The 72,089-nt window shown below is 41.8% G+C and overlaps 1 protein-coding gene across 1 annotated transcript; it reads right to left on the bottom strand.

Annotated features, from left to right (window-relative positions):
* Positions 1-28,237: 28,237 nt before the first annotated feature.
* Positions 28,238-66,721, bottom strand: Neurl4 (neuralized E3 ubiquitin protein ligase 4). Its single transcript, XM_080286826.1, has 28 exons — positions 66,557-66,721; positions 64,568-64,669; positions 63,401-63,514; positions 60,552-60,690; positions 59,712-59,940; positions 59,000-59,591; positions 58,169-58,369; positions 57,604-57,744; positions 56,927-57,023; positions 54,815-54,914; positions 54,217-54,393; positions 53,131-53,221; positions 52,423-52,640; positions 51,635-51,828; positions 50,732-50,980; positions 38,528-38,685; positions 37,250-37,387; positions 36,518-36,832; positions 35,881-36,119; positions 34,164-34,467; positions 33,764-33,922; positions 33,101-33,298; positions 31,948-32,382; positions 31,672-31,765; positions 31,220-31,303; positions 30,888-31,046; positions 29,989-30,115; positions 28,238-28,478 (listed from the first exon to the last, which is right to left on the bottom strand). The coding sequence occupies exons 1-28, from the start codon at positions 66,719-66,721 to the stop codon at positions 28,238-28,240; spliced, it is 5,460 nt and encodes a 1,819-aa protein (XP_080142952.1).
* Between the last annotated feature and the right edge of the window lie 5,368 nt (positions 66,722-72,089).

Genomic DNA, 72,089 nt, shown 5'->3' with positions numbered 1-72,089 from the left:
TACCCATTACACCTCATGAATCACGGTCGCCAGATATTCCGTAGCACCTCTTCCTTAGCGATTTCTCCTACACAATACACCTCATGAATCACGGTCAGCAGAGATTCCCTAGCACCTCTTCCTTAGCTATTCATCCTACCCATTACACCTGAATCACGGTCTAAAAAACGGGACAAAGGGTATTTCCTAACACCTCTTACTTAGCGACTTATTCTACACAATACACCTCATCGATGGAATCTTAACTATGGCCATTTTTTACACCTTTCTCACTCAAGTACTACACATGAAAACTATATCAATTTTACAGTACATCTTGAAAACAGTAGTACAACAGCAGAGTCTGGTACTAAAAATGCAGACTACACCCATTGTACACTAACTTGTAAATAATTAAGCACAGGAGAGCATTCTGGTATCCATTGTACACTAACTTGTAAATAATTAAGCACAGGAGAGCATTCTGGTATCCATTGTACACTAACTTGCAAATAAATGAGTACAAGAGCACATTCTGGTAATAAAAACGTACACTACTATATCCATTTTACTAATACTCTCACTCTCTCCCCCTCTCTTTCTCTTCCTCTCCGCAACAGATCGCGAGTGTGAGAGACGACGATGCTGGTGAATATGAGTGTCAGGCGTCAACCACCCCACCCATCACCAGAACCTTCACTCTCAATGTTGTGGGTACGACGAAAAGGACTCTGTGACTATCATCATTATTATTATTATTACAAACATCACCACCATTCATCATAATCGGCGTCACCAGCACCCTCACCACCTACTTCATCATCATCATTATTACTGTTATCATCATCATCAAACACCACACTCATCACTCATCTATCAGCGTCGCCACCACTATCCACCATCTTCACACTCACCACTACCACTCATCAGAATCACCATCGACATTACTACCACCACCACCACCATAACCCCGCTCATCATCATCATCAACAACAAACACCCACCAGCATTACTTCGTACCCCCACCATCCTCCACATCATCGTCATCATCATCACCATCATCATCATCATCTTCTCACACTGACAGGCAGCACACAACTCACACTACACATCCACCTCATCATCATCATCATCTTCTCACACTAACAGGCAGCACACAACTCACACTACACATCCACCTCATCATCATCATCATCTTCTCACACTGACAGGCAGCACACAACTCACACTACACATCCACCTCATCATCATCATCATCTTCTCACACTAACAGGCAGCACACAACTCACACTACACATCCACATCAACATCATCATCATCTCACATCCTCCTCCTCCTCTCACATCAACAGGCAGCACACAACTCACACTGCACATCCACCTCAACATCATCATCATCATCATCATCTCACATCCTCCTCCTCCTCTCACACTAACAGGCAGCACACAAGTCACGCTGCTCATCCACCTCAATAATAACACAACAACAAAGCGTCACACTTACTAACAAAGCCTGTGGTGTCGTTTGGGCAGACCCCCCTCCCGTGCTGCTGGATACGCCCGCCAGTGTCACCGCATCACCTGGCACCACCGCCGTCCTCACCTGCCATGTACGCAACTTGGGCACACACGCGGTAAGTCCTCTGAAAATACGCACACGAGTAAGTTATACGCAAGTTTTTAAAAAGTCAGAAATCTGTTTTATATACCATACATATATTTATCTATCCTGGTGTGTGTGTGTGTGTGTGTGTGTGTGTGTGTGTGTGTGTGTGTGTGTGAGAGAGAGAGAGAGAGAGAGAGAGAGAGAGAGAGAGAGAGAGAGAGAGGGATTCTATAAACTAAAACACGTTCAAAACACATCCAATACAGGTAGCGTGGGTGAGGGAGAAGGACCAGGTAATATTAGGGATTGGGCAGCACGCTATTACCCCTGACACCCGTATCAGTGTGCAGGGTGAGGGGGAGGAGTGGAGGCTGGTGGTGAGGGAGGTAAGGAAGGAGGATGAGGGAGCATACCGGTGCACGATATCAACAGGCCAGCTCAACAGCAAGACGTTTATGCTGAAAGTAAGAGGTGAGTTTACATTAGGTTAGGTTAGGTTAAGTTGGGCTGGGGTGTTAGGTAAGACTGAGTTAGGTTTGGTTGTTAGGTAAGATTGAATGAGGTTTAGACTGTTAGGTTAATTGTTACGTTAAGTTAGGCTGTTAGATTAGATTAGGCTAGGTTTAATTAGGTTAGGTTAGATTAAATTAGGTTAGGTTGTTAGGCTGGGTTAGGTTCAATTAGGCTAGGTTAAATTGGGTTAGGGTAAGGTAAATGAGGTGAAATGAAGTGGAGGCGATGTGGAGTTCCAAGGTGAGTGAGGTCAAGGCAGACAACTATAGCGACTACCAATGCAAGATTTCCACTGACTTAACACAATACTTATTCTCTGGGTTCACGCAAGTTGTGATTTTCGTGCTGTCGATGCGCCTAGTTAACCCTATTGTATTCTAGGGCAAAACGAAGACTAAGAAAAACTGAAGCTGCTTTTTGTTAGTGCTAACTCAACTGCTGGCCTAATATTGCCATCTCTTCATCATGTACTGTATGTGACGTTGCAACAGATTAACACTAAAATATGATGCTAGTCACGAAGTGCAGTGCGAAGGATTTAGAATGGCAGTACTATCTCCTCCAGTGAGCTCCGAAATAAGCTGCAAAAAGACGAAAATCTGGGCCATGGTGAAGTGAAAGGGGTACTGAATTTGACTAATGTGGCTTGTATTTTTCCGTGGAGAGAACAATTACCCCGGTATTCCCAGCATAAGAAAAGTGAAATAAATATGTAAATAATATAAACGTATAATAAGATAGTGGTAAAAGTAAATAGTGTAAAAAAAAGTATAATCAGGCAAAAAGTAAACAGGGAAATATATATATATTTTTTTTACAGATGCCAGTCCCCCCGAAGTAGAGGTCAACCCTGCCAACGCCACAACAATTGTCGGTCATGACGTCATCCTGACCTGTGACCCCAACGGTGATCCCCAGCCCCTTGTGACCTGGCGTAGACGTGACCTGACCTTCGACCCGTCACGCCATAGTGTGGATAGTAATGGTGATCTAGTTATTAGGTCAGATAAGGCGTATTTCATTTCTGTCTACTTATTAGGTCACACAAGGCGTTTTTTATTTCCTCCTCTCTCTCAACTTTTCTTTCGTCGCTTTCATATATGATGTCAAACTTTTCTCCGCTCTTTTATAACCCTTTCTCCTCTTTTATAGTCTTGCACTTTCAAAAATATCATCAGTATCTTTCTCATTTTTCTATTATCATCGTATTCATCATCATATCTTCATCATTCCCATCATCCGCTCGTCACCATCATCAGTCGTCCCCATCATTATTCTCATTATAACCGTAATCATCACCATTATCATCTTCATCTTTATCATCGACTTTCATGACTCCTTACGACCTGGCGTAGACGTGACCTGCCCTTGTTCCCTTCTCTCTGCCCACCGAAGTGCTGACAGTAATGGCGATCTTGTCATTAAGTTGGATTTGAAATCTGACGTTCTTTTCTTTTTGTATATGGCATTTTCTTTGATCAACCTCATATTCAGGTACTTCCAAAAAATCAGTAACATATTCACCACCATCATCATCATCATCACATCACCACAACCACCACTACCGTCGTTATCATGAGCACCCATTATCAGTCATCACCATCTTCATACCTCAATCAATCCTATTTCTACCACTACAACTACTACTTCTACTACCATTTTTATTAATATTTATTATTATCGTCGTACCTTCACGTTTGTTAATTTGAGGGAGAGACATCAGGCTGTAAGTGGCTTAATGCAGGCTGTATTTCACCTCTACAGTTCGAAAAGTCTGTCCATTGTTTTTTTTTTTTAAATCTAAAGCGTAGGGGCACAGGGCTAGGCTACTCAGTTCCGACATTGAAGGGTGACCAGCCTCCTCTCCCCTGAATGGTATAATGTGAGCAATAAATCCCAACCACCTTCACATCCACTCGGCTGAAGGTCTATCATACAACTTACCAGGCATCACTTGGTTATATGGTTACCACCCAGCGTACTAAATGGTTTTCTGTTACAAGAAACCATTTGGCTTGTCACTCAATGAAGTCACCTGAAGGCAACACTACATCGAGTGAGTGGATGATGGGCGCCCCCACCTACCACACGATTAAGTCTGAAGATATAAAGAATAAAATTAAGTCATTGGACTGAAGGGGTTCTTTTCTGCAGCCAAGGAAACACTGGCTAAGTACCATATTGTACGTCGCCTTAGAGATGTCGTAACACCTCTTTCTGAGCGACTAATATTATTCTGTATATTACACCTCGGTAACTTCTTCCGTGTTACTGATACTGTGTCCACATTAACATACAAGACGATGTTATGGTGGAATAAGCTAAATCGCTACGAAGAAGGTGCTACCAGCGTGACAACATAAATCTAAATCCAATGACTTATGATATGAGCCTAAATCCAGCGTTTTCCAGTGCTTATATCGTTTTTATACGCCATCAATAAATCTGAGAGAGAGAGAGAGAGAGAGAGAGAGAGAGAGAGAGAGAGAGAGAGAGATTTATCCAACATTCAGAGGCGTATTACGGAAGAGAACCCTTTTGATTTATTTGGAATATATTACTCTCTCTCTCTGTCCTATGCATGCTACATTTCCAGTCTCAAACGCAGTGTCCAAGCGGCATCTCGAAATGAACGGATCTTGACTTTGGCTGTTATTTTTTTTGAGGCAACAACCTTGCGGGCTTCTGGCCTTTGGTTCCTTCTTCCTTGCATTAAGTCACAAAGGTCTGTTAGAATCGGTATCAAGATAGACGAGGAAGCCACCACATCTTGCTTAAAAGTATAATGATCTACTATACCTTTCTTTAACTCATCTTGGACTAACACTACCCTCTCCATCTTGAATGGAGTTTAAAAAAAATAACAATACTGTAATATAACGCTAGTCGCGAAGTGCTATGGAAGAAAGCCGATAAAGAATGGCGTTATAAAAAAGATAAAATGCCATCACAAAGTGCAATGGAGATATTTATAGAGCCGTAACAGTCTTTTCCCTCCACTAAGCTACATGAAATGTGAAAAACGACGAAAATTTGGGCCAAGGTGAAAGAACTATGGATGGACGAATTACAGGAACCCCTAACCCTATTCCCCCCCCCCTCTAGTAAAAGGTATGAAAAGTTACCAAGCACCATTCTTGTTTACAAATTAGCCAATCAACAACATGCAAAAATTACAGATGAATTTATCCGCCTTTTTACTCTAACGTGGCGTAAAATTCTCTCTCCATCTTGATTGCTCAGCTGTAACAATAGATTAACACCAAAATAGGCAATGATGCTAGTCACGAATAAGAGATATGGAAAGGGTGGAAAGCCGAAGTATTGTCCCTTACAGCCGCTGAGCTGTGAAATGAACTGAAAGAGGAAAATCTGGGCCAAGTTTGTGTACGACCTACAGTTACCAAACCCTGTGCACATATTAGATACCACACATTTTAAGGAATCCCTAGCACGCGCGTTAGGGGTGAAGGAAGTACGAGATGGTGAGTAGCTAGTTGGTTTTCTTGCAACAAAGATCCGTCCCCTAACTTTTAGCTCTGTTGATAACAATGTGTTGTCTGACTGCAGGATATACTTGACAAGTAACCAAGGAGGCTCAGTTACAACTACAGCTCATCGAATTTTATGCAACCACGATCGGGCATCCAAGTTGCGGGTGGCCAAGGTCCGTCAATAGAAAAGTGTATTCTGATACCGACGCATGATGGATTAAAGTTACCATACTTTCTTTGAGAGTCAATCAAATAACTAGATGGACGTATAAGATGTCGCATTCCTCTTAAAAGTTCCCTTAAAAACGTTCCAATGTGTGTAATCAGATTAAGCAGCTTGTAAACGTTTCGTTTACGAGTCTGCCAGAGAGCAAGGACTGTGTAATTACGCAATACCTTGCTTGGTTGCCCATCGAGCTACAGTATAAATAAATAAGATCTCATACCTCTTAAATGATTCCAAATATGTTTGATGGCGATGCAGGGGCGTACTGGACAGTAATTCAAAATGCTTACTTTAGCTGCACAACGTCCAACCTCTCCCATGTCGCGGCGGAGGAATATAAAGATCAAGTATAGAAAGAGTTACCAAATTTTGTCTAAGAGTTAATCAAGCAACCAGATGAATAAATTATATACTATACCATTTAAATAATCTCTGATATGTGTGATGGCATTTCCAGGGACGTAATGGAAAGTGATTCTGGGTGGTATGACTGCAGTGCATCGAATCAACACGGCATGGCGGAGGGATCGGCCAAGTTGACGGTACTGCGGCCAACTAGGATCGTCCGCCCACCCAGGGACAAAGAAAGAATGGAGGGGCAGACTGCCGTGTTTAGGTACGCTATTGTATGTCAAACAAGAATAAATAATGGAGAAAATGTATGACTAGGCCCGTCGTCTAAATAGTCATAGTTCGCCCACTCCAAGACGAAGAAAGCATTGAAGATTGTTATGTTCTTCATGATTTGCTACGACCCACCTGATAAAATGACTGAAATAATTTAAATAACCAAATAATCCGTCCACCCATAGATAAGGAGTAGAGGGGCTTCTTGAATAACTTAGGTGTTATTTATATCCACTATTTGGTCACTAAAACACGTTGCATGTTCTTTTCTGAGTTCGGCTTGGATCTTCTGGCTCTAACATTCACCTTCACTTTGTTAACATTTAAACCTTTTACACTTGACCTACGCTTCTGAGTACAATAAAATCGTCTATCGTTTGTATAACCTCTTCAGTTCGATGAGGTACTTTCATGTACTATTCAATTTGGTAGGCATTTAGCTTTGATGGGGTTAGTAATGCTGTACCCAACCTCCTCAATACGAAATCGCTACTATACCAAATAAAATCGTGTAACTATAACAAAAATTAAATACACACGGTTCACCGATTTAAAGAAAATTGTTTTCTAAGATTTTTCAGTATAGGCGAAAACAATATCCCCCACAATTTTATCCCTAAGATCGTCAGTAACTGCTGCTGCTCCATAACGCCAAAGACTTGGACCCATGTTCATACAGCACCGTTATTCAACATCTGCCCTGGAATATACAAACTCTATCCAACAGTCTGACCAGCCCATGATTTTTTTCCCTCTCAGATGCAAAGCCATAGCAGACCCATCACTGCCCCTGAGCGTGACGTGGCTTAAGGACGGTCACCAAATCGAGTTCATGGATTCCACTCGGCTTGGGCTGCGACATAACAACGCTTTGGTGGTGGCGGAGGCGAGGCGGGACGATGCTGGGGTGTATACATGTCTGGCCACAACACCACTGGATACCGCCACCGCCAATGCTACACTCAGTATTGAAGGTCTCGGATATACAGATTACACAGACCTTGTAGTTCAATTTTGGTTACAAATGATGGATAGATAGACTGACTGATGGACGGATGGATGAAATGAGACATATACTGCAGTTACATACTTACTAGATAAAGGAGAGAGAGAGAGAGAGAGAGAGAGAGAGAGAGAGAGAGAGAGACTTGGGACTGGTTAGCAGGTCACGGCTCTTACAGACCTCAATTCCAGCTCAACATCTGTAAAAGTGACTACAACGCATACTGTATTTTAATTCCAGGAGGTACTGAGATAGTGACTACAGCTCATACTATTTCCAGGAAGTACTGTACTGAGATTGTGCCTACAGCTCTTATATTATTTCCAGGAGGTACTAAGGATGAAAGAGGTGGTGACGTCATAGCCCCACCTATCCTGGACTACTGCCCGCCACCATTTGAAAGGCTACGCGTGCGCCTGTGTGTCCTGCAAGTGACGGATAGGAAGCTGGATTGGCAGGACGCACATGAACACTGCAGGTTGGCACTGGCACACATACGTAGGGTTCACATCACAATTGCATGAGCATTTACATACATGCCTGGTGCTGCAGCTGATAGGGCCTCAATTTCAATGTGTGACCCAAGTTGGAGCCCCATTCAGGCCACACTGTTAGTGCAGGTAAGCTCAGCTTTCACCTGTCAAGTGCAGCTCAAGTCGTGCTGTGGTGGAAGACCTGCCAGGGGTAAAAACTCGAGGGTAAAGCAGACCATACAAGCACAGGCAAGCTCATCCGGTGACCTGAAGAGGCCGGCCCGTTCAGGCTAACTTGGGCGTGTAAGGGCTTTGGCCCATTTGGTCCATTTTTTCCTCCACTTTCTATTATTTGCTATACAGGCCACAGCAACAGCCCCAGTAGCTTACACCTCCAGGTCATCTGTGGGCAACGAAGCGTCCATGGCCACCCTCACGCTACAATGTTTCACTTGCAACTGAGCTCGAGACATGAGACCGACTGAATTGTGTGTGGGCACAGCACTGTTCATTGAGGCCAGCCTCTTCAGGCCACCGGACGGCCTTGCCTGTGCGTGTATGGCCCGCTCAAAGATTAGGTGGTCTGTCCCCTTGTGCCTGTGCCACACTCCAGCCTGGGTGGGGCTTGGTAGTGTGTCGGGGCTCCTCAGCAGTAGCAGCCAGAGTTTGCCTGTTGACTCCCTTAGGTTACCGTACTAGATTAACCACCAGTGTATTTTCTGCCACTGACTGCGGAATAAATAAACTAACATTTATTACTACAGCATTGTGGGTCAAAACCATTCCACTTCACAGCCATGCCATACCATTTCTTTAATGCCATTCCACTAGCCTTCCTGTTAACTGGGTGGAGAGATGCACATGCTGCATCATCTACGAACCAAATCTCCACACTCTACTGCAGGCAGTCTGCTGTAAGAGTACTGGTTAAATCCACTAGACGGACCTCCTGTGGTGGCTGCTTGCCTAGTTGAATTTGCTCGGTCAGAAAGACCGGGGTTACTCAACGACAACAACTGCCATTCCACTTCTTCACAGCCATATCATGCCACTTCACAGCAATACCTCTTCTTTCTTCATCCCACTTAACAGGGGTAATGCCATGTTTTATGCTACTGAGATACAAACTCATGTTCAGTTTTACCTAGAAGTCTTGTGACCAGTGTTGCTTTTGACACACTGTGGTGCATCGTGTTCTGCATTTAATGTGTCGTTGCAGTATTGTTATATCACATTTCAGGAGAGAGGGTGGGTCACTGGCGTGGGCTGACGGGGAAGAGGACATGTTTCAGATATTCCTACATGAACGCTATGGTCTTGGTGGCGACACATGTAAGTACACAACTCTTCCACCCTCCATTTCAACTTTCCATGACAGAACAAGAGAATAGTATGCTTCCAGGGTACAATAACTTTTTCACTTTCCATCTTTATTCATGACAAAACTGCAAATAGTGTACTGAACAGCTTTTTCACCCGCTATTTCTATTCCTCACGGCATAACTGAGAACAGTATGCTGACAGCACAACAACTTTTTCACTCGCCATCTCTCTTCTTCATGAGAGAACTGATAATAGGGTAGTTAGAGGAAGCTGGCATTAGAAATAGTAGAGAAGTATTGAATGAGATGGTTTGGACATGCTGAGAAGGGTGACAGGTTGAGAAGTCACAGGTATGAATATGAAGGAAGACTGAGGAAAGTGAGCAAGGAAGAAATGGAAAGAGGACCTGCACAGAAACCTCTGGAATAGGAAACTTCATAGGGAACTTACTCAAGACAGACACATGGAGCATCGGTATAAAATTCAAAGAGATACAAAAGCCGTGTTAGCGTGGTTAATAGTTCTGGTACACTAACCTTGTCTAGATTTTCGTCCTTTTGCTGCTTAGTTCATTTATCTCAGTGACTGAAAAATATTACAACTCTACACCCTTTTCATAACTTGCATCATATTCAAGTGTTTGTCTAATTGTTACAACAGCATTAAAGATGGCTAGATGACAATTTTATGCCAAGTCAGAGTACAAGGGATTTAATCTGCATATATGTGTACATGGAGTCTTCTTCCTAACTCTCTACTGTATGTTTACTCTTTTATGCCACTTAAATTATTGTAATCAAGACCCAACTCACCTTCTCTCCAAAGGGACCCACTGGCCATTCTGGGTGGGTGGCAGGCTGGATGATGATGGTGTGTGGCGGTGGGTGGACGGCACACAAGTAGCCGCCAGGGTGTGGGCTAGAGGACACCCCAGGGACTACACTACACAGTCAGCTCCAGATGGCATATGTATGGTGTTAGATGGCTACCAGGACTATCAGGCTACTTCTTTACCTTGCCACTATAGGAGGTTCTTCTTGTGTCGTGTATAGCAAGCCATCACTTTGTAGTATTGTGCTGCACACAGTGTTACTGGACTCAAGAAAACTGTACAGTGAAGAAAACAGTACATTGCAGCGGTGCTAAAATACATACTTAATATTTATATGTATAAAAACAATTTTATTTATAATCTACATACGAAACCAAACCAGAGACCTAATGATGGCAGAGTTGATATGGAAGAATCGAGAACAACACAGTGAACTGTGCTAATACAATACACTGAGACAATTATTGTGTATGCACTGCCACTTTGTGTTAATGACAATGACTCCAGTGCTGATGCAGGGTGAATACTGAAATGACACATGGCCTAACACTATTGGAACTAAGCTGTGTTATCCATAAAGCAACTGTTACCATGTGCAGCATCCTGACAACTCATATCAATGGCCCTGTATCAATGAAACGGAACCAGAGTGATGTTTTTCCACGTGTTTTGATGAGTATGATGACAGAAAATACTGTACCTAGAAACTCCAGTTGATGCTCTTACTCAGAAAAGTGACTGAACACACTATGATTATTGGTACAGGACACACTGATAATTCTGTGAGATGTGTGAAGTGGCAAATGTAACAGTATGGTTATGATGTGGAAAACTGAGCATCTCGGTAACAAGGTATGATGCACGATCTACTGCTGTGATACAGACTCCAAAGTAACAGTATACAGCACTGTAATCCTACGTAATGCTATAGTAATGTTTAAGCTCTTGGAAAAAAAAATTCAAGTGACACCAATGATAATACTGTACAGTATACTGTAAACCTGTAGGGGAAGGGTTGGGGGGCATTTGTGTATGTATAAACCCCTAATGACCAAGTAATAAATTCATCCATCCATCATCCAACCTGGTACTGCAGCAGTTAAGGAAAATAAAATAAATTTCTGTAGCCACAAAGAGGCAACCTTACTTCACCTAAACTTCTACGAAAATTTAAGTACATGCACAATGGAGTTACAATGTAGTATTCTTGTGTGGTTAGGAAGCTTACTAACACCTCTCCCTTACTGCTTTATTTCTGATTCTGCTCCATTACTACATTCTTGTGTTTTATTCATGCAATTTCATGTCAGCATTAAAAAGATATAAGAAGCAAGAAAGAGGATATTAATGGGTAGTTTGGAAAATAAATCATTAAGAAAGAGGTGCTGGGAAACCTCCTTGCCTGATGAGAAAAAAGGCCACAGCACCTACCTTCTCAACCCTGGGGCTAAGATGAGTTGATTCGCTTATAACTTGTTGCTCTGGACTTGGACTCATCTGGACGTGAAACCCAGTGGACTGCAGGCTGAATGTGCCCATTTCCTGCATTCCTCTATCCTCTTTTGGGAGATATAAGAGCTGAGGGATGTTTGTGTTGGTGCCACCACATGAAGGCATCCATCTCCAGCACCCCTTCAATGTTATCAAGCTTTACTGCAATGCCTAGAGGTGAAGCTGCATTCCCTAGGTGAAAAACAAGACTGAACATTAGACCTGACAGTTATGAGTGACAAAGACTAAACAAACTGACATTAAAAACAATCAAGGAAATGACAGTGATAAGTGACAAAGACTAAACAGACTCAGTAAATAAAAACAAAGTCACAATGATGGGTAACAAGGACTAAGCAAACTACGTAATTCAAATCAATCATTCAAATCACACTGATGGGCAAGAAAGACAGAACAGAGTAAATAAAAACAATCAAGTCACAGAGATGGGCAACAAAGACTAAACTATCATTAAAAACAATCAGTCAAATCAGTGATGAGTGACACACTAAACAGACACAACAATAAATCAATCAAGTCACAGAGATTGGCAACAAAGACTAAACAAACACGGTCATTAAAAACAATAAATTCAAATCATTCAAATGATACCATGCTGCCTCTTTTGGAATCCCCATTGAGACTGGTCATGGTACAACTGATATTTTCTATGAACTTGAGACTAAACAAAATAGCAAAACCAGCTAATTACTTCCTAAAAATTCCTGAAAACTGCTTGGGAAAAACGAATCTTCAATTTGTAATACGAACTGTTACAATGTAAGAGTTTCATTGAGTTTCCTGCCTGCATGATAATTTTGTGGCTATACCCTCTTCACTCTAACCTGGCCTAAAACTGCTATATTTCTATCTTGAATACTCAGTTGTAAGAAATGTTGAGTCTAGATTATGATGATAGTCATGAAGAAGTGACAGGGATGGTGATAGTCATGAAAAGAGAGGGATGGTGATAGTCACGAAGAAGTGCCATGGATGGTGATAGTTCTGAAGTGAGAGGGATGGTGACAGTCATGAAGTGAGAGGGATAGTGAGAGACATGAAGAAGTGAGAGGGATGGTGATAGTCATGAAGAAGTGCAATGGAAATGATGTAGAGCTGTAGTGTTTTCTTTGTCTCTTACTGAGCTACGTGAAATAAGCTGAAAAGGGACAAAAATTGGGCCAAATTAAGGTAAAAAGAGTATAGTTAACAAGACTGTAGCCACATTTCTCTCTCACATAGTAGTACCTCCCAGAGTCAGTGATAGCCAACCATCTATGACCTAAAACATAATGTACTTAACACCAATACTTTAGTGCAAAATGTGAGAAATACAGGACAGTGGAGTATTTTTGAGAGTTAAATATGGAAAAACTCCCCCAAATCTATACCTGTGAGATGGTAAGTGAGGGGCAGTATGTTAAATACCTCCCCTCTAAAACATACTGTGCCTAATATTCCTTTAGTGCAAGATGTGACACATACAGAACATAGTGGATCATTTTCAAAGGTTTAATATGGATGAACTCCCTAAAATCTATACCTATGAGTTGGCAGGTGAAAGGTGGTACGTTAAATACCTCCCTCCGAAGCACGCCGTACTTAACATCAATCCTTTAAAATCAAATGTGACATATACAAAACAGTGGAGTATTTTTTATGGCTAAATATACAACTCCCAAAAATCTAGATCTATTAGTTGATAGATTAAGCCCAGTACATTAAATACCCATCCCAGCATGGCACCTGTAGCAGCTTTGAATAAAACCACTTAATTATAGGATGTCCAGAAACCCACACAGCATATAATGGAACTGTTTATTGTAGCCTTTATGCTCGGTAAAGAAATGAAAGTTTGTTATGAGAGCGTTTTATCCAAACTCCCTTCAAGCTGCCAAACAGCCAAATATATCGACCAAAACACAAGGAATATATACAGAAGAAAAAAATAATAATAATAATAAAAAATCTTGTTGAAGCAATGGTTATATTACACAGGAAATCTCACTTTGTTGGAGCAGTTAATTTATATATATACTGTATACACATCCCAGTCAGACCTACATGTATCTTACCATATTACAGTAGACCCTTACTATAACATAATAATTGTGGGGAAAGCCAGGTTCACTAAAGGCCATAATTTGTTATATCTGAGGCACCCCCCCCCCTCCCTCCCAAGGTGGGACTTCAAGCACGTTTGAAAATAGTACAATAGCATATTCTAGCACTAAAATAATAATATTACCCATTTTACACTAACCTGGCCCATAATTTCATCCTTCTGCAGCTTATTTCACATCCTTGCCATAGCACTTCTTCATGACTAGTACAGTATTACTATGGTCTGATATTACAACTCAGGAATCATGATGGGGAGAGGGCAACTTCAGGCCAGGTTGGAGTAAAACGAGTAGGAAACATATGTACTGAGCCCCACTGTGCCCCGTTTAGCGATGTTTGTTATAGCCGATGCATGTCCAATGGGCTTCATGTGTCTGTTAAATCCAACATCCGTTATATTAGGCTTCATTATAACAAGGGTCTACAATCTTACATTACTCTGACTCTCTCCAAATGTCTTTATTCAGCTACCCGGCCCTGAAATTGGCTACATGAAAACTGTATTAAAACTCTACTGGAACTTTACTGGCACTGCTGTGTAGTAATGTTGTGATGGTTTATTGCCTCAACAGAACACCTTTTGTATTGATTCTTGTTTCCACCAGACATTATTTTTTAGATTAAACACTTAAACTGGGTGATTTATTTTTTGGTTTATTTGCAGGTGATTTTATTCAAATTAGATTTTCTGATTTGTGTATGGGTGTAGTGGGTGTGTAGTGTAGTTTGGGTGTATGGGTGTTTGGTGGGTGCATATGGGTGTGTGTTAGTGATGTATCGGATATCCGCCTCCGTGGAGAAAATAATGTCCGCATTACTATCCGCGTCCGTGTCTTCAGACAACAAAAGCTCCACATCATTATCCGCCATCACGTTTTCAGATAATAAAAGCTCCACATAATAATCCACCTCCGCGTCAAAGAACCGCAGAGGTTGCTGATCTCCACCCATCTAATATTTCTCCTTTCTCTTTTTGTCATAATTCTTTTTCTCTCTCCTTTTCATCCACAACTCTCCTCTCCGTTCCTCTCACCTACCAGTCCCTCTTCCTCTTTCTGTTTTCTTCTCAATTAGCTCTCCTCCTCCCTCTGTCTCTCATTATTCCTCTTCTCTCGCTCTCTCTCTCTCTCTCTATCTATCTATCTCTGGCAATAGTTACATGTGCTATGTTAATATATAGGCATATCTGGACTAAACCAATACTATTTCATAATGTGTAAAAAAAAATCCGCGTCCACAACCGCGGACATGGAGGTAAAAATAATCCACAGCTGTGTCTGCGTCCGCAAAAATTAATATCTTAACCTTCGCAGTTTTATCCACAACCGCATTTTATGAGAATTAGATATCCGGTTCCACCTCCGCCGAGCTCTAAAATTTGGTATCTGATACATCACTAGCGTGCAGTGGGTGTATGGGTGTTTAGTGGGTGTAAATGGGCATTTAGTGGGTGTGTACTGTATGGGTGTAGTGGGTGTGTATGGGTATGCTGGGTGTGTATGGGTGTAGTAAGTGTGTAGCATAGTATGGGTTGGTAGTAATATCCTGCACTAAAATGTGTATGTAGAATTATAACGACAGAAAGATTGCACTGTACGATGGTAGTAATAATATGTACTAAAAACCTAATGCATGACACTGTGATAATCAGGAACACATATACCTGAATGGCTATAATAGTAGTAGTTGTAGTAGTAGTAATAGTATCTGCAGTAGTAGCAGTAGTAGTAGTAGTAGTAGTAGTAGTACCTGAAGCAGTAGTGGTAGTAGTAGTAGTAGTAGTAATTAAAAATAATAATAATGTCATAAAAATCTCAGTGATAAATATGTAATAATCTCATCATAATAATAATAATAATGATGTTGTACAATAATCTCCATAATAATAATAATACTCAAAGCACAACTAACTTCACAAACCAACACCACACAGTAAGAAACCATTGAGAGAGAGAGAGAGAGAGAGAAAGAAACACAAACATTAAAATATCTTACAATACAAACTTAACTTGTACAAAAACCAGTAAAAAATATACAAAAAATTACAGATTATATTCCAGTTTGCATAGGAGGCTTCTTAACACCTTTCCCTTAGCTATTTATTTTACTTATTACACTATTATTTATTCATTTTTATTTATTGATTACATTCGTGTGATTTCTACAAGCATACCAACAACTCTGTATGCACTAATGACAATGAAGAAGATACTGAGGTGTAATGAACAAAATAAATGGCTAAGAGAGAGGTGTTACCAAGTCTGTGGTCCTCTTAGTAGTAATAGTGGTAGTAGTGTTGGTGGTGGTAGCAACAGTGGTATTAGTAGTAGTAGTAGTGGTAGTAGTAGTAGTGGTAGTAGTAGTAGTAGTAGCAGAAGTAGTAGTAGCAGTCATAGCTGTTGTTGTTGTCGTGGTCCCTGGTTCATCTGCAACGTGAAACCAGTGGACTGCAGGCTGAGACTATGCCCCTGCAGTCCACCATCCCCCTTTTGGGGGATAGGGAGGGAGTTGAGGGACGTGTGTATAACCAGGCAGTGGATCCACCCAGTCCTATCAGTGCCACCACATGAAGGCATCCCCCTCCACCACCATCATCTTCCTAAATGTGTAAATAAGCAGCTTCTTGTAAAATTTCTTCCGTCACTCAATAAATCTCTCCTGGTGGATTTTCGTAAACTATTAAAAAGATGCTGTGAGGTGGAGTCAGGATTCCAGAGACTTGAATGGTGAGTGGATGAGTGTGTGGCCCATTTTACTAGTTATGATGATGATGATGATGGTGGTGGAGATAGTAAACATAGTGATGATGATGATGGCGGTGGTGGTGGTAGTGGTGGTGGTGGTGGTGGTGGTGGTGGTGGTGGTGGTGGTGGTGATGACGATGATGATGATAATGGTGGTGGTAATGATAATATTGATGGTGATAATGATGATGATGATGGTGGTGGTGCTGGTGGTTGTGGTGGTGGCAAAGATAGTGATGATGATATTTGATGATGATGATGATGATAATAACGATGATAAAGATGATGATAAACACAACAACAATGATGATGACAATGGTGTAACCCCCTTTCCTAAACTCACACCCAATGTCTCCAAAAACTAATACGAACACAACTGAGAGAGAGAGAGAGAGAGAGAGAGAAAGAGAGAGAGAGAGAATTATACATCTTAGCACAGTTCCAACATGGCAAACAAATATCACAGATGAAATAATATCACTCTAAAAGTACACAATAATAATAATAATTATAATAATACAAAAGGATACAACAACAAAGAGTGACATTTAACAGTTGCAAAAAAATTATATATACAAGAATGACATTACAAAATACAACCTAGATATTTACAACTCATTATTACAGCCTACACAAGTGCCCAGTGAGACTTCCATTATTATTTTTTTTCTCTCTTTTAAGAAACCAGAATAGTTTGGAGCTAGTTTTGAGTGGAAAATTCCATATCAACATGGGTCAAAATTTCAACTATTAAGGAGCTATAATTACTGAAGTTCTTATGGGTTAATTATGAAGGACAAGTTTGCCCATATCAGTATACTATTTTTTCCCTTCAGGATATCAGTAATTGTAGCTCTAACTGAGATTAATTTTGCCCATAAGGATCTCAGTAATTGTAGCTCTGTAATTGGCTGACATTTGGACTTGTTGATACAGTATTTTCCATTCAAAATTTGCCCTAAAATAGCGTCTTAAAGTGTCTGAACAATTCTCAAAGGTCACTCTGTACAATATGTAAAACTTAAACATACATCCTATATATATGTGAAAATGTAATGATAATGGGTGCTGCCAACATAGCCTTCTTTCCACAATGTCTTCTTATATTTCTGTCACCACCATACGAATTCATTGAACTTGATGCACCAACCACTCACTCGATGTAGTGCAACCTTAATACAACCCAGGAAACCATTTAGGGAGCAAGCACATTAACAACTGACGCCTGGTAGTCTAGTGAGTTATGATCCACATGAGGCCTGACAGGGATTGTAACCAACATCTCTATTCTCATCGTTTAAGAAAGCTCCCTAACATCTTTTCTTAAACGATTTATTATGTTATTCCACTTTGTTTCTCACAAAGTGGAAGGTCAGGTCATGTCCGTCCATTTCTCGCTGTATCTCAGAAACCATTTGTTGGAATTTTCATACATTTACTATGACTGTAGGGCCATACAGGAGGTTGATGCCAGTCTTTTCAAAATTTTGAAAAAATCCAAGATGGTCAACTTATGACCAATTTTCTATTTTTGAAACTTTAAATCCTTTATATTTCCTCTACTTTAACAGACAGGTTTACATGTTGTAATGAAGTGGAATATAGTCTCTCTGGGACCAGCTTCCTTTTTATTACACTTTACTGGCCTATCCTATGTTATGCAAATCCTTCTTACATTGCCGTACTCTGCACAAATGACGTACAAAAGGACGAGAATACAAGTACATGTGGATGGGGAAGTTGTAACAGGTAATCTTTAATTTGGGTAAATACTGTAGCTTGCTCTTCACAGTATTAGGTCATAGCTACTCCTGTCTCTCACATCTACCTTTAAAATATTATGCTGAGAGTTTGGTCCAAGTTTTGATTACTTTGTATTGGAATGACGGGCCAAAAATACTTCAAAGGAATATTCTGTAACTGCCTTAATAACTAAATCAGCTGCTATCATCACTAATAATATTTCAAACATGTAGAAAGTCATACCCTATTGAACCTATGGATGAGATATTTCCATTTTCTATACAAGTCACCAGATAAAGAGCTCCTCCTAACTCAAAATGTGCCAAACTTGATAAAGAAAATGGAGGTTAGACAATGATTTTTTTTTTTTTCCTGTGACACCTGTGTGTGTGTGTGTGTGTGTGTGTGTGTGTGTGTGTGTGTGTGTGTGTGTGTGTGTGTGTGTGTGTGTGTGTGTGTGTGTGTACATCATGGAGGAACCTCAAAGATGAAATGTGTCCAAAATTCCACACTGCATCCTCCATTTTCTCTATTTTAAATTTGACACGACTGGAATGATGCGATGAGGCTTTTCACCAACTGCCACACCCAGCCACAGCACCACCACAGCAACCCCAACACAGTAAAAAGCAAGAGGAACATTTGGCATGGGGGGACGGGGGGCAGAACGCCAGGTGTGTGGACAAAAGATCATATTCTTGCCGGGTACAGAAGCTCCTTGACACCTCATCCTAAGTGACTTACTTTGCTTATTACACCCTAGTTCCTACTCTGCTATTTCAATCTATATGACTGTACTCTTGCTGGGTACAGAAGCTCCCCAACACCTCATCCTAAGTGACTCATTCTGTTTATTACACCCTACTTCCTACTCTGTTATTTCCAAGACTGCATTCTTGCCGGTTACAGAGGCTCCCTAACACCTCATCCTAAGTGACTCATTCTGTTTATTACACCCTACTTCCTACTCCGTTATTTCTAAGACTGCATTCTTGCTGGTTACAGAAGCTCCCTAACACCTCTTCTAAGTGACTTATTCTGCTTATTACATCCTAGTTTCCTTCTGTTATTTCCATTTATCTATCTATCTATAGCCCAATGTCTTTATACATCCTAGTTTCCTACTGTTATTTTCATCTATCTATCTATCTATAGCCCAATGTCTTTATCTACCGATAGCCAGACACCTTACTCTATCCATCTATAGCCAGCCACCTTAATCCCATTAGGGGTGGTCACAAACAAGATGGTTCCTCCCTCCAACTCACTCCCCTCCCTCATACAGATTCTAACAATTGCATAAATAACGTATAATATAACAACCAGCCATATCCAATAATAAACCAGTCAGGAAGAGGTGTGAGGGAGCTTCCAGGATGAATATTAAGCTGTAATGTATAAATCACTAGGAAAAATACCACAAAGCTTCATAAACATTAGAAAATAAGGTTGCTATTGTCTGTTATACATGATAAGCCGGTCACACATATAGCACTTCATTAACACACACTAGTGACTCTGTGTGCTGTGTTATGCATGACAGTGATTACCTCAACACACACACACACACACACACACACACACACATGCACACACACACACATGCACACAAACACACACACACACACACACACACACACACACAACTGGTCAGTCAAGGAATCTCCCCAACATGTCTTCCTTACCTGTTTATTTTTGTATATACCACAGTGATGTCTTTTACCACGTTACTTATGTTGTTATTGCTTAACCCTAATCTGTGTGGCTAAGCAGACCCATCAATCTCAAGTAAACAACTGGTTCTGTGGGGCTGTCTTACAGGTACATTACAATACAAACACAGTGTAGGGATCCAGTGCCCTCTTGTGGTAGACAATGCCTCACCGCAGTCAGACCAGGGTCCTTCGCACAATGAAGTGCAGGGAAATATACAGTGGTTTGGCTCCTGGGTGGACACCACAGATGTTTAGCTGCATCCACAGAATACAGCACCATCACTTGTAGGCTCCTCATCAGGGCCACATTACTTGTATAACTCTCAATTATCCACTGTCACAATATCCGGCCCAACGTAACATCCAGTGCTACTGGCTCGGCCCTATTAAAGCAATAACCAGCGAAATTATGCAACATTCAGCACCAAAATAGGACGTCACTGGCCATCCCATACAATAGCCGGTATTGAGGTATAGCAATCGGCTTGTAAACGGTAGTCAACCGATGCTGTATTACTGTATTGCATCATTTCCTTATTGTATTTGTGGTTAATTTTCAACTTTTACTAATGGGAAAGTTTTCAGGATAGAGGGTCGAGACAGACTGTAGCGCATTATCTGGCTTGATACTGAATATTGAGCTGATGGGGGGTACCCTGCAATATCCGGCGTTTCAGCTACTCGGCATAGGACTCGGCTGATTCATGCCAGATTATTGAGTTTCCTGTAATTTTGTCCAGTATTTCCAAGTTATTCTTATCTCCAAGGAATTATATACAGCCAAAGAAATTTTAAAAACTGGAGCAGCTCCATATGGCCTTTGATACAGTACTATCCCGATATACGATACCCCTAGATGCAATACCCCAGCTTCGCGATGGGGGTAGAAATATCACCATACCCCGCCTAACGATGGCCAAATCCTGGTTTAACGATGGGTTTTAATTTTTTTTACCGACTTTGATGATATTTTAGACTAAAATATTATTGTGTATTTAGGCTGATTTATAAACTGTTTTCAGACTTGAATTTATGTGTTTTAGCCATAGGTGGGGTGAACATTGTCATTTTGGGGTACAGTTTACTAAGCTTGATTTTTTCCAGACTTATATTTGACGATTTTCAGATATTATTTACTGGTTTTAGTGAGTTATTTACAGGTGTTGGGCTTAGGTTTGCTTCCTTTACAGCTGTTAGGCCATTTAGAGTGGCTTTAAACTTGTGTTTGGACTCATTTGGGTGGGTTTTGAACTTGGTTTGGGGGGAAACCCAAGGCTGATAAACACTTCCCATTACTTTACATGTTAAAAGTACCCCAATATATGACACCCCGCCTAACGATGGGATTTTACCTAACCAATTACATCGTTAAAACTGTGTATACCTGTACCTCATTCTATACACAGGGGATCTCCTCACAACAAATAACATCGTCTGGCAACAGTAAAAATAAGACATCACTGTATTAGCACTAAAAACAATAAAAATAAATAAATAACACACAGGATAACAGTAATGATATGCACAATAAACCACTAAGAAAGAGGTGGTAAGGGAGTCCAACCCAATCAATACACACAACACTTAAACTAACTCTCCAGATGTCTCTTCATAGTAACTCTTCATGGGAATGCTTTAAGTAACAATATAAACAACCCGTACAAAAACTCCAGTCATATACTCCATTCAATCCAACCTGGCAAAACTGAGCTGCCTTCAGTCGATATCAACCAATCAGCTGCAAAGGGGGCAGGACATCTTTGCCAGGAAACTTTAAACGCACTATAGATAGTATTCCATATTCTCATCTGTTAAGGAAGCTCTCTAACACCTTTTCCTTAGAGATTTATTTTATTATACCCTCCTGTCCTCTTCTGTGTTACTGTACACCTTTGCCAAGAAACTTTAAATGGACTACTGATTGTATTCTAGGACTCATATTTGCGTTGGTAACAGAATCTCCCTAGCACATTTTCCTTGGTGACTTATTTTGATACTTTCATCACTTAAGAAGCTCACTACCATGTTTTCCTAAGTGATTTATCTTGTTTATTACATCTTACTGTCCTCTTCTGTTATATAAATCCTTCCATTACCACCACACCCCTGACCTGAATGCTGAGCTGTGATTGGGTGAGACTGACAGTGCTACCAAGGTTCATATCTAAGATCAGAGTGGAGGCTATCCAACACCTATTCCTTAGTGATTTATTTTGCACGGTGCATCTTCACATTCCCTTGTCTGTCGTATTTACTTTGCATATTGCATTTTAACATTCCATTGCATTTACTTTGCACATTATCACTTAACCCCTAGACACCGGGCTATTTATATCGCCATCTTCCTCTTAGTATGGGCAGTTTTCCCAAAATTCTTTGTTTTCAAACCTTAACATCTCAGAAAGTATAGCATTTTGGGAAACAAATTAAAGACCCTATTAATCACCAACTCTTCTTCTTGCAAATGAAGCTATCCTCAGGTCTGCAGGTGGTCGCATCGATGAGCAAAGATGTGAAGAAGATAAGGAACTTTCAGCGATTGAAGCAAGATGTCTTCTAGCGTGTGTGCGGCCCTGACTTTGGCTTCGTTCTCAACGTGATAACTTCCCCACTACTAGATAAACCAGACACAGCAGCATCCAAGGCATGCCCTGTGGCACTATCACTGAGCCCTTTCCTAATATCTTTGGGCAAATGCTTGGGACGGCTGGATGTGGCAAGGGGTCTGTATGATGTGGGAACGGAAGCAGACAAGGATGAACCCGAAGACATCGTTCTGCACCCGCAAAGATACTGATGCAAGCTTGCATGCCCTGGCGGGAGTCTCCCCTTACCCTTTGGTGGTGAGATCAAACATGAGCCAGTTCAAACAATGGTGGGAATGCACTTGCGCCATGTGCCAACACTCAATAGTCTCCATCCACCTAAATCACGACTGCATATCACGTTCCCTGGCAGGTAGGGGTTAACACGCTACTGTGTGCTATTTAGGTTTTAATATCAATGTAGTCTGCATCAATAACATACAGGCAGACATCAAGGTGTAACAAGCAGAATAAATCACTGAGGAAAAGGCATTAAGAACCTCCTACACCACTTACTGAACCCTATACAGTACTTCATTGCATAGTGACAGCACTACATCACTGGTAACAGAGTAAACTGAGGTGTAATAAACAGAATGAATCACTACGGGAGAAGTGTTAAGAACCTCCTACATCACCTATCGAACTCTAAAGGATACTGAGGCATAAGAAACATGATGAATCACTAATGAAAAGGTGTTAAGAACCTCATACACCACCTAGCGAACCCTACATGATACCAAGGTGTAATAAACAAACCACTATGGAAAAGGCATTAAGAACCTTATACATCACCTATGGAACCCTATATTTCATTGCATAGTGGCAGCATAATAGCATCAGTAATATTTCCAGCAGCACGACAAGCACAAACAAAGCTGGCTGGAAGGACGAGGTGGCCACACACGACAGTTACTGCTTTACGAAACTCACACCTCCATGGAAGAAAATATACCCACATTTTGACCCTAAATGGACCTCGCTTAACTCTGTGCGTGTAATTTCTTCCATTCAAAACATCTTCGTGGATTTATATTACAGTATTCTCACCTTATTCTCATTTGTGATATTAGAACTGGTATAAAATTTTCCTCTCAATTTAGCTCTATCTTTCTACTACCATAGTCATTACAAATTTTTCAACAATAAAGGAACATAGTACGGTTATTGGTATGTGAGTATGTATATAAATGCATATACACAATTTATACATCATACAAACAGCATCCTATCTATCCTGCAACTCACTGATCAAATAGTACTTTAAAGTCTACAACAACTCTCAATCAAATATCCACTCTATAACTGCTCAATTATTTTCAATGCACAATACAGTACAGTGCTTTTATGTATACAGTACCTCATGCAACTCTGAATGTATACAGAGAGTGTTAACATACATCTCACTTTTCTTCAACTTTACCTGCTGCAGTCTGTGCCATTACTCTTTACAGCACAGCAAATGTAATGTAGTATTGTTGTGTACTTTCTCCACCCCACCCTGATTATCAGGTGAACACCCCATCACTGAATTCAAGGTATTTCTCCACAACAGCTCACTTTGGCACAGCTGCACACATAACACTATTCATGACCTACCAGTTGTTGTTGTTGTTGCCTCATCCTGGTCTGTGTGGCTGAGCAGACCTGTCAACCACAGGTATGATGATGCTTCTGTGGAGCCATCCTACAGGTTCAATAAAGTACATACACTGTGTAGTAAGCAGGTGTCCCATTGCAGTATAACAGTGCCTCACTAGGGTCAGACCGGGTCCTTCCCATGGTGAGGTGCATGGAAAGTTGGGAGGTTTGGTTCCTGGCGCTCCACCCAGGGTGCACAGCACCACCAAGTGTAGGGTCCCCATCAGTGCCACTTGTAACGTTCAACTGCACATCAAATGAGTGAGATGTTGTGCAGTAACACCCCTAGATTCAAGTCCCAAATTGGCTACAAACCTGACAACTACACCTACCGGCAACAACTGGACACACTCACCTGAGAATAGTTCCTAGCATGACTAACACCCACCACCCCGACTGACTAGTACTTGAGTTAGCTGCTGACATCAACGTGACCTGCAAAAACACTGACGGCTGTATTTTACATGGAATGGGAGGATTTGTACCAACTCTTCCTTAGCCATTTACTTTGCATATCAAACCTTAACATCCTCTTGTATATTATTTGTAGTTCTGATGTCAACACACTTTGTTTCAATAACATATAAGGGAATACAGTACTGAGGTGTAATGTGGGGAGGTGGTGACCATGTTAGTAGAGTTTAATTCTCAGCTGGTGAAGTTTATGAATTATAATTTTTTTTAACAATTTTACTGATCTACCATAAGATGTCCCCAACATGTCAGAGAAACACCTCCACTAATACCAACACACTAGTCCTGTATGGGTCTGCCCTAGCATGAATTCAATATGGACTGTGGACGTTAGTGCCAAAATGGTGACATGTGGTGTGTGTGGTATGTGGGGGGAGGGGGAGGGAAAAAAAAAATAAAAAAAAAAAAAGCACACCACCTCTCCACATAAACCTTCAAAAGAAGAATAAAAAAATAAAAAGGAAATAGACTGTAATGAAGACAACCTCGTGATGATGGAGCAACGTCAAGAGTGAGCTGAAGATGAAAAGCTGTCTATGAATGTTCTACAGGTACCTATTAACTGACTTTCCCTCTACCTATAAATCCAGTTTCTCACTACTTATAAATCCAGTGTCCTTCAAATTTACACCATTACAGCTAACGAGAAAAAGTTGTGATATTTTAGAAAGCTTCTCTCACCTATAATAACAGCTGCCTCTTCACACACCTGCTCCAAAAACTATTAGTTCACATTCCACACAAGACAATCTGACACACAGATGTTCACACCTTTAAAACCCACAGAAGCCTGGTTGCTACAAAACCTTGCTCTTAGTGGTGTTTAATTGACTATTATTTTGTTCTTCTGCATTTCTGGAGGAATTCCAAAGGTGCCATGTGTTCAAAATTCCATATTCTCTCCCTTTGTATTCTCTCTTTTGATTCTGCCGCACTTAGAGTTACCCGTGGCAGTCCGACGCGGCCTTCACTCCCATGATGCATTTTCTATTTATTGTTCCTGCTTCCACAACCTACATTTTGTTTTGTTTAAAAAGACTCCAACACATCTAAAAGCATCAGCCTTGATGACCTAATGATGGCAATCCTCTCTGCTTGATCTCTAGCAGCTTCTCTATTCTGTCTCCTATAGTAAATAATGTACACAGAATAATACAGTACATCTGGAGGGAAGCAAAGATGAAAACTGCAGTGTATGAAGTATGACCATGAAAATCACGGAAGTTTATGCATGAAGGGGTATAAGTGGCTTTGCAGCACCTCATCCTTACCGATTTATTATGCACATTACACCTTAACAATCTCTTGCGTGTTTTTGTTTTGTTTCATTTACAAAGGCTTCCATGCATCGGCCTTGGTCACCTAATGGCAGCTCTCCTTGCTGCTTGATCTCTGGCAGCCTCCCTGTTCAGTCCCTATCTCTGCGGTCACACACCATGACCTCGTCTCAGGTCTTTTTCAGTCTGCCTCTCATAACCTTACTCTCAGTATTTCCACTTCTCACCTTCCATACCCAACCATCATTCCTCATCCTCTCAACATGCCCCAACCATCTCAATCTACCCCTTCTTATCACAGCACCAATATATTCACATCCCATCCTTCCTCTCAACTCTTCAATCACAATCCTAGTCCCTCCATGCCTCTCACTCAAGGACACACTACACACCCATCTAATCACCATCATCTCTTTATGTTTAGTAATAATATTCTGTGTACATTTGGTCATGTTAGTGCCACCACACGAAGTTCATCCACCCCAAGCAATGACCCACTTCTTAATCACAAAGAAATGGGTGCTACAAAAACTTTCAAGTCAGCAATAATATTATATCCCACCCAATGCCTTTCAGTGCTTCTCTCCGATACTGATGAGGAGTCCTTGGAGCCACACTACCTATTAATCCCTGATCTATACACAACATAAACTGGTGAGGAAGGGGAGCTGCAAAATCCAACAAACCATCACAAATACTGCCTGATCTGGATTAGTTGCTAGTGTCTCTCATACCTGTGAGAATATTAGTCTCCAATCCTCTGAGCCTTTACTATCACAGTACGAAATACAAAGATAAAATAAATAGACAAAGAAAAGGTGCTACAACATCTCCCAATCTTAATGAGCTACAGAATCCCACAAATCATCACATATACTGCCTCTGAAACTGAGTGATTAGGATTAGATGCCCCCATACATTGTGAATATTACTGTGCTCCATTCCTCTGATCATATATTTTCTCTTCATGGTAATCATTCCTCCAACAGTTTAAGTTCTCTTCATTGTAATCATTCCACTAATCTTGTAATTTCTTTCCATGGTAATCATTCCTCTGACCATATAATTTCTCTCCAGGGTAAGTATGTAAGTAGTAAGAACTAGCACCAAGCCCAAGAGGACAATATGGCACTAAAACCAATGCATAAAAATGATGCGTATTCTATGGTGCAATAAAAGCAAAGGGGATGTCTCCACGGTAATCATTCCTCTGACCATATAATTTCTCTCCAGGGTAATCATTCCTCTGACCTTATCACTTCTCTCCATGCTATTTAATGCAGGGACAGAAACAGATAAAGAGGCACTACAAATTCTCCCATCCTTTTTACTTCTCTGTGATATGCTGTGTAAGGAAAATAAATAAATCGATGAGGAAATGGCTTCCCTAAACTCCCCCAATCATTACCAGTACAGTCCTTCACTACTACGTATTTCCTTAGTCTTTATCAGGTATGTGTTCCTTCGTGACCCACTCTATGGCATCAATCTATCTATCTATCTATTGCCAGATGCCTCAATCCCGTTTGGGGTGGCCACAAACAAATCGCCTCCAAGTCGCCCTGTCCCCTGCCATTTCACTGCCCTGCTCCCAACTCACACACCCCTCTCTCATATACCTCACCACCCCATCCCTCCATCTCATCCTCGGCCTCCCCCTCCCTCTTCCCCACATAAAAAGATGGCGTCAGGAGGAAATAGAAAAAAGACGAGGAAAAAGCGCAACAAAATCCCACAAACCATTAACAATACACCCTTTCATCACTTCATTATTTCTTGTTCCTTTTAAGTAGTGCTATACTCCCTTTACCCTAACCTGGCTCAGATTTTCATCCTTTTTAGGCTGATTTCACAAAGATCGATTACAGAATAAGAGAATACTGCAGCTCTACATCCTTGACACAGCACTTCTTTGTGACTAGCATCACATTCAAGAGCTAATCCGTTGTTACAACTGAGCATTCAAGAGGGAGACATGGCAATTTTGAGTCAAGTTGGAGTGAAAAGGGTATAGAAGTTGTGTTCCAATGTGATTTAGGCTGGCATTCTTGTCAGTTGAAACTCCCTAACACTCCTTCCCAAGTGATTTACTTGGCTTATTACACCTTGCTGTCCTCGTCTTTGTTATTTAAACCCTTCTAATACCTCCATACTCTTCACAAATAACAAAATTATAATAGCCCACTGTATCCTAAAATAAATCACTGAGGAAGAGGTGTTTGGGAAGCTCCTTCGGCACCAATATACAAGCCATACTCTATGGCTTCAGACTTTCATATAAATAGATGGCGTTAAGATGCAATATAAACAGATGAGGACAAAGCACAATGATATTCCACAAACCATTAGTAACACAGTGCTAGCCATTTCACTTCTCCTCGATCCTTATCAGTAGCGCCAGGAGCTGTGTGGCGCCCCGTTCCTTAGTCACCCACTCTATGCTATCGGGGTGGAGGTGCGGGTCCGGGGCAGGGAGGGTGTTGGGGTCGGGGTGGTGTGGGGCAGACCAGGGTACAGATGGGGACCCAACCTTGTATGACCCGGGCTTCACTGCTACCTGTAGTACCACGCGCACTTGCACATTTTTACGGGTGCACGGGTCCACAAACCTGTAATGACACAAATAATGCTCTGGGCTTCATGAAATAACCATCATTATCATCAATATCATCATCATTGTTGTTGTCATCATCTCATCATCATCACCACCATCCTAACCTGATATCTCATAATTTTATGTGCTAGGATCAAAGACTGAAAAATACATGTTTTGGATATCCCTACGGCAGAGTAAGTCCTCATTACATTTTACCACTTCTGTCCTTTTCTGCAAATTAACTTCACAACAAATCATAAAATGGCCGCCTAGTAAAATTCAGTGGCTACCTATATGGCTGTTGTGCCAGTTTTTTCCAATTTACTGTACCTGCTACGCAGAAAAACATGATAATTTTCAACACATCACCTACGTACACAGTAAACTTTCATTTATCCGTTGTAATTCAGACAAGCCCTACGCCGGTTAAAGTGAAGTGCCAGATACTGCATATCCAGCGCAATATTTGGCTCTGAGCCGGATACTGTGATTCTATCCATCTTGACCCTCTACTCTGATAACTTTACCACAAGTAAAATATCAAAACTAAGCATATACAAGCAATACAGTAATGATACAGTACAGTACATGTGTACTACTGTATGTACTCAACAAGTGTTGGTATCGATGGGGAGTAACAGCACTTGGAGGTTCGCCCTTGTAAACAGTACAGTACAGTACATAATACAGCACAAGGGTAGTTTAAGAATTACAACGGCACATCAGGACATGAGCAGTGACAGGCCATTAGCTTTGCAATACAATACAGAACAACAGCTTGAACACAGGACACCACATACTCAAAGCACCCTGGGCCGGCTGGCTACCGCTTACGAGCCGGATCAGACCCCTCAACACCGGATATGTCGTTGGATCGCCAGTTAAGTCACGTTTCAGAGCCGGATGTTGCATAAAAATCGCCGGATATTGCTTTAATACAGCCAAGATTGCTGCGTTGGATACTGCATTGGGCCAGATGCTGTGACGATGAATAACTGAGAGTTTACTGTAATGAGGATTTACTGTATAAAGATAGGAAATAGTGGAAATGCCTCACTAAACTAATCCTAAACTAATCCAACATAATCCTAACCTAGCTTACTTACCTTAACCCTACCCAGTATATTAGGACAGCTTAGCATGCATTAAGTGAGGTTAGAATGAAGTCAGAATAGTTAAAATAAAGTTAGAATAGTTAGAATGAAGTTAGAATAAAGTTAGCATAAAGTCTGAAGTTAGAATGAAGTTAGAATAAAGTTAGAATAGTTAATGAAGTTGGAATAGTTAGAATGAAGTTGGAATAATCTTAGAACAGTTAAAATAGTCAGAATGAATGAAGTTAGAATAAAGTAGAATGAAATTAGAATAGTTACAATGAAGTTAGAATAGTCAGAATGAAATTAGAGGTTAGAATGAAGTTAGAAGGTAAAATGAAGTTAGAACAGAATTAAGTCAGTTAGAATGGAGTTTGCATAAGGTCAGAATGATGTTAGTTTGTCCCCCACTCAAACTCAGGCACTAACAGGGCAGGAGGTGCGAAGTGGTGATCAGAGGCGTATGTGATGGTGGGAGAGAAGCACAGCTGTGACCCATCGCTGTCATCGTCCTTACTGCGTCGACCCGCCAGCGTTGAACTTACACCTAACTCTCCTGTGAATGTCGATGAAGAAACCATTAGCCTTTACAATACAACGTAGCCTTTTATATCTTGAGTCTGGTATGAATGATGGATGCCTTTATGTGGTGGAAGACAGAACTGTGCAATTCCTGTGCTCAGTTATACAAATGCCCCTCAGCTTACTTCCAACTCCTTGAAAGGAGGCTGACGGACACAGGATAAGGACAACTTTAACCTGTTGTCCACCAGATTCATGCTTCAGATGGGCCAGGGGTTGCAACTACTATTACTACTACTGCATCAGTCTTGCTACTGAGAGAGAACTTTAAGCTTATGATAAATAAATCACTGTAATGTGATGAAACTCCAGAGGCCTCTGGCTGTCTTACCTATGGCAATAAAATCATGTGGTGTTAGCCAGGATAAAGTATGCAAGACATGCCTGGTCTGAAGGGGTTAAGGGTTGTTGTTGTCGCTGCTTAATCCTGGTCTGTTCGGCCTTGAGACCCACAGACCACCTGTAAGCAACTGTGTGTGTGGGGATGTCCTGCAGGTATAGTATAATATATACGCTGTGTTGGGATCCAGCACCCCCTTATGGTAAACGGCACCTCCCCAGGGTCAGGTGAGGGCCCCTTCCGTGGCAAAGTCCAAGGAAATAAAGCAATGTGGTTCTTGGATGGATGCCACGGCTGCTCTACCCAGGGTGCACTGCACCACCACATGCAGGCTCCTTGTCAGCATCAGTGGTTGAGTGTAAACTACCTTGATGATGTAGGAGTCACATTTATCACACCAACTCACCAAAGAAGAGTAGTTCCCCCTTGTCCAGCATGCGTCTGACAGCCCCAGGCCTGGTGCCATGGTAGGCCATGTGCCACGACTCGTTGTTGTCGCCAACGCCACTCACCAGACCAAACCGACACCACCCAAACGGCTGAGCGTAGTGCTTTGGGGGGTTGCCTGGGAGGAAAAATTGTCATCACTGTTGCTGTCATTATCATCATCATCATCCACACCAAAGACAAATGGCATAATACACAAAGTCCATATCATCCTTTTCACAATTATTATCATCACTGTCAGTCACTGTGACAAACAGTCATTATCATCATCAACCCAACCCTGATTCCCACCTTTAGTGTAGTAGGGTTCATCTCCTCGTATCTTATGGCAAGTCTCACAGTAGCACAGGTTGCCGTCTGAGTTGAAATAGCCCTCTGTGGAAAGGATCAATTGTTAGTATTCATGCCATGGAAAAAAAATTAGGTTGGTGGACTTTAGCCTGCAGTCCACTGGGTACATGTTCAGATAAGCCTGAGGCTGCTACTACTACTAATACTGTACTACCACAGTTTGAAAATGAAGAAGATAAACAGGACATGGACCCAAGGAAGCACTGATATTGGAGGGATACAAGTAACACACGAGGACAGTAAGGTGTAAAGCAAAATAAATCACTTAGGATGGGCTGCAGGGAGTTTTCTTAACTAACAAGAATACAGGCCTCTGACTCTATGTACCTGTGGGTGAATGTCTCCAGCCGATATAAAAACAAACGAGTAATATCTGGGAACAAGTAACTGACCTGGTAATGCCAACGAGGTCTTGAAACGATGACACATATTTTGGTATTCACAGTTCTTTACAATTGAGCTGTCTGGTAAAGACCTAATAATACTCTGGAAAAAAAGAAAATATCATCATCTTCATTATCACCATTATCATCATCAATATCAACACCAACACCATCATCATTATATCATTATTGTCATCATCTAGGTAAAGCAAGGTGATTTAATTCAGGAGTGAGTTACAGGAGTCTGAATGATCTATGTAACCACACCATTGAAGCCAAACCTACCTTATCTTTGTCTTTTTGAGGGAGAGCCTGAGTGTCTATATTGGCTGTTGGCTGTCTGGTGTCATTATCAATATTACTGCTGTTATCTTGATGTAGGCTTGTGTTCAGCACCCCACTCGTCGGCTGTTGCTGTGATTGCTGTTGGGCTTGCTGTTGTTGCTGCTGCTGGAGGTTGTGATGATGGTGGTGGTGATGGTGGTGGTGGTGGTGATGATGCGCAGCTTTCATTAGGTTCTTCTTGTTGTGGTCCTGTCCTGTTGGTTGTGTGGTGGAGGTGACGGTGGTGGTGGTGGCTGGTGCTGCAATGGTGGTAGTGGTGGAGGTTGTGGTGGTAGTGGTGCTGGAGATGGTGCTGCTGGGGATATTGTTGCCAGTGGTGGAACTAATCATGGTGCCAACATCACTGCTACTCAGACTGTTGCTTACAATCAGTACCTAAAAAAGTTTGTACATCAGATATTACAGTATTAAATTTTGCCCTAACAATAAAAATACAGTACTTCCATTACATTAAAGAATTACACTCTCCAGTAATAATGAAGACTTTCCATAAAAAAAAGATATAACCTACACAATATCCTACCACTTAGCATGAAAGACATACTATTATAAAAAGCTCAGTATGAAAGTTTAAGGGGAAAAAATCAAGCAAGAATCCAGCTCTTAAGGAACCTCTGTGCCTTGGTTGGCCACAGAACAGCTTATGTTTTGAATGGACTGGAAACAATTAAGTGCCAAAACCTGCCTACTTAGTCCCAACAGTTGCTGGAAACTGTTGGAAAAAAGCAATTTCAACTGTGTAATAAGATTTGGTGGCAATGTGACCTGACTACTGACAGTATTTGTGGCATAGTTTCCTGGCTTTGAGTGAGGATTCCACGACTAGTTTCAAAGCCTGTGGCCAGATCTCACACATGGCAGTATCTGGCATGGTTGATGGTAACATTGTTTACTTCCTCTTATAAAAAACATCAACATTCCATATAATAAAATCTACAGCACTGTCCACATGAATCAAGTATGATGTGTACATTGCATGGTATTTCCTTAGCTGCCACACCCTGATCCACATCTACTATTTAGTACATGTAATACAGTACACTAATATCCCTTGTAACACTTGCAGCAAGTTTAAGTGCATACAATATCTCACCTCTTGACACTGTCCATACAAATCCAGTAGGACATGTACATTGTGTGGTATCTCCTTGGCGGCCACACCCTGATCCACACCATTCACTATCAGGTGTAGCCGGCTCTCCTGGTCCACCCTCACACCCACCACATGTCCACCTGACCCATTTCCACCTCCTGCCAGGCTGTCAAGGTCGGGTCCATAGCGCCCCTTGATCTGACGGTTACGCAGATTACCACGTTAAGGTATAATCTTCGTATGTCACTGTCATTGTCTTCATATCAACAGAATCTTTATAGAGTGCAGTCAGCAATGAAACAGAGAGTGAACAGCATGTACAGCCTTAGTTTTGAGTTAGGAATGATTCTCCTTGGTTACTCATCAAATCAACCTTCTAATCAACTGAGCTGAGGGGGATTATGGATTTCTGTAATAAGACAGGAAAGCCAAAGCACAAACAACATTAACAAAAACAATGCACAAAAAACTGCCCTTGAGTAAAAATAGACACTACCCTGTCCTGTGGGTGAAACAGCAGGGCAGAGGAGAGGGAGAGAGGGAAGGAGGGAGGAAAGAAGGGGAGAGAGGGTGGGAGGAGGAGATGGGGAGGGAGGAGGAACAGGAGGAAGGGAAGGGGAGAGGTATGTTAGAGCTAATGCACAAATAACAAACATACTGTACCTTGACTCCATTATAAAACACCGAGTCACCCGATATGACCCATGTGTTACGTTTGAGGGCAAAGGCTGTGTTGGGGAGGTGTAGCTTGTCTGGGAGTTGTGCGGTCACACCAATCATCAATGAACTCGACCACCGGGGATTGAGAGCACCCAGCCGCACCTATGAAGGGGTGAAAAGGGCTAAGTTTGGTAAGGTGGCAAAGAACTTGAATAAATAAATAAAAGTTTTTGTCATAATGTGTAATTTTCCAGGTTACTTTACTTTTATGTTATTTTATGATGACAGAGATAATGACAATGACAACGATGATGATTATGATGACAACCATGATGATGATAATGATGAGTAACACAACAATAACAATAACGATGATAACTATAATACAACTCTCAACACTCACCTGGAAGACAGTATTTCTGGGCAGCGGTTTTGCCGACATAACAACACCCTGGTTATAACTCTCCGATCTCCTCGCTGAAAGTCTGTCCGGAGATAGCAAGATATTTTTCCCTGTATTTTCATGGAATGGGATGACCGATGAATCCTTGTTATTCGTCCCTTGGGCCTGGGGTTGCTGCCTGGGGTCTGAGGTGGTGTCTGGGGCTGGGTGGCAGTGCGGTTGTGATCGTGTGTCTCCGTGGCGGCCATTTTGTCCTCCCTCAGGTCTCCCATGGTCGTTTGGTATTTTAGAGTCGGTTGAGGCTCTGTGGAGGTGTTTGTACAGGTTATTATTTTTTCTTTTTAATACAAGGAAGAAGGAACCAAAGGCCAGAAGCCCAGAAGACTGTTCCCTCCAAGAAAAAACAAAAACAACACAGCCAAATTCAAGATCCATTCATTTCGAGATGCCTGGACACACTGCATTTGAAAGACTGGAGACCATAGGCAGTAGGAAATAGATAGAGGGAGACAGTTCCAGAGCTGACTTACATAATACATCTGTGAAAGTACAGCATGCCCTTGTTTTATGACTCGGATGCATTTTGGGGACTGATCAAATAACAAGTGTAGTGTTGTAAGAACTGCATCAGCAAGAAAAATAATGGGAACCTGGCCATCACAGTGATCACACAAGCAAAAATAAATAAATAAATAAAATCTATGTATTGCCAGACGCCTCAATCCCGTAAGGGGTGGCCACATACAAATCGCCTCCATATCGCCCTGTTCAATGCCATTTCACTGCCCTGCTCCCAGTTCACACCCCACTCTCTCATATGCCTCTCCACTCCATCCCTCCATCTCATCCTTGGCCTCCCCCTCGCTCTCCCCCGCTCCACCTCACTCACATACACTCTCCTCGTCAGTCTCTCGCTCTCCTTCCTCCCCATATGGCCAAACCACCTCATCGTGTTTCTCCGAACGCTTCCTATCACATCAACATAGACACCACAACACTCCTTCGTTTCCTCACTTGTCAGTCCGTCTCTTCATGTGACTCCAAATGCCCCTCTCATAAAAATAAAATACTAGTAACACTTTTTAAAATTAGTAAAATGGAAAAGTGTCCTAATTCCTTATTCATCGTATAAGCAAATGGCTGAATAACAAGTGACCACATAACAAGGGTATGCTGTATTAATGAAAGACTTGAACCCATCTTTACAACAAAAATAAATCAATCCTTCTACCTGACAGCGCCTGGCCATTAGCAGCGCTGAAATGCACTGGCAATCTTTGATACGTTAAATACATCATAGTGAGAGTAACTGTGATGGGAGATGGAGAGGAGTATGAGAGAGGGGGGTGTAAGTTTGGGAGGATGGAGAGTGAGAGACTAACTACGCGAGTGTACGTGACAGGTGGAGGGAGGGGGACACTGAGGATGAGATGGGAGGGATGCAGTATAGAGGTATATGAAAGAGGGGGTGTAAGTTGCATGGACGGAATGAGAGACTAACTAGGAGAGTGTATGTGAGTGAGGTGGAAGGGGGAAGAGGGAGAGGGAGACCAATGATGAGATGGAGGAATGGAGTGAAGAGGTATATGAGAGAAGGGGGTGTAAGCAGGGGGGAGGGGCAGCAAAACAGCAAGGGACAGGGCGACATGTAGGTGATTAGTGGCCCTATGCAAGATTAAGACATGCAGCTATAGATAGATAAATCGATAGACAGTACCTGGAGTCCATATGAGGAAGATGTACTGAGTTTGATGGATGAAAGCCTGAGTTAATGGAGATGTGTCCCAGAGGATGACGCGACTCCGGCTGCGACAGTTCCAACGAGTCTTGTGAAACAGCATTGTTGTTTGAGGCGACCACCGTGGAGTCCATGACGGGGGAACTGGCCTGTCTTGATACACTTGTTGCCACCACAGAGTCAGTGAACCCAAACAAGTCAATTACACCAAACACACGCTGCCAGGGAAGACCATATACGTACCTGGTATCACCATTCAGTTAACCTAAATAAGTCAATTACACAAACACACGCTGGGAGGGAAGAAGAAATATACACCATTTTAACTGAATTACCATTTGTGATGTGATGTGGAGATTGTGTAAGGAAACAATTACATAACTGAAATTTGTATGGCAGGTTTGTGTGGCAGAAACAGGAATCACAGTACATACCCTACACACTTTTGTAACACTTCTGTACGGTACTTGTAGCATCCACCAACAGAAATCCCTGTCCATAATCTACAAATCCCAATCCATATCCTTGATATCCCAGCCCATAATCCAGAAATCCCAATCCATAATTTAGAAATCCCAGCCCATAATCTAGAAATTCCAGTCCACAGTCTACCTACCTTTGTAACATTAGTAGCAGCGACGCCAAAGTCTTCTCCATTAATGAACAGTCTCATGGCCCCATCGCTGGTCCTCTTGATGCCCACTCTGTCCCCTATCAGAAGGCGGCCCAGGTTTGGACAGTAGTTGAGGCGGAGGACCGATGAACCGTTCCGCCGCACGTCCGTTCCGCTGACCCACCAGGTGTCAGCTGATTCAATCCCCGTCACAGTAGCAGGCAGGCTGACAGCGGGGTATGTGTCACTGATGGGCAGGCTGGTGAGGCCGATTGCCAGTGATCCACAATACCCTATGGCTACCCTCTCTATTGATACCTGTCAGGGAAATACAGGTATCATTATCAGTGGCAGCATTTTCTTCATCATCATCAGTGTTATAATTTTCGTTTGCAACAATGTCACTGTCATAACTTTATTCATCATAATCATCAGTCACCATTTGCTTCATCATCACTATTGTCATTATTTTCATCATTATCATTATCATCACCTTCACCATCACAATCATAATCCCCCTGACCCATCTCCCAACAAAAAATGGGGTGAGGCTGGACCCGGAAACTGGGAGTAAGTGTGGAACTCAGAGAAATTCCACTGCCGCCACCACCACCACCACCATCGTAACCCTTATTTCAACCCAAAGATGAGGTGAGTTACTTCAAAATGCCCTCCATAAAAGATCACCAGGAATGTCACGCCGAAGGTGTCTAACTTCTATACATGCTAACTCACCTCAAACAGTTCCTCCGGCTCCAGTGGGTGAGACGTAAACACCAGGCCGTGGTTGAAATGCCTGACGCGTGTGGCTGTTGTGTTGTTGTTGCTCAGGTTTATGTTCGCTCCACAACACTTTGAAAACCTGTGAATAACCTGAAAAAATAAATACATAAATAAAAATAATAAGGATAATAATTTAACTAATGACATGTGGTTAAAATGTTTACCTACTCCACTCAACCTGACCCTCTAATAATAATAGCCATAATAATACAAAATAATAATAAGAATAATCACTATCATCTTAAATGTCGGGACCAACTGCTTAGCCCCAGGCTCCTACGCTCCTCATGGGGCAATGTAGGATTGGATGATGAATGGATGGATAATAAAATAATAATACTATCACAGTAATCAAGAAATAAGTATTTAGGGTCCCACTTACATTAAGTTTACATTTATTAAGACTTGACCATGCATATAATTTTTTTTTTTCACCTGTTTATGGCGTCTAACGGTGAAAATGGGTGCCATCGTAGCTCCAAACCATTGGTGTGCCATAAAGTTTCTCTGGGCAAATTTTTTAATGGCTGTATGCCCTTACTGACACCAACCCTACCTACAACCATTAGTCTGAATTGACAGTTTTCCTTCTCCTCGGTCACCTGCAGGTCCAGCCTACTTGGAGAAAAAGACTGCAGTTGTGTAGAAAGGTTATGTAGCTATATGCATCCCCTTTGTACTCGAACTTGGCCTACAACTGCCATCTCTCCATCATGACTGCTGAGTTTTAACAATGAATTAACACTAAATATGATGCTAGATACAGAGTGCTATGGAAGGAATGTAGAGCCACAACATGGTCTTTTTCTGCCACTGTGCAACATGAAAAGAGCACTGAGAAGATGAAAATTTGGGCCAAGTTTGAGTAAAACCAATATGGTGTCTCAGCTTCAACTGTAAATCTGTTTCAGCATCCCCTCCCCCCCTCCACACAGTCCCACTGTACTACCCAGAGACAATCATGTTGGATAGGGTTGTGGTGATGGCTAGGTTGCAGTAGGTAGGGTAAGGTTAGGTTAGGGCACGGCAGGTTGGGTTAGATTAGGTTACAGTAGGTTAGGTAAGGTTTACAGCAGGTCAGGTCAGGTCAGGTTAGGTTAGGTTACAGTAAGTTAGGCAAGGTTAGAATAGCTTAGATTTGGCTAGGTTAGGTTGCTGGACAAGATTAGGTGAGGTTTGTTTTACTGTATACTGTACCTCTAGCCTTCAAAAAGTAACTCCAGTGCATACCTCTGATCCAACACTAGCCTGTCCAGCAGCCGGGAGTGAGAGATGGGACATATCAAGGTACTGTGACACCGAGATAAGAGACTGGTCGTGTCGGATGGGGTTGTGCACGATGGTGACCTGTGCACACTGTCCGTACAGGTCAATCACCGGCCATAAACCTGCAACGGAGAGACGTTAAGAGTGGATGAAAGTATCGTACAGGTTGTCCTCGTTTAAAGTTGCTAATCATTAATCCCTTCCACCCAATAATGTATTTTGTTTATATTCTTGCTGTCTCCTAGTTATTTCATTTATCAAAAGGTAGACTTTATGAACCGGAAGTCTTAGATACAGTACTGTACACCTTTATTAACCCCTTCATCTTCTCTGCCTAAATATCCTCTCTTTTGCCAAATGAAGCCATTCAGTGAATTCAAGGACAATATATCAATGAAATACTCTGGCAGAAGGAATAAAGTTTGTTTCATTTCACTAATTCATTATCATCAGGTAGCATTTTGGTCCATCCTTACTATTTCCACACTATTTCATTCTAGCCTTTGGTTCCTTCAATAAATGAACAAATAAATAAAATCTTACTGAATACGTCCCTCTTACTATTGGGCACTGGGACATCTTTTTCACTTTATTCTTGTCAACTTATGATTTTCTACAGAACAGGACAGACTTTTCTGACTGATGTGGTAAGATATAGCAGTAATATACCTCTTCAATCTGAGTCCTTTCTTAAGTCCAAGAAAATCATCTGGTGACAACAAAATCAACAAATGAGAACGTCACCCAATTGATGAAGGTGATGACTCATATTCTCATCAGCTGAGAAAGCTCCTTAACAACTTTTCCAAAATGATTTATTTTGTTTATTACACCTTAGTGTCGTCTTCTATACTACAGAAGATTCTCAAATTTTGCATGATCAGATTTGGACAACTTGATTTTCTGTGGCAAACAAATATCTACCAAGTCGTACAGTTTGACTACAAGTTGAATTTTCAACGGGTCGAGGTTAGAGTTTAGGATTTGAAACATGTCTTGGTCTGCAAACACAGTCTGGCTACGTAGAACCAAAAAATTACAGTGGCCAATCTAAACATAAACAGGGGTCACAGGTCATGATCATCTGATGTAAAGATCATGCCTATTATTTATGCCGAACTGGCTATATACTTTAAATTCACGAGGACCAGGATTACTAGGCCTTTGGGGAAGACAAACACAAATCACCACCCACTCCCAAAATTATGACGTATATTCCTATCCTCATATGCTAAATCTAACACTTAACCCACTAAATCTAGCATCAGTCAGTAATTGTGCCCCTGTCCCCTCCCCAGCCATTACACTGGTGGAACTATTGAAGTGAGAGATATCCCACTCAATAACATACGTTGTGTGTGGTGACAGACATGTGAGCAAGCCATCTATACTCTGTTCACTTCAACTTCGCCTAAAATTGACGTCTCTCCATCTTCAATGCTGAGTTGTAGCATTAGGTTAACACTAGAATATGGTGCTAGCCATGAAGAAGTTCTATAGCAAGGATGAAGAGTCATTTTACTGTTTTAGTCTGCAACTGAGCTACAAGAAATACTTTGACGATTTTCAGTTTTAATTTTGGGGTTTAGGTGAATTATAAACTGCTTATAGGCTTAGTTTAGCTTGTTTTAAAGCCTTTTGGGGGTTTATGTAAACTAGAAACTTGTTTTTAGACTCATTTGGGTGGGTTTAGGATTCGGCTGGGGGAAACCCAAGACTCAAAAACACATCCCTATACTTTACATGTTAAATCTACCCTGAGATACGATACCCTGTCTTGCAATGGATTTTTACTTAACCAATTGCATCGTTCAACTGGGGTATACCTGTACATCATCATTAAATTTCTACCAAAAGAGACTGACACAAACAAAACAAGTGCCTGGCTAAAACTACAGTATATATCGAACATTTCAGGAGGCAAGATTTAACTCAGCTTTATAACAGTTTTAATAAAAATGATGAATAGAAATATATAAGTGCCAGGTTTTCAAAAAATTCAGACTTCGTTTTCAGGGAAATAAAACGACGAGAGCAATGTACTCTCCCCTGTACTATTTTTGTTATGAAGCTTCTTCAATATTTCAGTAGTGTATGATGGTATTTTGCCACACAGGTTCTCACATCAACAAAGAAAAATCACAGTAATTAAACTCGTACTCAGGGCGGACAAGCTGTTAATGGTGATGGCCTCTATAGTAGCCGCAGCGAGAAATGAACGCTGTGGTGGGGCAGCCGGGATGACCGGGGATTCCCCCACTGTAGCCATATCCACATGTCACCGACCATAGAGGTAGGATGTCACCGACCATTGGCCACCGCTGCAGCCCCGCTCCATGATCCTTACCCTGTGTCTCTGGCTTTCTCTTTCTCTCTCGGTTTCTATATAAACTGCTGTATTTCCGAAACTAATTATGAAATTATTATGTTTGTTCCACACCACCACTGAGGTAAAAATCAAGGAGAGTTTTCTGTATAAAGGTTTCCCCCCCCTTGTCTGAGGGCAGGTCAGTTCTGGCGAGTGTATAATTATAGGTCAGGCGGAGGTATCGGCAAGGCCGCACTCCCCCGCTCATATGCCACATTTAGGAGGGGGGGGAAACCTTTATACAGAAAACTCTCCTTGATTTTTAACTCAAAGGTGGTGTGGAACAAAAGTCATAATAATTTCATAATTAGTTTCGGAAATACAGCAGTTTATATAGAAACCGAGAGAGAAAGAGAAAGCCAGAGACACAGGGTAAGGATCATGGAGCGGGGCTGCAGCGGTGGCCGATGGTCGGTGACATGTGGATATGGCTACAGTGGGGGAATCCCCGGTCATCCCGGCTGCCCCACCACAGCGTTCATTTCTCACTGCGGCTACTATAGCGGTGGGCAGCTTCACAAGTCCCCCACTGCAGGGGTTAAACTCTGGAGAAACCTCTTACAGTGAAGGGATTAGAATTAACGTTAACTCCCCCAATGTCAACCAAACTAAGTCAAGTGGTGGCAATAATAAAAGAAATATACATCCCTCAACCAATGAAGCTGAACACAAACCCAAAGATGTTTTTTTGTCACGAGTTCTTGCCGCTAACAGATGATTTTTTTCAACAAAGGAGAGACTGCTGGAAGTACAGAGGTTAATGAAGACTGTATCTACCCCCTCTTGTTCAAACTGTCCATCCCGTAATTATATAAACTATTACAAGAATCACAAGACTAAATTTCAAAATTATATTATCCTACTGCAAAACTGACCACTTCAATCCTAGGATGTTATATCTATTTTAGTCTTGCCAAGTCTAGGGCCTTTACTCGTGTTGGTCAAGGAAGTTCCCTAACACCTCTGCCTAAGCAATTCATTTTTGTTTATCACACCTTACTGTCCTTTTCTACATTATATCAGTGGTTCTAATATCACCATACGCTGCATAAATAAGGTACAAAATTACATTAACCAGCCACATCCAAAAGTAAATCACTACAGAAGAGGCGTTTGGGAGCTTTCTTAACCGATGAGAATATGGGCCTGGATGTTTTGGTAAACTTAGGTCCATATTCTTTTCAGTTAAGGAAGCTTCCTAACACCTCTTCCTTAGTGATTTATTTATGGATACAAATTGTTACTATCTATGTTATTTATGCTGAGTATGGTGGCATTTGAATGATTTAAATGGCACAGAAGAGGACAGTAAGGAGTAATAAGCAAAGTAAATCACTCAGGGAGAGGTGTTAGGGAGCTTCCTTAACCAATGAGAGTACAGGCCTATGGAAAGACGTCTCCAGCTGAAGGGGGTCACTGAAGGCAGCATCTGACCACCCTAGTCTGAAAGGCAACTCCTACACTGAGTAAAAGTGCCTGGAGACAGCAAGAATTAAACAAAAATATATCGTACTCGTCAACCAAACTGCTCACCTTCTCATACTGCCCTGGCTGGAAGAATGAAATAACCAGGTTCTGTATTCCTGTCATGTAAGGAAGCCCCCTAACACCTTTTCTTAAGTGATTTGTTTTGCTTATTGCACTTTACAGTCCTCCCCTGTGACAAATAAATCCATCTAATATCACCATACTATGCATAAATTATGAACAAAAGGATACTAGCCAGCCATATCCAAAAATAAATCACTAAGGAAAAGGTGTTGGGGAGTCTACTCACCTGACAAGAACACAGGCAAAACAAAGACCCGCTGTTGACTGTTCAAAGCTTTACTGGATGACAGGAGTAAGAGCATCATAAATGTTACTTGGATACTCTAGCAAAACTCTGAATTTTTGTACCCCCCTGTTCCTGTTGTCGTCCCAGGCTCCTCTGAACACGAACCTGATGGACTCCTGGCTAAAGCTACCATTGTGACCACCATCCTCCTCTCAGGGGACAGGGAGGTAGACGAGGGAGTAGAGGGACGTTTGCATAGAACTACTGTACCCAAATACACCAATGCCACTGCATGAAGGTGTCCCCCTCCAGCACCTTAACATCTTCACAACAGGTATTTACTTTCTGGATAGAATTACAGGCTGAGCAAAAACTATGCCTGGTATTCTCATCGTTTAAGGAAGCTCCCTAACACCTTTTCCTATGTGATTTTTTTTTTTTTCTTCATACACATTACTGTCCTCTTCTGTGTTACAAAATTCATTCCAATATCGCCACACTCTGCATAAGTAATGTACAAAAGGATATTAACCAGACACATCCAAAAGTACATCATTCAGGAGGAGGTGTTAGGGAGCTTCCTTAACTGATGGGAATACAGGCCCATGACTCACAAGGCTATAACTGAACTGCAGTGGCCTATAAGGTATAATAAAAGTAGCAATGAGCCTATTACATACTGTACCACAACACAGACGACACAATGCTAGCGTAACATACCTTCGTCTTCTAATGGATGGCGTGAAACAATTTAATTAACCTTAGTGAGAAAACAAGGGGAAGTTTTGCCTCCACAGCAAAGAGCCTTACAGTACAATGGACAAGACTCATGCAACACACACGGACGCACTGTGAAAACCAAGTATGCACGGCTATACACGACCCTCCCAATTTTTTAACAGACCTTTGTGGATTTTTATGATTAGTGTTAGCACTGATTAGCCTGCAGGCTATATTGCAGAGTGCAGTCAGCAATGATTAACAGAGGCCAGACTCATTCTCTTTACCACAGGCTTCAAAAATTATCATTAAAATCAGGTTTGTCTGCCAAATTCAAGGTTTATCATTAAAATCAAAGGTCTGTCATCAAATTCGGAGATCTGTCTTCCCCTTGGGAAACTTGGGTTTAACATTACAGTCCATAAACAGACACAAAGGGTTATATTGGCACTGACTAAGGCGGCTCACCAACACCTCTTCCTTACCAGTTTACATCAGCATATGGAACAGGGAAAGTGAAGGCAGTGAAGGCAGGTAGGAGTAAAGCTGAGTGTTTCTGAGGACTGAAGCCATGGAGCGTATAGTGAGGCTCAATGGTTGGGATATAGTGATTGTGGTTTGTATTCTTGTTCAGTAAGGAAGTACCCTAACACCTTTTCCTAAGCGATTTATTTTGCTTATCACACCTTTCTGACCTCCTCTTTGTTACTTAAATCACTCTAATATCACCATACTCTGCATAAGTTGCCTAAGAAGGGATATTAACCAGAAATATAAAAAAATAAATCAGTATAGAAGAGGTGTTAGGGCACTTCCTTTGCCTATGAGTATGTAAGGGCCTCTACGTACCTAGGCTGTGTGGTAAGTGACAAGCAAGGAGGTTAGGCTGGGTGATACGTGAGGAAGGGTATGGGCAGAACAGGGAAGGAGGGCTGTAAGTATAATGACAGCAGCGACAGACAGTAAGGAGGTAATTTAAGTCTTTGCATGACAATCTTGTGATCCCACACTAATGTACTGTATTAAGGGTAAGCTTGGACTCAGTACCAAGGCCACGAGTCAAGAGTGAGACAAGTGGATGTGAGTTATCTGAGTAAGCTCCCTAACATCTTTTCCTAAGTGATTTATTTTGCTTATTACACCTTACTGCCCTATTCTGTGATATATAAATCCTTCTAACATAACTATAGTCTGCAAAAATGAAGGTACAAAAGTATATTACCTGAACACATCAAAAACAAATCACCAAGGAAGAGGTGCTAGGGAGCTTCCTTATCCAACAAGAATACCAATCACAAGCTCGCATTCTCACTAGATAAGGAAGCTCCCTAACACCTCTCCCTTAGTGACTTATCTTTGGATATGACTGGTTAATATCCCTTTGTACATTATTTATCCACAGTATGGTGATAATGGAAGGATTTATGTAACACATAAGAGGACAGTATGGGGTAATAAACAAAATAAGTCACTTAGGAGAAGGTGCTAGGGTGTTTCCTTAACTGACGAGAATACAGACCACAAACTGACAAGTGTTAAGGTTCAGGGACACTTTGGTACTGAACTGACTGGGACGGAATGTGTGTGGAGTGGCATGAGATAGTTTGGTCATGCGTCAAGGAGTGAAAGGGTGACTAGAGGGTCTGTGAGTGTGAGGTGGCGGGAAAGATCAAGGATGAAGTGGAAAGGTTGAACAGAATGCATGTGAGTGAGGTGGAGGGAAAGACAAAGCAAGTGGAAGAATGGAAGAGGATGCACGTGAGTGACGTGAAGGGAGAGACCAAACAAGTGGAAAGATGGAACACAATGCATGTGAGTGAGGTGGAGAGAGAGACCAAGGATGATGCGGAAAGATGGAACAGAATGCATGCAAGTGGGGTGGAGGGAGACAAAGGAAGAAGTGGTGGAACAGAATGCATGTGAGTGAGGTGGAGGGAAAGACCAAGCAAGTGGAAGAATGGGAAAGAATGCATGTGAGTGGGGAGAAGGGAGGCCAAGGATGAAGTGGAAAGATGGAACAGAATGAATGTGAGTGACGTGAAGGGAGACCAAGCAAGTGGAAAGATGGAACAGAATGCATGTGAGGTGGAGAGAGAGGCCAAGGATGATGTGGCAAGATGGAACAGGGATTTATATGAACAAGATGTGAGATGGAGGGAGGGCAGACAGATGGCAGAGGACAGAGACACTTGGCTGTTACCTGTTCATTCTTTACCTCCTCTGGATTAAGGTGTTTGGGTACTCATCAGTTAAGGAAGCTCCCTAACACCTCTTCCTTAGTGGCTTATTTTTGGACATGGTGGGTTAATATCCTTTTGTAGGTTATTTAGGCAGAGTATGGTGATACTGGAATGATTTGTGTAACAATGAAGAGGATGTCAAGGTGTAATAAGCAAACAAAATCACTTAGGAAAAGGTGTCAGGGAGCTTCCATAGCCAACAAGGATAAAGACGTTGAAGAGAAACTGTCATAGCAATGGAGGAGGTGACAGGCAGGCTCCTATAGTCAAGGGAATACAACCCAGACTCATATTCTCATCGGTTATGCAGGCTCCCTAACACCTCTTCCTTAGTGGTTTATTTCTGGATATAGATGGTTAATATTCTTCTGTACATTATTTATGCTGAGCATAGGGATACTGGAAGGATTTATGTAACACAGAAGAGGACAGGAAGGTGTTGTAGGCAAAATACGTAGCATAGCAAAATGTGCAAAGGAGATTGATGCAGTGTATGGCTATTCAGGAAGGATTTATGTAACAAAGAAGAGGACAGTGATGTGTTGTAAACAAAATATATCACTTTGGAAAAGGTGTTAAGAAAATTTATGCAGAGCATGGCAATACTGGAAGGATTTATATAAAACAAAGGACAGTAAGATGTAATAAGTAGAATAAATGGTTTGGGAAAAGGTGTTAGGAGATTTATGCAGAGCATGACAATATTGGATGGATTTATGTAACGCAGAAGAGGAGAGTAAGGTGTAATAAGCAAAATAAATGGCTGGAGAAAGGTGTTAGGGAGCTTCCTTAACCAACAAGAATACAACCCAGAGACAATCTGTACTAAGGCTAAAAATACTGGAGAAGGGAGTTTACGATGAGTGAAGAGACAGTACACTAATATTTAAAAATCTAAATATCTTCCAACATAATATTCAAAAATCTAAATATCTTCCAGCATCATAAATAAACCAAAAGCAAACATGAACCAACAGATATATAACTGCATTCTATTTCTGTACAAACTGTAGTTTAAAATTTCAAATACTTTCAAACATCACAAATAACTGAAAATAAAAAGAGGTCTCATCTCTCATTTTCCTTTCTAAATAAAAAAAATAATAAAAACAATAATAATAATAATGTGTAAATATTTAATAGGAGGTTTAGGGTCCCAACTGATGTCAGAAAGGAACCATCTTGCATCACTGGACCATAAATCATTCTGCATTTTACAATTACAATACAGTTAGTCCTCATTTAAAGCTGTTTCAATTACCTTCAAAATTAAGTTGCTGACATATTAATACCTATTCCATACTTCAAATTACTCAACTGATTATAAAATTGCATTAATACCAGATTTAATATTTTTAATCATCATAAAATTGAAATAATATCAGATTTATTATTTTCTATATATTTAATTATGATGATTTTTATCTCCTCAGTCATGATCCAGAAGATGTACCAGCTTTTTATTATTTGTTTATTTTTTGCCTGTCATAACCCAGATGTGTTTATCAGACTTTATTATCATTATTATTATTATTTACTTTTTTACCCATTAGTCATGACCCAGATGTGTGTGCACTGGATTTGATGATAGTTATTATTTTTAGTTACCCCTCAGCCATGAGCCAAAAGCATGTCTGACTAAAACTGTTTCAAGTAAAGTAGCATTTTCTTTCCAAACATCCTAGGCTTTAAGTGAGGACTGACTATGTAATAATAGCTCATCCTACTGAAAAACTATCCTAGAAAAAGAAACTAACTATTTACACTATAAAATCTATCCTAAACTGCACTATAAAAATTCTGCATGGTGGGGCAATAACTATCGTGCATGTGGCCAAGTCTTTATGGTACAGCCTAACATTTTTTGATGCTAACTCATGCATATCATTTACTTAACTCCCTGAACATGGGTGACATCCTCTTCGGTTTATTTCTGCCACTACCAGACAACAGTAGATCCTCACTATATCAAACTACTGTAATTGGGGGGGAAGCCTGGTCCGATAATGCCGAAAGTTTGATATATAAGGTCACACACCCCTAGTGGGACCTGACACACATGATTGAAAATAAATGGCTACAATATCATATTCTAGGACTGTAAACAAAAACTATACCCATCTGACACTAACTTGGCCCATAATTTCACCCTTTTGCAGTTTAGTTCACATCCTTGCCATTGCACTTCTTCATGACTAGTAGAGTAACATTATAATCTGTTATTATAACTTCGTAATCATGAAAGGAGGGCAGACAATTTCAGACCAGGTTGAAGTAAAAAGAGCAGGACACACGTACTGTACATTACCACACCGTTTATCAACCCAAGTTCATTTTCACCGACAAAATTTTGGTGGGTTCAGAAACGTTCAATAAATCCAGAATCCATTATGTCGTGGTCTGATACAGCGAGGGTCTACTGTATTTAATTTTGCTCTGTTAGGCCCACTGTACCGAAGGGGAATGATTAAGACTACATCTATCCCCTAAAAGTGTCTATCCTAAGCTGAAGAAAATCATCAGGAATGGCAAGAGTACATTTTAAAACACTCTCTTGGGTTCAATGGATTCAATAAACAGGTGCTAATTGGGTATAGGAGAGAAAGGGGTGTGAGATGGAGGGAGGGCAGCAAAATGGCAGGAGACAGGGTGACATGGAGGCAATTTGTTTGTGGCCATCCCTTACGGAATTAAGGCTTCTTGTGTTAGATACCTAGAGATAATTGGGCAAATTTTCAGACTACAGATTAAACTAACAACCAAGGGTGCAGTTCTAGCTTCCTTGTTTTTATCTCTTTCCTTCCCTATTGTCACTACCAAACCAGCACCAATCCCAAACCCTAAGGTCCTTCTCTCAGGTCTTATCATCATCTGAAGCCTACCCCTCTGTGCTCTACCCTCTACAATGTCACTCACACAGATATACTGGGTGGAAGAGAGGCACAGGTTAGAGCTATCCTTCTTTTCTCTTAACATTTCAGGCTATAAAGAACCCATCTTCATGAGGATCACTGAAGAAAATAAAGAATCCAATCTCTCTCTGAAGATGGGTTCCGTGTAGCCCAAAATGTTAGAGAAAATAAAGAATCCAATCTCTCTAAAGAAGCATCAGAGAAAATAAAGAATCCAATCTCTCTAAAGAAGCATCAGAGAAAATAAAGAATCCAGTCTCTCTGAAGATGGGTTCTGTGTAGCCCAAAATGTTAGAGGAAATAAAGAATCCAATCTCTCTAAAGAAGCATCAGAGGAAATAAAGAATCCAATCTCCCTAAAGACAGGTTCCGTGTAGCCCAAAATGTGGAGAAAACAATCTAATCTCTCTGGGGATGGGTGTCAATCTAGTGCCATGACTCAGCATTCAAGGTGAAGGGATGGTAATTTTTGGCCAGGTTACAGGAAACAGTGTATAGCTAGAAATAAGCTGAGATGGTAGGGTATGTGGACATGGTTAGCCTTTTTTTTCTTTCTTTCTTTCCTTCTTTTTATTTTTTTGGGGGTACTTTTCCTTCTAGATGAGTTTCACATTCACCTGATGGCTAAACAAACTAATAAAATGTCACACATCACATAACATTCATTCATTCATTCATTGCCAGACGCCATGTATCCCAGACGGGGTGGCCAATGGCTTAGAATTAATTGTTTTACAGGGAGGGGCACTAATCCTCCACCAACCCCACTTGACACTTTAAAAAAATAAAAACCCCATCCATCATAAAAAATAATAAAAATCAAAATAATTCAAACAGACCCTATTCTCATAAATTATACAGCTTTCCAGCTCCTCTTCTCATTTATTTATTTATTTTTTTTAGCAATACACCTAAGTACTCTATTGTAAGTCACGTCCTTTTTTTTATCAACAGAGATGGCCCACGTAACACAGGAATAATATTTAAGTACAGTATGCTGCAATACATGGGTCAGAAGAGGTAATGGCTGGCCTACTGACTCCACAAGATCTGTTTTGTTTGGAGGAGGAGGAGGAGGAGGAGGAAGAGGAGGAGGAGGAAGAGGAGGAGGAGGAAGAGAAGGAGGAGGAAGAGGAGGAGGAGGAAGAGAAGGAGGAGGAGGAGGAGGAAGAGAAGGAGGAGGAGGAGGAAGAGAAGGAGGAGGAAGAGAAGAAGGAGGAGGAGGAGGAGGAGAGGAGGAGGAGGAGGAGGAAGAGAAGAAGAAGAAGGAGGAGGAGGAGGAGGAGCAGAAGATGGAAGGGAAATATGAGGATATGAGGAGGAGGAACAGGAAGGAAAGAAAGGAGATAAAAAACAAGGGAAGAAAAATAATGGGGAAGAAAAGGAAGGAGGTAAAGATACAAGAGAAAAGGAAGGAGAGGAAAAGGGACCAGAGGAAAAAGAAGGGAAGGAAAAGGGACAGGAGGAAAAGGAAAAGAGAAGAGGAGGGAAGAGGAGGAGGAGATTACAATTCCTAATGTTTGATTCACAGATGGGCTCAAAAGCTAGATGATGCAGAGGATTAGGAAAAGGAGATGAAGATGGCCAAGGAAAAGTTGAAGGGAGTGGAAGATGGAGGGGGAAAAGGGGGAGGAGGATGATATGGAGGAAATGAAAGAGGAAGATGAGGAGAAGGAAGATGGGGAGGAACAGGAAGAGGAAGATGGGGAGAAAGAGGAAGAGAAGGAAGATGGGGAGGAAAAGGAAGAGGAAGATGGGGAGGAAGAGGAAGAGGAAGACAAGGAAGATGGGGAGGATAAGGAGGAGAAGGAAGATGGGGAGGAAGAGGAAGAGAAGGAAGATGGGGAGGAAGAGAAGGAAGATGGGGAGGAAGAGGAAGAGAAGGAAGATGGGGAGGAAGAGGAGGAGAAGGAAGATGGGGAGGAAGAGGAGGAGAAGGAAGATGGGGAGGAAGAGGAGGAGAAGGAAGATGGGGAGGAAAAGGAAGAGGAAGATGGGGAGGAAGAGGAGGAGAAGGAAGATGGGGAGGAAAAGGAAGAGGAAGATGGGGAGGAAGAGGAGGAGAAGGAAGATGGGGAGGAAGAGGAGGTCACTAATACAGTACAACCCCCACATCTAAGTCAACCAAAACAGGCAGAGATGCTGACTCACCCGGTGGCAAGTTATGACACGCGGTGCCCTGGTCCTCGCCGTTGACGTAGTAGTGTAGGCTGCCGTCGCTGTGCCGCATCATGCCCACCCTCGTCCCCACCACCAGGGCATCCAGGTCGCAGCGGTAGTTGTTCATCACCGTCTGGCCGTCCTTCATCACCGACGCCCCGCTCAGCATCCAGGTGTCATAGTCGATGTCCGTCATGGTGCTTGGAAAGTCGATGTCCTCTGGGGGTATGGCTGTCACGCCTGTTGGGGAATATTACAAAATGTCCTTAATATGTGTTGCTTTCTTACATTTCTTTTTGTTATCAAGTACAGTCTCCTCCTCCTTGTCATCATCATCACTATCCTCCTCCTCCTCCTCATCATCATCATCATCACTGTCCTCCTCCTCCTCCTCATCATCATCATCACCACCATCCTCCTCCTCATCATCAGGATCATTATAATTTTCAAAACTTTTTCTTTTTCTGACTAAAATAATGAGGCAAGATCCAGCAATAAAAAGGAAATAGGCTGTCACACCTGATGGCAATATTTTAAAACGTCCTCAGTGTAAGTTGTCATTTTATCTTTTTCTATCAAGTCCATCTCATCATCATCTTTACCATCTTAACTATTTTTCCCATCTAAAAATGCAATAAAGTAAGGTCTCAAGGCATGACCAGTGAGGGTATGAAAATGTGCTAAATATATACAGCAGCAACAGCACTGGGTCACTGCACTGTTAGGCCACCATTCAATATGCTTCAAACATCATCCAGCCTATTCTATCCCTTTCAATTTCTTACCCTTATGGGATTAAGGCATCTGGATATGGACAGAAAGAGAGATAGACAAATATGGATAGACAGACAGAGATAGATAGATAGATATAAACTGCTCTCTATATCAACTCACCAGCCTCCAGGGAGCCTGACCATCGATCCACCATTTTGTCAATCATAACCTCAAATATCTCTCCCTCGTGAAGCTGCCGGTTACTGATGACAATAGCATCGTTGAATTCCCCATGGGCATTGGGGCGCTGGGCTGTCAGACCCCCATTCAATATCCTTGCATTCTTGCCGTGGAGATGATGGAACCTTAAGTCACTGTAATAATAAAAACAACACTAATAATAATAATACTGTAATAATAACAACAATAATACAGTAATAAATCTTCACCATAATTTTTAATATTAAGGTAAGTGTGGATATATTTTGTAGGGATGTAAATGTTAAATAGTATCACTGGATTTCATATTAATGTACCCCCTTCAGGGTGTAGGTCCTGGGGCTTCACAATCACAGTCCAATACCCTACAGTTGCAAGCAGATGACCAGCCTACTTGGTTGACTGAACACGATGGAAGAGCTCCAACACACCTCTCAGTTGAAATGGAAAAAATTGGATAAAAAGTGTGTCATACAACATACTTGCTATTTAAGGGTTCAAGATGACACAAGCCAGAAAAGACCTGCTGCCCCAAGTATGCTTAACTGAGAACCTGACAATGAATAATTCTGACTGTCTGGTTAGTACTTGGATGGGTGACCGCCTGGGAACACCAGATGCTGTTGGCATCCCTACGTGTCAAGTGGGGTTGGTGGAGGATTAGTGCCCCTCCCTGTAAAACAATTAACTCAAAGCCCTTGGCCACCCCGTTTAGGATACATGGCGTCTGGCAATGAATGAACATTAACCTGTATATGGTGGAGCTGGACACACTGGAGGGCAGAACATCAGAAGAACAGTGATCAGAGTGTTGGACAATAGTTGCCTGTGCTGCTTGTCCATACAGATCCACCACTCCGTACACTCCCTCCGGCACTCTGCTTGCGGCCAGACCTTGCTCCACACCGTTCACAAAGAAGTACAGGTTACCATTGTCCTTACGCAGTACTCCTACACGATCACCAACCTGTAAACAACAAGTGTAAATTGGTAAATGGTTTCTATCATCAAAATCATCCTATAAACACAATTAATGGTTAAGTAATGTGTGTATAGGAGGTTTCTACAGTATAATCATCCGGCTGTAAAATGGATCATATAAAAATGTTCTTTTCCTATACCTTTTTCTTTTTTCAGGCTTCCAACCCTGGGAACTGAGCCGGGAAATGGCTCAAGACTGCAATACACAGGGAGCTGCCACTGGGTCAAGGAAATACACATCTAGCACTGTCAATGGTGTCTAAATGTATATGTAACATAAATAATAGCCAAACCAGCAACTGTAATGGTCACCTGGGTCTGTATTCTCATCAGTTAAGGAAACCATCTTCCACTAACAAAATTTTCACATTAAACCCTGTCAAACTTCCTGTCAACTAGATTTGCAGTAACAACCTTTGATGTTATGCTCTAATCAATCAATCATTCTAACAATTGACTTATTGCCACAGTCTCACCTTAAGTCTGTCTAAATTGATGCCATAGTCATCAATAACAGTTGTGCCGTTGTGCATCACGCCATTACCAGTCATCATCCATGTGCCAGACCTGAAACAGACAGCATAGTAGGTGACACTCAACTACTTTCAAGGCAGAATGAGTATTTATTTTACTTAACAGACATAATTTTTTACAATTCATCATCACCATCATCCTAAACTTAGTTTACTATAAAGATGGGATGCTGCAGACATAAATAATGAAAGAAAAAGTACAGATGTGGGAAAACTATCAACAGCAGGCCCACTGGAACACGCCACACACCAATCAAGTCCTTAAAACTGTGGCTCCATCTCACAGCATTATTTTATTTATCAGATAGAGCCAGGATTCCGAGGGCGTGAATGGAAGCATGGCCCATTGGACTTGGCAAATCTGGGTTGTCTAGACATTGCTACTTCTCACCGTGCCCTAGGGAGGGGGAAAGGAAGTCCGGATGGTGATGATAATTTTTTTTTTTTCCCCCCCATACCTGCCAGGGTGATTTATTCTTTTTGGCGATCATAATTTTAAAAGCAGTGCAAATTCCTTCATATGACTCTTTGCAAACTCCTCATCCAACCAACATGACAGCCTCAGTTCATCAGCATCCATATCCTTCTTCCTCCCATATTTATTTACAATACTGATCCACTTTTCTCTTGGTCTACCACCCCTCCTCTCACCTTCAAACTCACATATATCCATTTTAGCGCCCATTCTTCACTGATTCTCTTCATCCATCCATCATCCAATCCTACTTTGCCCCATGAGGAGCGTAGGAGCCCGGGGCTATGAAGTTGGTCCCGACATTTAAGATGAGAGTGACCAGCCTCACTCATCCCTGAGTGGCATTACATGAGCAACCAACCCCAACCACCCCTTGGATATAAACCTTCACATAACCATTGACATACTTCACATAACCATAACATTTACAAACACTTTCATGCACCCAATTATGAACTTATTTCCTTACTCCATTTCCTTCGTAAATCACACGGTGCCTCGTGCTACCCACACGCATAAAATAAGTCAAATATCAAACTATCGGAGCTACTTACCGAACATTAGTCATGGTGGAGGGATACTCGAGATCTGTGGGAGGGTGTGTGGTGACGCCTATCTCAAGCGAGCCGGCCCACTTGTCAACACACTTGTCCAGACGCACCTCAAACATCTCGTTGGGTTTGAGGGCGCGCCTTGTTAGCACCACCCCGTTGTTGAAGTCATCGGCCGCACTGCAGGGGAAGATGGGTGTACGTATCTATCATTTTAAAACCCATCCATCTTTTAATTCTCTACTGTCCAGTCGTGAATGTAACTGCTCCATCACAGGGACCCAAAACTAAAAATTAATTCTCAAGGAGCCAAAAAAATAAATAAATAAATAAATAAAAATAAAAATAAAAAGCCAGTGCTATACCAGTAACAACATAACTCACTCAGGCTGACCAGTTGTCCTGTTAATGATGATAATTTTTCCTCATGCTGCACCATATTAAACACAGCTCAATGGTAAAATAAGCAATTCTTTCCACTACACTTCTTCGTGACTAGCACCACATAACAGTGTTAATCTCTTGTTAAAGCCTATAGTAGCATTCGAGATAGATTGGTGGAATTTTAGGCCGAGTTAGGGAGACTAACGACACAACTTACTTTGGTCGATGAGCCGTCCTGCCGTTGTTGATGACTTGTGCGTAGGTGCCGCAGTTGGGGTGGAACAGCAGCGCATCTGTGCCGTCCTCGTCAGCACTCACTGCCGGCACAGAGGGAACTATTCGTCCATTATTAACCTTGGTAGTCTCAGGAGGGACACTTGATTATCTGACTACTGTACTATCAAATACCAAATGAGACAAAGGACACTGGTTCATAAGAGATCTGATTATCTGTAACCCACACCATAAAGGACAAGACAAAGGATATCACTTATCAGGACAGGTTGACGAATGAAGAAGTGAAGGAACGTTGTGGGGTAGATGTGGATGTGGTTGAAAAGATTAGGAGAAATACACTGAGGTGGTTTGGACATGTGGAGAGGATGGAGAATGAAAGACTGACTAAGAGGGTGTATGTAGGTGAGGTGGAGGGAGGGAGAGGGAGGGGTAGACCGAGGATGAGGTGGAGGGATGGAGTTGAGAGGTATATGAGGGAGGGGGGGGTGAGTTGGGGGGAGGGGAGTCAAATGGTGGGTGACAGAGTGACTTGGAGGCGTTTTGTCTGCGGCAACCCTTTGCGGGATTAGGGCGTCGGGCTATAGATAGACAGATAGATAGATTAATCATGGTACAGTAAACCACACTAACGAGTTAACCATATTATTAATACAACTTCAGTATCAACGTAAACTTGCATCACATACAAAGGATGGTAGTTGTAGCAGTTACAACCCCGGCTCATCTGAATATGAACTCACTGGACTGCAGCCTTATGTTCCTCTTTCCTCCAGTCCATCATCCTCATTTCAGGAGACAGGGAAGTAAATATGAAATGCTTTTTTTTTTTTTTTCCGGACTGCATTTCAGAAAGATGTCAAAAGAGGTTACTCATAATGAACTCTTCCTGTACTGTACTGGAATGACATGAGTTTTTAAAATCTTGAACTATTTCCAAAGTCTCTCCATTAACTAATATATCACTCGGAATTCTTCTCTCTCTCCCTCTAATAATAATAATAATAATAATAATAATAATGCTAATAATAATAATAATAATAATAATAATAATAATAATAACAGTAACAATAAGCATTAAGAGAACTGAGGTAGTTTGGCCATGTGGAGAGGATGGAGAGTGAGAGACTGATGAGGAGAGTGTATGTGAGTGGAGTAGAGGGGGTGAGAGGCCAAGGATGAGATGGAGGGATGGAATGGAGAGGTATATGAGAGAGGGAGGTGTAAGTTGGGAGCAGGGCAGTGAAATGCCGGGGGACAGATTGACACAGGCGATTTGTTTGTGGCCACCCCTTATGGGATTAAGACGTCTGGCAATAGATTGATAGATAGATAATAACAATAATAATAACTTTACTTTTGTCTATATCAATTTCACACCTCACCACTCACAGACATTCACAACACTAAACAAGTCTACAAAGGTCCCACTCACTATCAGCAAACAACACAGCACACCGTCACTGGCATAAATCAGATATAAACTATGTAAACAGAACAGCACATTATCAACGGCAAATATCACACACGCAACACTCTATCACTCACTGTTTATCGTCAGTTTCATTCTCCTGTCCATAACACTTTCTTTGTCCTCCATCACAACTCTATCTGTATCACATCATATATAAAGCAACTGGGTCAAATGAAAGACAGAGGGAAGGGAAATACAGATGGATGGATGGATGGATGAAAGGAAGGAAGGAAAGAATGAATGAATGAGTGAATGAAGGAGGAAGAATGAAAGAAAAGCAAAAAGACACACACACACACAAAGTATGAATGAAAGGCAGGTATAAAAAGATAAACGAGGAATGACCTGTGTCTGGAAGGCTGGGATGAAACTCACACATCTGGGTGTTGGAGGGAAGGAGAGAAGGAAGGAAAGTCGAATGTAGGCAAGAGGGAGGGAGGACTAACGGAAAGTAGAAGGAAACATAAAGGAATGGAAAGGAAAAACATACACGCAGATGGAAGGAAGAAACTGAAAACACACACATTGAAAGAAAACATGAAAAACAAAGATACCAGTGACAGACGGATCCGAAGAGAAACAAAACTAAAACATACACGAGATAATGTCTGCTTCACCCACCTGTGTCTGGGAGGCTGGGGTGACTCTCGCCCATCTGGGTGTTGCGGCGGGTGATGAGGTTCTGCTCTTCCCTCTCATCTCTGTCTACTATTGTCACCTATGGGGGTCATATGGGACAAAATTATTACTGTTCGATACAATACGAGCGATATGATTACTACCGGTATTATTGTGACTCTCCATGCTGCTCCATCTCTGGTAGCCTCCCTATTCAGTCCTTTATCCCTGAAGTTACACTCTCATGACCTCATCCCAGGTCTTTTTAGGTCTGCCTCTCGCAACCCAATCCCCGACGTGCATACTTCCCACTTTCTGCACTCAACTGTCAACCATCATCCTCTCCACCTGTCCAAACCATCTCAATCTACCCCTCCTCATCACAACACCAATGCACTCCAGTCCCATCCTTCCTCTCAACTCTTCCATCATAAACCTAGCCTCCCCAGACTTACCAATGTCACCCTGTGCCACAATTATAACCAAGCACATGGACAAATTGTGAAATCCACTTGTGGGGAATGCCAATCACACAAATGTGGAATGCTACAATTTCTGTTTCAGCATACGACCATACGACCCACCAAATTTCAAGCATTTAACATTAAGCATTCAAAACACAGGTATGGTCAAGTGCCATTAGGTGAAAACCAACCAACCACACTGACACTCATGCCTACCTTGACAGTCATGCCGTAGAGGTCAACAACGGCCCACACAGGTGAGGGAATGCTGGTGGCAGCCACACCCTGGTCCAGACCATTGATGTAATAGTGAAGTTCACCACCGGTCTTTATCATCATACCTATACGATCACCCTCCTGGAGAGGAGAGAGTGGGAGGAAAAAAAAAATGTTTGAATCCTGGTAAACTTTAGGCCTAAATAGTAACTGGAGCCAGGATCTCAAATGACTGATTGACTGGGGGACATTACAAAAAAAGGAGGATTATGTGGCCCCAAATCACTGCAGCCCAGACTGGAGGATAAGTTGAACTGTCCAGGTAAAGGTCTACAGTGACACAAGCAATTACTATTAGTGTCATTTTATGTGCAGAGCATAAGCCTATAAATTCAAAAATATGCACAGAAATTACAATAATACGGTACCTTGTTAATTATGAGTAACTGAAGTCCTTGATCAACAACTACAACATGCCATTATCCAGTCCAATATATCGTTTGTCAACAACTGGGTTTTAATAGCTAAACATACACAGCCTACCCAAAAGACAAAGTGATGATACCTTCAGTTCATCCAGGTTAAATTCTCCATACTCCCTGTGTGTGCCCTTGCCGTTGGTCAGTATGCCAGTGCCACTCATCATGGTGGTGCCGGAGCGCATGTTAGTCATGGTGGCGGGGAAGTCCAACAGGCCGGGGTTGTGTGTCGTCATGCCAACCTCTATGCTGCCTGACCACTTGTCCACCAGACGGTCTATACGAATCTGTATCAACAACACGATACATGATGAAATATTTTACTCAATAAATTATATCCACGAATGAATATGCTCTTTGTTGGGATCATATAACAGTTTAAGCCCTACTAACCTGAAGAGGGTCCAAGTTAGGCCAAAACTGTTATACACTGCCATATGTGGATATTATTGTTCCATATGAAGATTTTATAGCACTGTAAGACAGGACAAAACAGCTATATTTTACATTAGGCTTACTGGTACTGTATTTTGAACTATCACCATGTTAGTTAATTTTCACATGGGTCTGAATCCTTTGTCTGGATCCGTAATTGCTTCAGTGACTTTAGGCTCTTGTATCCACGCAACCTTCTTCACCATCCCTTACTCATGTCACATTACCCAACCCAACTACACACACACACCACAGACACATCCCCTACAGTGCTCCCTCCAATCCTGGCTGAACCACATGAGATTCTCTGCATATGCCATATTTATAACTGGCTACATCTTGCAATGAAAATTTTTGAGCTTTTGAATAGTTTTTAAGCTTCTGAATTACTGTGTCCCTACTCGTTACAAATATTACAAAAGCTCGAGCCAGACAAATCCACACCATGACTTCTGTTAGTAAATAAATCTCTTAAAACTCACCTCAAACAGTTCATTTTCTCTAAGGGCTCGACAGCTCATCACAACACCATTATTGAACTCATCTAAAGGTCGTCTTCGCTCTGCTGTCCTTCCACTGTTAGAAAGCTTCACCAGAGTCCCACATTTATCGTGAAATCTTAGCCTGTCTGACAATGAGGTATAATTTGTCATGTTATCTGTTGCACCACCACCGCTGTTCCCACCACTTGCAATGGCACCCAAGTTTATACTATTTTTACTATTATTATTATTATTATTGTTATTATTGTTATTATTAATGTTGTTATTTGCACCGCCACCATCACCGGAACTGTTATTGGCACCGGTCCCTCCTACAGCCCCCCCATGGGTGTAACCAGAGGGGGCACCTCCGGAATCTGTATTATTGCAGTTTACGATGTTGGACTGCTGTGTGGTGTCAGCTGTGGGGGCAGGTGACCGGGTGGGGGCACTGGTGGCTCGTGGGGAAGGATTACAAGAAGTGTCACAGCTGCTCTCTCTCCCATCCCTCTCATCCTGCAGCACATTACTATCACTATTGGACATAAGGCTATTTGCAATACTGATGTTGGCCACATGGTTACTAAGCGCACTGCTTGAGCTGTGTGTGGCAGGGGAACCATGCGTTGATCCACTTGCAATGGGAGCTACACTGGAAACTGGGGCTGTGTTGCTTAGAGACACAGCGCTGAAGAGAGGTACGGTATTACACGCTGCTGTTGTGTTGGTTAAATTTGTTGTGTTGGTGAGGTTGGGTGTGGTTGTGACGGAGGTGGGGGTGGCCATGGTGCATGTGCTGGTGATGGGCGCTGAATCAGGTATGTTGGTGGTGGCGTGGCTGTTGATGCTGGGGATGCCTGGAGCCGGGTCATGCTGGGAGTCCAAGATGTTGGAGTCTCGTAAAGACGACATCTCACTTATCGAATCTTCATCTAGGGTGTCTGAAATAAACAAAGTAGTGTAATAAGAATAATAAATTAAACAGGCCTATAATAATAATAATAATAAAACTAACAAGTCATAATGATAGTAATAATCATCATCATCATCCTAACACTCTTTCTCACTAATACCGCTAAGTTCTGTAACTCTTGGAATAACAAATTGCTCACATATGATACACAAAAAAATACAGCTCTTCTAAAATCTAACAATGTAAATATTTAAAGCTAATAATGACAGCCAAATGTAACCACTGTGCCTAAATAGCACATACGGTACAATCAAGTACAATTCTTTAACCATTACTAATATGTATTGTACTGCTAGTCACAGATAATAATATTCTCACTTTCCTGAAACTTCACACAGTACTATGAGTGACAGGGTGCACAAAGCATAGGCTGGTGTCACAAAAACTGAGTAAGACACTACATCATCATCATTATTACCATCATCATCATCATGACTTTTTGCCCATTTAAGGATGAGATGAGGTAGGAGCTGGATGTATTGGTTATTTACATACATTTTCAAGAAGGGGTGCACCAATACCATTACCTGTGACACAGTGATAAGCAATGTACTGATGTAGCCAAGACTCATTGCTTACTAGAGTCTGGTGTGGTGGGAGCTGTGACAGTAACTTGTGCACATTTGCCATACATGTCAACCACAGCGTACAACATCTGGGGCAGGTTGGCAGCTGCTATGCCTTGGCACTCTCCATTAACAAAGAACTTCAGGTCACCCTACAAAAAGAACATTTCAAAATATATAACACATGACAGTCAGGGTCTCGGCATCCTCTAATAATCCACTGTGTCTACATCACACTTATGGCATGTTGGTCATTTTACCCCCTTTACAAACCAACACAGATCAAATTAATGTAGTTGATCCATTACAACAAGTGGAAATGTTGGGTGGGAGAGAGACACAGGGTAGAGAAAATGAAGAATTTATTTTCTCTAACTTTTCAGGCTACAGCTGCAACACAAATCTTCTGCGTACAGTAACCTGAGCCACTGGAGAAAATACAGAATACACGCTCTAACCTATGTCTCTCTTCCACCCAACACTTCCACACACTGAACCCCTATGTTTCTGATAACGAACTACTAATAGGCAGGTAGATGTACTGTAGAGTTGGTGGAATATTAGGCAAACTTACACCACTGACTGTTCATGGAAAAACTACAAGCTAAAGTTTATGGATAATTTATGACTACAAAAGCTTCACCACTCTTAGTCATAAAAATAGTTGATGGAAAAAATACTGACAATTAATTAAAAAGTGATGTGAAAAATATGAACTGATATATACACTGCTACACCATTAAAAAAAAAAAAAAAATGGGGGAGGGTGGTGTCAAATACTGAGGAGATGGAAAAGAATATGTAGACACAAAACTGGGAGGAATCTCTCGTTAAAACTATTACTGCACTATGATCTGATAACTGGAGTGTCACAAGACATAAAAGTTACGAGTGGAGTATTTTATGCAAAGGATTTTAAAATGAATTATAAGTTTAGAGAACTGTTTATGAAAAAGATTATGGGGTTAATTACATTGCACATCTGCACATTTCCCTGTCACCACCAATGTTTCCTCTTGGGAATGAAAATGTTATGGTAACAAATAATATCCTGCAAAGAATGTACCAAACGGGACAAACATTCACCTTTTATTACACTGCATCTGCTTCCCATTTTGGGCATGTCCATCACTTTCCTTGATGTATCATATCAATGAAAATGGTCTATGGTTAAAGAAACACATCAAGCCTCCCTCAGCTTTGGAATATTGACCAGTAACTGAAAGCAAAGGCTAAACAAGTGATATTGGTGAATTCTTGTCTCTGGCTGTATGTGAAGAATACATGTCAAGGTCATAATTATACTGATCTCATATTCAAAATTGCTTAAAATGACATGAACATTAAGGTATAATCCCACTTCCTCTCCACATAAAAGTACTGTACATTCAGCACCATAAATAAATAATATAACAGTTGTTGCTGCAACGGCCAACGACCTAGGTTAACAGTAAAAGATAAGATAGACAGTACAGCTACATCAGCTGGATACTTGGTAAATAAAATCTCTTATGTAGAAACACATTTGTAAAACTATGCAGTCTGAGAATGTGGTATAAATATATAACCAAGTGAAGGAGCATCAGAAACAACTGAACTATAGGTAAAGAAAAAACAGTAAAAGATTGTAGCTTTGGTAGATATAATGAAAGTGAGAGGTCGATTTCTTATTCCATGACCTATCTATCTATTGCCAGACGCCTCAATCCCGTTTGGGGTGGCCACAAACAAATCGCCTCCAAGTCGCCCTGTCCCACGCCATTTCACTGCCCTGCTCCCAACTCACACCCCCCTCTCTCATATACCTCTCCACCCCATCCCTCCATCTCATCCTCGGCCTCCCCCTCCCTCTTTCCCCCTCCACCTCACTCACATACACTCTCTTCGTCAGTCTTTCACCCTCCATCCTCTCCACATGGCCAAATGTGTGTGTGTGTGTGTGTGTGTGTGTGTGTGTGTGTGCGCAAAATGCTGTCCATATGGTGTTTAACAAGTGTGCATTAATCTGCTGGAGGGGCAGAGGGCAGGGAGTTATAAAAGGATACTCAAAGCTTTAAAACATGGTAACATTTAGGCATAATGCAAATCAATCAATCAATCAATCATTTCCTGTGGCACCCTCGGGGATGCATAGGGCCTCGATGAACTCACACCACCACAAATACACCACCACAAATACACCACCACAAATACCAGAATAAAACTGTACCGTACAAAGCACCATCCACTACAGTACAGTAATCTTCAAACCTCTGTGATGATTTAGCTCTTAACCTGGCCAACCCTAAGCAATTATACTCTTCACTCCTGAGGTCTGAGGGTAAAAACTTGAGTTAACCTTAAAATCATGCAGGATAATTTGTGTATTCTGCTCAGGCTAAAACCAATTGAATTTACATACTCCTGCAAACTCCACCCCCCAGGCCTAAGGATCAACAAAAACAACAGCTACATATTATCTCGTAAGTCAATCTTCACATCCAGCTATTCTGCTTCAGTGTTTTGGCCTTATTGTTAATATTTTTAAGGGTAGGCCAGTTTTCTCTAATCACTAGAGTTAATTTCAAGAGAATATTTTCATGTCTCACTGCCCCTCCATAAACAGGTACCAATACAGTATCCGCAAAATATTTGAATGCTGTCGTGTTCCCTTCACTCATGTCAGTAACAATAAAGAATTCTACATCTGTTTTTCAGCATTCTCACTTTGATAAACGTACAAACAACTATTAAAATAAATAAATAACTAAATACTGTAATGTCCCCCCGTATCAGACTACAGAACTTACTTCACACAATTACAACTAATAAAAAGGAAAAATACCAGCAGTAAGATCCCTCAGTGGCAAGATATGTTATTACCTGTGACGTCCTCATAACCCCAACCCTATCGCCCTCCACCAGCTTATCTAGGTCACAGCCATAAGCCTCGTGGAGGGACCGGCCATCTCGCAGCACACCCTGACCCAGCATGATCTGGAAGCGTTAAGACAGGCCAGTGTATTATGCTCAGGTTACTGTATTGTTCTATCAGGTGTGGTGCCAAAGAAGGATGCCTTCAAGTGGTGGCTCAGCTTTCTCCTTATGCCCTAAAAGAATGTAAACAGAGAGAAAAGGCCAACACCAGCCTACAGTCCACCAGGTTTATGTCCACAGCAACAAAAACCTTGTTACTCTACATGACATACACAATTCATCTGAATTATTTGACTCAAATACAACAGATACAAACAGCTGTATATTTACTATTTACCTGTATTCTGCGAGAGAATGATAACAGTATTATGATAAAATAAAAAGTACAATATACTGTATGTAATACAGTAACAGGACAGTACACGTGATAAAGTATAAAATGTAATTTCTGCACAGTGGCCTGGCTGCCATTAAAAGATACCGGTAATCTGTCACATCAGTCATGCTTGCCATGGCTGGTAAGTCAGTCACGTACCGTACCACCACAAGGGAAGTCACAGTGCACAGGCTGGTTTATGGAAACTAATGCTGTTTCTCAGTTTTTTTTTTTTTTTTTTTTTTTTTTTGGGGGGGGGGCCTTCAAAAATCTCAAAACAAGATTGTTACCTCCAATACCTGTATCATATAAGAAAATGAAGTGTTTTGTGGAAAAGCTGCAATTTGTTTAAGAGTACTTAATGAAAATACCAAATGTTTGATGTTTGTTTCCAGTGCATGAAGTCAATATAACCAGCAACCAATCAGTTATAACTAACACACTTATGTCCTCCAGCCAACATGGTAATAGTCATATTCAAACATCACAGGAGGCTTTGCAGCACCTTTTTCTAAGTGATTTATTATGCATATATCACCTTGATATTCTCTTATACGTTATTTACGTTGTTACAACACCAACACAGTTTACATCAATGACAGACACAAAGATACTGCAGTGTAATGTGCTGAATAAGTCTATAATGAGGAGCTGTTGTACAATTTCCAATGCTACTTTGAATAACAGTCTAAGAATAGGAAGTTTGTCATATGGTACAATGTTGTATGTATACTGACCCAGGTGCCGCCACGTAAGTCTGTGGCCGTGATGGGAATATCGATGACATCTGGATTGCACACAGTCACACCGATCTCTATGCTGCCACTCCATGTGTTCAGCTACAAAGAAAATGGTTATAACAATCTGGTTACAATACACTAACATATATCAACTGTTGAGAAATGTTGGTACAAAATTTTCATTACTGATATTACCAGTGTCATAAAGACTTTGTAGTTACTTGTAGAGAAGTATATTTTAGACTTGTGGTCGAGCGGCTTTTATATCTTGTAGTAGTTTCCCCACCAGATGTCATGTAGTGACGGGAGAGGTAAAGAATAGTATGGGACTATTTTTATTTGTCTTGGAAATATTAAACAGGTCTCTCACATGGAAAGAGTATAAGTCCCGGGTAGCTACCTCCCTGTCTCGCTATCTCTCTCTCTCTCTCTGTTCTAAGGCTAATCTCCGTCTCGACCTCTCTCTAGGGTCGCTTGTCTCCTTCTCTCTCGCCTGTTCGGTGGCTAATCTCCGTCTCGACCTCTCTCTAGGGTCGCTTGTCTCCTTCTCTCTCGCCTGTTCGGTGGCTAATCTCCGTCTGAGCTATCTTTCCTAAATTCTGGTGTAGCAGGGGTGTGTCACGTGTGTTCCTCGTGGGTGGACTAGATCTTTGTTCACGAGAGGACTGCTGACAGCTAACTGCATCATCTCCTTACTGGCCGCTGTCGTCAGCTTTCCTCAGTGTTAAGAGTGTGTAAGCATGTTTAGCACTGCTCGATTCTCGCAGACACAACACCTTCTCATCATCTGACTCCCTGCTTCTATCTGTCTCTCTATCTATCTATTTATCTATCTATCTATATAATATGTAGTCTTTACCACACCAGTACCGGTGTTTATTTGTCCAACGAGTTACCTGAGAGAAGCAGGTGGAGTAACAAAGAGGGATAGACAGAAAAATTAAGTGATGGAGTATTGTGATGCTGATGTGAGTGAAAGCATTAAGACAATACTTTGAGATGGTTTGGCCATATGGGGAGGACGGAGAATGAGAGACTAACTAGAACAGTGTACGTGAGTGAGGTGGAGGGGGAGACTGGGGATGAGAGGATTGAGTGGAAAGATATAAGAAAGAGGGGTATGTGAGTTGGAGAGAGAGAGCAGTCAAATGGCAGAGGAGAGAGTGACATGGAGTTTATCTGTACACAACCACCCTGCAGGGGATTTAGGTATCAGGCTACACATCCAGAGAACGACAGACACAGAGCATAACATGTAGTAAAAGTTAATGTCTGGCTATACATACAAAGACAGTGAACATAACAAATAATACAAGTTAACTGCCTGGCCAACTAAAACATCCAAATATCATGGTGTATGGAAGCTTAAACTGATCAAAACCTTCTCATGTCAGCCTGAATTTGTCCCATGGCACTATTACTGGAGCCATCCGGGGGCTGAGTCAACCCTCTTCACTTCAGTATCTAGTCTACTGCCGTCAATTAAATCACCTCAAAGCAGCAAAAAGGAACATTTATTGGTTTATTAGGATCAAAACAAAAGTCATCCCTTAAATACCATTACCTCCTACGCTGACTATCACCTGTAAGTATCACGAAACGAATGAAATATGGCCACTACAATATTCATACTTTTAGGCAAAAATAAGCTCTGTAGATAAATGAAGTTTTTTCTTACTCATTCTTATGTGATTGTCTTTCAGTACAAAAAATAAGCTACCTCTAACTCCTAAGCTACATAAAATCAACAGGAAATAATTAAACGGAACAAACACTGGCTACCTAGGGTTAAAAGAGTTACCCCCTGTGGACTCAATTTTATACCGAGTCACAACAATCATTTAACTGTAATATAATCGTCAATACGTCCCACGAATGCTGGAATACTGGATCCGAAACTGACTAAAATCGCCAAGAAATAGGAAAGGTGACAAATATTGGTGGACGTTGGCTCAGAACATGTCACCCCCACGTCACTTCACTCACCTTTTTATCGATGGTCACCTCAAACATTTCATTGTCTTTGATGGGCTCCAGGCTGAATATGAGTCCGCGGTTAAATTCCTGGGTTGGGTTGCTCCTACACGCTGTTTTGTTGCCATTGGAGAGGTGAACACAGCGGCCACAGCGAGGGTGGAACATTGCGGACATGACACAAACAAATGATGGACGGCAACGTTCGTAGCCCTGCACGCAATCATAATATTTACATCATTTTTCCCTCCATACAACTATCCACTAAAATTTTACATATATCAAAAATACATCATATAAAATTACTAACGCCCTCACACTGAAACGTATAAAAAAGTCTAAATTCATGACAAAATGGCAAGCAAAATACAATCGTTTGTGGATTCGGATGCAGAAGGCAGGAGAAAATTGACCCTCTATTTACCTTCTATATCCTTCTAGACGACAGGCTACCAAAATTTCATACATTTCAAAAAAATCTATTGGAATTATTATTTTTACTTATTCTCACCAACTCATCATGAAATAAAATGCATTCGTCAAGAGAGTGAGTGGAAGATCTATCTATATCTATCTATATACCTAGGCTGCTTCCCCCAAGGAAAGGGAGGTAGCCGAGACAGGATGACACACTCCCCATTTACTCATCCATTCAAACACATTCATTCGCATCTTAGCCCCAAAGGGGAGAACGGACAGATCCTCACCACACCAGAGAGAAAATTGACAAAAGGAATATAATCTCTTCCTATTTTATTTGTAATTGTTCATGGTGATTTGAAGTGAGAAAATGAATCAACAGGATAATCACACCTGTTAAATATGGGTGAACTTTAGAACAGTTTGTGAACACTCACTGAACAAGACGGAAAGGAAAATGGATGATACAAACTGCACACCCAAACTAAACCAGTCTTTATTACGTCGAAAGTCTCTCTTTCTCTCTCTCTCTCTCTCTTGTACAATGAGTGAGTGGAATTTTCCCAGGTCTCTTCTCCTTATAGCAACAATAAATCGCATTCTCGGATGAATATTGTAAGTTATCTTGGCATTTGCGAGAGAGAGAGAGAGAGAGAGAGACGGGTGCAGTTCCTTTCCCCTTGTCCCTATTAACTCATCAGTAAAATCAGAGACTTGGACATGCCACTCCAGCAAGTTCAACCCCGGCAAACCCCACCCAGCCTCGCCCATCAGTCTTACCCCACTGCACCCCTCCCTGAGCCCACTGCACCCCACCCAACCCCACTGCACCCTACCTAACCCCACTGCACCCCACCCTGAGCCCACTGCACCCCACCCAACCCCACTGCACCCTACCTAACCCCACTGCACCCCACCCAACCCCACCGCACCCCACCCAACCCCACTGCACCCTATCTAACCCCACTGCACCCTACCTAACCCCACTGCACCCTACCTAACCCCACTGCACCCCACCCAATCCCACTGCACCCCACCCAACCCCACTGCACCCTATCTAACCCCACTGCACCCTACCTAACCCCACTGCACCCCACCCAATCTCACTGCACCCTACCTAACCCCACTGCACCCTACCTAACCCCACTGCACCCCACCCAATCCCACTGCACCTCACCCTGACCCCACCATTATCCCACAGTACCCCTCAACCCCACAATTACCCCACCATTACTCCACTGCACCCCACCCAACCCCATTACCCCACTGCACCCCACCCAACCCACCAGTACCCCACTGCACCCCATCCAACCCCACCAGTACTTCACTGCACGCCATCCAACCCAACCACTACCCCAATGCACCCCACCCAACCCCACAGCACCCCATCCAACTCACCAGTATCCCACTGCACCCCACCCAACCCAACCACTACCCCACTGCACGCCACCCAACCCCACCAATACCCCACCATTACCCCACCCAACCCCACCATTACCCCACCCAACCCCACCCAACCCCACCATTACCCCACCCAACCCCACTGCACCCCATCCAACCCACCAGTACCGCACTGCACCCCATCCAACCCACCATTACCCCACTGCACCCCACCACTACCCCACCCAACCCCACCATTACCCCACTGCACCCCACCCAACCCAACCACTACCCCACTGAACCCCACTGCACTCCATCCAACCCACCATTACCCCACTGCACCCCAGTCAACCCCACCATTACCCCAATGCACCCCAGCCAACCCCACCATTACCCCAATGCACCCCACCATTGCCCCAATGCACCCCACCCAACCCAACCACTACCCCACTGCACCCCACCCAACCCAACCACTACCCCACTACACCCCACCCAACCTAACCACTACCCCACTACACCCCACCCAACCCAACCACTACCCCACTACACCCCACCCAACCCAACCACTACCCCACTACACCCCACCCAAACTAACCATTGACAACAACAATAATAATAATAATAATAATAATAACAGTAATTATAATAATAATAATAATAATAATAATAATAATAATAATAATAATAATAACAATAATAATAATAATAAAAATAATCCTGGGACAACCTGAACTATTTTATACGGTAGTTATAAATATAAATAAAATCAAATGCTGTTTTCAAGGCGGATATTTCCCCTCCGGATTTCCTTATTGTATATTATCTTGCTTCTGACGTCCTAGAGTGACGGGAAGGCACGAAAACGGAACAGATGTATAAACTAGGCTGTCAGGATGTAATGATGATGATGATGATGATGATGATAATAATAATAATAATAATAATAATAATAATAATGATAATAATAGCAATAATAATAATAACCACAACAACAACAACAACAATACTAATAATACTAATAATAATAATAATAGTTCTATTTGATGATGATACTAATAATAATCATCATCATCACCATAATCATCCAGGCCTCCTTTCCCACCCTAGGGCAGGGTGAGGAGTAGCAATGTCCAGACAGCCCAAATTTGCCCAATCCAATGGGCTACGCTTCCATTCACTCACCACGCAAGCCTCCGGAATCCTGGCTCTATCTGATACGCCAGAAACATTCACCACGTTCTGGAGCTTCACATAAACGTATTCGACAGAGTCAATCCAGACGCTGCCATGTTAAAAAGGGGTGCCAAATCCCAGATCATGCACTTCTCACAACATTCATCCAGCCAGCTCGATCTCCTGTCAGTTCCCTTGCCTCACAGACTTTCAAACCTCTCTTTCACACACACACTCATCCACCATATCTCACCACCTTCTCCTCGGCCTACCTTGCCTCCTCCCTCCTTCAAATTCGCTTAGATATACCTTCTTCACACTCTATTGTTATCCATTCTCTCCACATGACCATACCATCTCAGTACACTCTCTTCGATTCTGGTGTCCACAGACTTCCTCATTCCGCATTTCTCACTAATCACATTGTTTCGTATCCTACCCACCTTTTGTATTCCACATACATAATAATAATAACAATGCAAATAATAATGCAATGGATATTAAGGAATGCTGGTTCTACAACTCTACGGTCGCCAGTTGCCACATTTCAGTCATTTCAAAAGAGGAAAGAAGTTGATTTCGTTGCATGAGAAGGAAGAGAAATATCTGCAGGTTTGTTTGGTGAGGCCACAGCTTTCAGGATGCTGTTTCAGGTGATAGATAAATAGAATGATAGATAAACAGATAGATAGACTGATTGACAGATAGTGATAGCTAGATAAATACATAAACTGAGACGGATATGCAGAGAGAGAGAGAGAGAGAGAGAGAGAGAGAGTACCCCTTCACCGGTATAATCAGAGAAATACCAGGAAAAGCACATAATCAAATATTCCGCCATACAGCACTGTTTGGCTGCCTCCCCTCTCTACATTCCAGGAAATTACTGATATAAGCGACCTGGTGTTGTCAGGGATGGTGTTACCTGGTGTGGTGGTGTTACGTGGTGCTGTGTTAGGTCTGGGGGCCCTAACACCTTCCATCTGGCGATTTATCCTCAATATTAACACCTGGAGGATGAGATGGTGTTACCTGGTGTGGTGGTGTTACGTGGTGCTGTGTTAGGTCTGGGGGCCCTAACACCTTCCATCTGGCGATTTATCCTCAATATATACACCTGACGAACGAGATGGTGATAGGTGGTGTTATTAGGAAATACTGTGTTAGGCTTTAATGTCCTAATACCTCCTGGTTGGCGATTTATTTTAATATTAACACCTCAAAATTAGCACCTGGGGGAGCTGGTGATACGTGGTGTTGTGGTATTAGTTAGGCTTTGATGATGTCCTAACACTTTCTATCTGGCGATTTATTTTGATTGTCCTAACACTTTCTATCTGGCGATTTATTTTTATTAACACCCTAAAATTCAATTAACACCTGAAGTATATGATGTTATGGACGCTCATATAGGGTCTATATTCTAAAGTCTTCGTAACACCATTCCTCTAGCGACTTACTCTGGGTATTGTTCGTATATTTTAGATCTGTGATGAATAGAAACGAAGAATTGTGTTGATATCGTACCTTACCATATTCTTTACGTCCCTCTTCCTTTACTCTTCGTCCAAAAACAATGTATGTGTGTATGAATTTATGTGTGTGTACGTATATGCATGTATGTAACTGAGTGTGTGTGTGTGTGTGTGTGTGTGTGTGTGTGTGTGTGTGTGTGTGTGTGTGTGATTATGTGCGTGTAAGTATATGCATGTATGTATCTGAATGTGTGTGTGTGTGTGTGTGTGTGATTATGTGCGTGTAAGAACATGCATGTATATATCTGAATGTGTGTGTGTGTGTGTGATTATGTGCGTGTAAGTACATGCATGTATGTATCTGAGTGTGTGTGTGTGTGTGTGTGTGTGTGTGTGTGTGTGTGTGTGTGTGTGTGTGTGTGTGATGCGTAGTAAGAGGCTGGCGGTTAGGCGACTGTCGTATGCTCATCCGTCTGATAACATCCATAAGGGACACCGCCTCAGATAGTGCATACCCCCTTCCCTTCCCCCTCCTATATCCCCCACCTTCCCTTCCCCCTCCCCACCCGGGTTGCTCTCATCTCAGGTAATCCCCCTCACCACATCCCTCAAATAGTACACACCCCCTTACCCTCCCTCATCCCTTCCCCCACCCCCACCCCACTTATATACCTACTCTCATCTCATCCCCCCACCCCCTTCACGCGGTGGCACTGATATAACCGGCTGGATATGCTGCCTATACACACCCCCTTACCCTCTCCCCCTCCACACTTACATTCCTACTCTCATCTCACTTATTCCCCCCATCCCCTTCACGCGGTGGCACTAATATAACCGGTTGGATATGCTGCCTGTACTCATTTTACTCTAACTTGGCCTAAAATTGCCATCTCTCCATCTCGAATGCTGAACTGTAAAAATTATCACTCCAATATGATCCTAGTCACGAAGAAGTGCTATGGAAATGATGGAGTCTTGGTACTGCCTGTTTCTGCCACTGAGCTACGAGAAATAAGCTGCAAAATGGACGAAAATCTGGGCCAAGTTAAAGTGAAAGAACTATAGTCACGAAGAAGTGCTATGGAAAAGATGTA

This window comes from Coenobita brevimanus, chromosome 114 (genome assembly GCF_032717465.1).
Source record: "Coenobita brevimanus isolate Jiangsu-jjx chromosome 114, ASM3271746v2, whole genome shotgun sequence".
Classification (NCBI taxonomy): domain Eukaryota; kingdom Metazoa; phylum Arthropoda; class Malacostraca; order Decapoda; family Coenobitidae; genus Coenobita; species Coenobita brevimanus.
The sequence above is the reverse complement of the archived record's forward strand: the minus strand, read 5'-3'. Positions and strand labels throughout refer to the sequence as shown.

Bases quoted from the DNA above. Each gene is read 5' to 3' on its own strand.
- Neurl4 (XM_080286826.1), bottom strand. From the start codon at position 66,721: ATGTCCGCAATGTTCCACCCTCGCTGTGGCCGCTGTGTTCACCTCTCC. The intron at 54,915-56,926 runs GTGGGTGAAGCA...CTGTGCCGGCAG, and splicing joins CCCCAGCCTCCCAGACACAG to TGAGTGCTGACGAGGACGGC. The intron at 31,047-31,219 runs GTGGGAATCAGG...TTTTCCTCCCAG, and splicing joins TGAACCCTACTACACTAAAG to GCAACCCCCCAAAGCACTAC.